This window comes from Ruditapes philippinarum, unplaced genomic scaffold (genome assembly GCF_026571515.1).
Source record: "Ruditapes philippinarum isolate M1 unplaced genomic scaffold, ASM2657151v2 ctg296_1_1_1_1, whole genome shotgun sequence".
Lineage (NCBI taxonomy): Eukaryota > Metazoa > Mollusca > Bivalvia > Venerida > Veneridae > Ruditapes > Ruditapes philippinarum.
Window position 1 is genome coordinate 18476 of NW_026853891.1, and position 72089 is coordinate 90564.

At 32.1% G+C, this 72089-nt stretch overlaps 2 protein-coding genes across 3 annotated transcripts; both read right to left on the bottom strand.

Annotated features, from left to right (window-relative positions):
* Positions 1–14659: 14659 nt before the first annotated feature.
* LOC132738261 (uncharacterized) lies at positions 14660–32995 on the bottom strand. Of its 2 annotated transcripts, none has more exons than XM_060725729.1 (12): positions 32938–32995; positions 22595–22750; positions 21507–21733; positions 21154–21320; positions 20159–20409; positions 19556–19695; positions 18852–19043; positions 18173–18256; positions 17476–17760; positions 16910–17098; positions 16157–16304; positions 14660–15747 (listed from the first exon to the last, which is right to left on the bottom strand). In XM_060725729.1, the coding sequence occupies exons 2-12, from the start codon at positions 22665–22667 to the stop codon at positions 15485–15487; spliced, it is 2019 nt and encodes a 672-aa protein (XP_060581712.1). In that variant the 5' UTR covers positions 22668–22750; positions 32938–32995; the 3' UTR covers positions 14660–15484. The 2 variants fall into 2 exon arrangements, with proteins under 2 accessions (XP_060581712.1, XP_060581711.1); XM_060725728.1 differs by lacking the exon at positions 32938–32995 and adding an exon at positions 26160–26344.
* Positions 32996–36794: 3799 nt separating this feature from the next.
* On the bottom strand, positions 36795–47478 carry LOC132738260 (uncharacterized). Its single transcript, XM_060725727.1, has 10 exons — positions 47258–47478; positions 46824–46990; positions 45854–46104; positions 42233–42372; positions 40894–41085; positions 40217–40300; positions 39546–39827; positions 38878–39066; positions 37809–37956; positions 36795–37372 (listed from the first exon to the last, which is right to left on the bottom strand). Exons 1-10 carry the CDS (start codon positions 47426–47428, stop codon positions 37092–37094), a joined length of 1905 nt encoding a protein of 634 aa, XP_060581710.1. The 5' UTR covers positions 47429–47478; the 3' UTR covers positions 36795–37091.
* Between the last annotated feature and the right edge of the window lie 24611 nt (positions 47479–72089).

Below are 72089 nucleotides of genomic sequence, written 5' to 3' on the forward strand. Positions count from 1 at the left end.
CACCAAATTCATTTTATTATAAGACACCAAAAAATTGATTTCATTTAAAGACTACAAAATATTTTTCTTTAATATTCATAGTTACTAATACTAAGTCTTATTTTATGTCATGTGTATAATGTGACTGACGGCGGATAAGATTCTGATAAAATTGAATTATTTATGTTGTTTAATATAAGTATTTGTAAACTAATGCATTAAATAAAGTAAAAAATAAGTTTATTTTAATGTATTGAAATATGTATTTTCCCTTAAGTTTAAAACACATTTATTTCCCGAATATATAAATATACAATACAAACCAAAAATCCTTTTTTTTTTCAAGAAAAGGATTAGAACGGCATACATGTACTAAGTGACATAAAAGTCTTCTCCCTTTAGGTGTATTTTTTAAATGTATGTGTTTTCCCTTTGCCATATTTAATATTGAAAATACATATATATATGAACAAATCGAAGGGTTGTTTTGTACTTCTAAATATGAAATGTGGGGATGAATTATAATTTTTTACACTCTTAGATTTTACGGTTGATTTGGGTTACACCTTTAACACCGTCGCTGCTTCACTTCAAATAAGGTGTGCGATTTCTGGTACTACTGTTCTACACCAACTCTTACACAGTTAGATGTATGTGGTTCTCTTCTAATAATTTGGATTTTTAGCTCACCTGAGCTTGCTCAGGGTGAGCTTTTAGGATCGATGAATGTCCGTCGTCCGTCGTCCGTCCGGCCGTCCACAATTGCTTGTGAACACTCTAGCGGTCGCATTTTGCCTCAATCATCATCAAACTTGGTCAGGATGCTTATCTAGTTGAAAGCTCGGATGAGTTCGAACATGGGTCATCTCAGATGAAAAACTAGGTCACAAGAGCTAAAAATAGAAAAACCATGTGAACACTCTAGAGGTCACATTTTTTACCCAATCTTCATCAAACTTGGTCAGGATGTTTGTCTAGGTGATAGCTCGGATGAGTTCGAACATGGGTCATCTTGGATGAAAAAGTAGGTCACAGGAGCTATAAATAGAAAAACCTTGTGAACACTCTAGTGGTCACATTTTTGAACCAATCATCATCAAACTTGGTCAGAATGCTTGTCTAGTCAATTGCTTGGATGAGTTCGAACATGGGTCATCTCTGATGAAAAACTAGGTCACAGGAGCTAAAAATAGAAAAACCTTGTGACCACTCTAGTGGTCACATTTTTGACCCAATCATCATCAAACTTTGTCAGGATGCTTGTTTAGATAATAGCTCGGATGAGTTTGAATATGGGTCATCTCGGATGAAAAACTAGGTCACCGGAGCTATAAATAGAAAAACCTTGTTAACACTCTAGCGGTCACATTTTTGCATCAATCATCATCAAACTTGGTCAGGATGCTTATCTAGTTGATAGCTTGGATGAGTTCGAACATGGGTCATCTCGGATGAAAAAGTAGGTCACCGGAGCTAAAAATAGAAAAACCTTGTTAACACTTTAGCGGTCACATTTTTGCATCAATCATCATCAAACTTGATCAAGATGCTTGTCTAGGTAATAACTCGGATGAGTTTGAACATGGGTCATCTCGGATGAAAAACTAGGTCACAGGAGCTAAAAATAGAAAAACCTTGTTAACACTCTAGTGGTCACAATTTTGACTCAATTGTCATCAAACTTGGTCAGGAAACTTGTCTAGGTCATTGCTGGGAATAAATCGAACATGGGACATCTCGGATGAAAAACTAGGTCACAGGAGCTAAAAATAGAAAAATCTTGTTAACACTCTAGTGGCTACTGTTGTGATCCAAATATTCTGTTAATTGGTCTGAAAGTTTGTTTTGATGATTTCTAAGTCAAGATCGAACATGGGTCATCTTGGATGAAAAACTAGGTCACACCGCCCAAATATGGAAAAACCTTGTTAACATTCTAGTGGTCACATTTTCGACTCCATTATCATCAAACTTGGTCAGAATGCTTGTCTAGGTAATTGCTTGGATGAGTTCGAAATCGTATGTGAAACTAGGTCACCGGAGCTAAAAATAGAAAAATCTTGTTAACACTCTAGTTGCTACTGTTTTGATCCAAGTATCCTGGAAATTGGTCTGAAAGTTTGTTTTGATGATTTCTAGGTCAAGTTTGAATATGTGTCACCTGGGTAAAAAACTAGGTCGCACTGCTCAAATATGGATAATCCTTGTTAACACTGTAGTGGTCACATTTTTGACTCACCTGTCATGAGACTTGGTCAGAATGCTTGTCTAGGTAATTGTTTGGATGAGTTTGATAATTCAGGTGAGCGATCTAGGGCCATCATGGCCCTCTTGTTTATTAAATGTATTAAAAACGAACACTGTAGTTCAACATTGTTACTTTTATAACGTGCGTATTAAGTTTTTTAACCTATTAGAATATATTTGAGAAATTCTACGACTCGTTTTGCTAAAAACAGTGTGCATCTTGATTAAAATGTCTCAAGGCTTAGAGCTTTGGTATATGATATCACCTATAACGATTGTTGTTCAAATTTTGCCTCTAGTTTCAAAATTTGCCCCGCCCGGGTGGGGAGCATAGGTTTTCCATAAATGTATATAGTAAAATCTTTAAAAATCTTCTTCTCTGAATTGACAAAGAGTAGAGGTTAGATATTTGGCATGAATCATTGTGTGGTGGACCTCTACCAAGATTATTCATATCAAAGCCCTTAGATCAAATCATACTTTGATTATTGTTGACTACCGCCAACTTTAAGAAAAGAGTGTCAAGGGGTTAATACTATTTATTTATCAGTGTTTATTTATTATAATTTCTGTCCAGTGCTGCTGATGTGCGCATGGTGCTACAGGATCATGGTGCTAAATGATTGCATCTTAATTCAATTACGTTAGTACGTTGCAATCCGTTTTGTCATCTATCAGCATAAAGCAGAGCATGTTTTAGAAATGTAATTGACAATAGATCGTCTTATATCATTTAACATAGTCTATCAAAAATGAAAAGTGCATACGATGCCGTCCGCAGAACACTCCTCCTTAACTTGCAAGACTTCAGCATAAACCTTCATAAACTTCTCTATGGTGACCCATCTCTTACATATCAGGACAACGTTATTATATTTACAAATGTACAAAATTATATAGAAAAAACGAAAAGATTAACTTAGATCCATTCTTATTGAGACTATAATCCTCTCTTACCCTCTTTCTTCTCTTTCCCACTATTTTGTTTTCTTCTTTTATATATATTCTTACATTTTAGACTTCTACTTGTAGTTAATCTATTCTATATAAGTTTATATATAAATATATATTTATATGTTTGTATATCTAAAACTTATTCCCTTGTCTAGTATATACTAACTATTAACTTATTTAAGACAAATCATATAGTTCGCCAAAGGAGAAGAATTCTATAAGACTTGTCTTTCATTCTCATCCTTTTCCATTGAGTAAAAATATTTTGTTTGTTAAGTATTTGCATGAACATTATATATACTTTCGGGAATAAATATGTTTAAACCAAAAATGAAAAGTCGAAATGTTTGGCAGTCCAATGAAACCTACTGGATACATGTCCATGATCACGGGTCGCTATGCCACCAACTTCACGCTGCTGGGACGCTAAGTCGCCACACTAGCTAAATGCATATACATGTACATTCAGGTATGAAAACGTTCGAATCTCTGAAAAATAACGGGAACTCGCGAATTATTCTGATTTCATATAAACGATTTATTTCCTTATATAAGTAGCGTCTAACATATTTTAGCGAAATCAAGTAGGAAAATACCTTCTAAAGTCATTCATTGAAATGCAACCACCAGACATACACCTGCAGCACTAAGCGCATACCCGCAGCACCACTCAATATATGTCCCTGTACTTCGTCTTTGTGGTAGTCATGACAAATCTAGTTTTATCAAACTTCATTTTCGACTTTAATATGTTTTGATGAAAAATGTGTGCAATGCTATACTCTGTTTTCAACCACAGAGGAATAGTTTTGCACTTTACTTTATCCAAGTACATTCTATCCAGATAAGAAAATAAACACACAAACTATAATAAAAGGCTGTACTACGGTTTTAATTTTGGAAAAAAACGTTTTACAGAAAAAAAATATAGAAATCACCATACATAATACCATCTGCTTTGATTTTTTCCAAGTTTGCGTGCACAATGGTAACACCGGAAATTGCACAACGGTTTTGAGCGACGCACCAATGTGTTAAAGGTGTGCGTTTATCAGGCGTTGGAAAACTACAAACCTGTTGACTCAATGGAACAACATCTTCTCATAGGTTTTATATAAACAATGTTTGTGGTAAATTTGTAGATTAATTTGTTAATCATACAACATGAGTCATGGAGAGGCTATCACTTTATTTGTAAACATTTAATTTAAATCAGAATAAACTCCGAAACAACAATATTACCATTGACCGGCTATAAATGGAGAAAAAAAACTGTATATGATTTTTTCCGCTTAAAATGTTTCTGTTATCATATTCTAAGTAACATGCCAAGTTCAAAGAAATTCTAGTTTAATTTTGCCTATATGTCTGTATGAAAACTCCCGAAAACGCCATTATGCCGTATTTTGACTCGTGGGGGTTATCGATCCGAGTTTACCAAAACAAATGTTTGACATTAATTTTTATTGTTGCTGACAACAGCTACAATTTTGAACTTATACCAAATTTGTCTGCGATAACACTATTTATAGAGAAACTTTCATCTAAATATATCATTTCATGAGAATTATATATAACTTGCAAACATGTTATATACATTTTGTTAACCTGTTTGCTAGAACCCTTACCACCAGTATGAGGCCAGACTAGCCAGCTTGTCTGTCCAGGTTCTTTACTGGTGGCTCACAAACTTAACATCTTCATCTTGACATCCCCGAAATTGATAATGGATAGTTCCAAAACAGGAATTCGGACAATTCCATTTAAGAAATTCAGCAAGGTATGGGATAAACACGCTAATATATCACATAAGTATTTTAAACAGTTTTATCAAAGTTTAGAGCTGTAAAACAGATTGTATAAATACGTGAAGAGAAAGGATGTATTCTGTTTTCTATAACGCCGTTATATGTTTAATTATTATTTTTATGTTATTTTTTGTAGATATAAAATATCCGCGAAGATAATAATATACAATTCTACAAACTTTCCTGAGGTAATTAACCTTAACTCATTAACCTTAGCAAAATTATAATGACGAAAATACCCCATACCATTTCAAACTTTCGTAAAAAATTGGCCGTTTAACAAAACACAGAACTTCACATATTTCTTTAAAACGCATGTCAAAACTACTTACGTATTTATCTTTAACAAATTTGATAATCTTACATTCTTGTATATTTATGTAATGCAACAATTGTAGAATGATAATTTCTCCATAAATATTCTTTGCAAACTTCTGTCAAGGAGATGTAAAGAGCGACTGAAATATTAATGATTAACTGTAGTATATTTTTTTGGAGTAACTGTTTATTTGAATGTTCGTGTACATTACTGTTCAAATCTAGAATAGCACATTGATGTTACGAAAGGGAGAATACTGCGGCATATAAACTAAGTGTGCGTTTATTCCCCTTGAAAATACTAACATTGGTATTTAAAAACAACATGCATACAGATTCATGCTAATTTTTATGAACATCTTTATAAGTGTTATATTGTGAAGTGAACCAAAAAAAAGTAATTACAAACTGCAAAATATTGTACGATGATTTATTTACAATCCGCGTAAATTGCCAAAAAGAGGTAAAAAATGCAACAATAATTTTAGAGCGTTAGTCACGCGGTAAAAATATAGTAATGAATACTGCCAAATCTGTCATTAATCGCATATGAAATGTAATTTCTTATTTGATTTTTAATCTTTTTACTTTTCTTTTAATTGTAATACATTTCCTAAGTTTGATTTTCTTGAAATATTTTGGCTCACAAAGAGGCATGTTTAAAGGCTCTATATTATTTTCTGAAATTTATTATAACATTTACTTAATGAAAACCATAAGAGGGAAATAAAAGTTGAGAAGTTTTGGGAAAATATCACAAGTTTTACAGTGTCAGTATTGTAAAAAAAGCTATTTATTTCTCGATCTTTTTCTTAAACCGGTTTTTATGCACAGAAACTACTAAACTATACATAAAGTTAGCATAGTGTTACATTCTCCTTGCTTTAACCTACCATGTATACAATACAATGTTCACTTGTGATAAATTATACATTTTTATGCATTTTGACACAACTGCACAAGGGGCACAATGTTATAAAGTACAACACTTTTAAATCGGAAGTATATCTTCTAAATATTGCAGAAGCTGCGCTTGAAAAAAAGTAAGCTCGTGAAAATTGTTACTTTGAAGATGTAATTATGGCAGGCACTTAAACATTTTTGTTGCGTAAGTAGTGTCTGTAATGTAAATATAACTTTACTTTTGTGAAAATATGGAAATTTAAACTACAAAAGCAACAGTAACAACAAACATTGTACATGTATTTGAAAGTTTGCGTTCTAATTTTTCTTAATGGCACCGGGCTATATTGCTGCGCGCGCGAATTTTGATTTAATACATGTAATAATAATGAAAAGAAAGAAATATTCCAGGTAATTCTGATTTTTAAATAAAGTTGAAAGATTGTATTATCAAAAAATAATACTTGAAGAAAGAATGTTTCCTTAGTAATTGAGATCACTATATAGCAATTTACAAATTTAAAAGGGACTCAAAATCTAGTCAAAATCAAAATTAAGTTCAAAAGCGATTTTCCTTGAAATATAAATGCCATATAGTAAGACGTCATATGTTATATGAATGGCAAAAAGTAACAGCTCTCAGAAATAAATGTCTAAAATAACCGAAGTAATTGATAAAAAATCACGAAAAAAGAACAACAAAAAAAAAAAAACAGCAACAACACAAAAAAGCATAACGTTATTATTTTTTTTATTATTATTATTATTATTATTATTATTATTATTATTATTATTATTATTATTATTATTATTATTATTATTATTATTATGGGGACGTCAGCAAGTAAACCTTGTAAATTTATAATGGTGGAATTTTATACATTTTGTATTTCATGACATTATGATTACTGTAGTCAGTCTACACATGTTTCTTTTAATTATTATTTATTTAATTTTTATTCTCATCTATAGATGTTTTCATGTACAACACAAAAATACAATCACGAATAACCTTTCTATAGACTGCTAATGGGGGACAACTCCACAGTCCATATAACAACAACTTCTGTGTATATGTACTGCAGATTTACCTCCCTTTTTGACAAGACGGGACTAGAAATAATGCAATCTTTTTCACTGGATAGTATCAATTTATTTCTGAGGATATTATTACTTTTTGCATATCATTATGTGCCTCAGCTGAATTATGTTACAAACTCATATTCTATGTTTTAGGGCTTTTTAAACATAAGTGGAGTTCCTTTGACATAAGTTAAAGCTGTTAAAATGTAAAAGTCAAACTTAAACTGTCACTATAAAGGGAATGAGAAAAAAATCACTAGTTCGTTATTAGTTCTTCTATTTAAAATTGGTTTCTATATTGATCATAATTAGGAATCATTTCACAAGAGTAATAACTTCGACATGGAATAAACTGAATTGAATTACCTATCTATGCACAGTTAGATTTCACATGCAGTGTTTTTGTCAATAATAAATGATGACTTTCCATTGTAAGTTTTTAATATGTCCTCAGGAACAGTTGTATGTCACTGTAAAAGACCCATAATTCTAACATGGTTTGACAGATTTGTACCTATTTGTATTCTTAGAAACATTGTTGGTTAAGATTTGTGTTCTATCTTCCTAATACCAGGAGGTATTTACTTATTAACATATTAACTTGTCTTTGAGGATTATATTTTAAAGTCAGTGACTAAGAAACAGAACTTTTTTATGTGAATCTTTTTATGAACTTTCCCGTTCGACACTCGATTTACTATCAGGCACTGACCTTCATGACACTGTATCAGTCTGAAAACGCGATTATTAATTTTGTAATTATGCGTTTCATGACTTTTTCCCGTATCTGAGCGTATTTTCCCCTGTTGACAATAAAATGTCAACTTTATTTTGCTTGTCCTGTTAATATATGTAAACATATAGTCTCAGATAATTCTTTTTAGAATGACCATATTGTAATTGTAATTTTATATGTCTTTTAAAATTGTTAAATATGGATGAGACTCAAATAAAATAAAATATACACCGGAAATAGCTCTCGATGAAAATAGTTCTCCGGAGAGCTTTAACGCTTACAGCTATAATGTTCTTTAAACATGTCTTAAAAGTAGCATCGATTAAAAAAGTGATGTCTCTCTTCTGCGAATTAAACTCCGCGTAATGAAAAAGTTAAATAAAACGTAGTCGTCATCATCATCATTATTATCATCATAGTCATCAGTATCATCACCAAAAACATCCAACGTCATCATTAAATCGATGTCACATCCATTATCATTACCACCATCAGCAATTTCATATTTATCATCACCTCCATAAAAAACATCATCCTTCAAATTATCATCACGCCAATCATTATTCAAATCGTAATATTAATCATAATTATTAAAATCTGATTATGATCATCATAATCATGGTTGTCTTCGTCGTCGTCATAATCATCATCATCAACATCATCAACAACAACATCCTTATCACCCATCAACATCATCAACAACAAAATCCTTAACACCAATCAACATCATCAACGACAAGATCCTCATCATCATCCTCATCACATCATCATCATCATCATCGTCGTCATCATCATGAAAAAATTATCTTCACCAGCATCACTGTTATCAAAATTACAATAATCATCACATGTTTTACTACCTGTATCATCATCATCACCACCACCACCACCACCACCATACACATCACAATCATCATTGTCGTCATTAAAAAAACATTATCAACTTCATCATCATAAAGATCACAAGTATCACCCCTTTATTTTATGCTTTTCGGTGGATTACTGATTTATCCGTGAAAATTATATTTGATAATTTCACAGTGAAAATTATCAAAATATGATTTCACACTTTTCAATGACGAAACAGTCGAAACTACTTTTTTAAGATTTTCCCCATGTGGTACCTCAATTTTATTTTTGCTGGCAATTCTGACAATGTCAGGCTGTTTAAAGAAAAGCAAAGCTGAAATTGATGAATAACTTAAATGTCAAAAGTACTAAAGAGAAGAAAACTTACTTAGACCTATTAATTCAAATTCCAATCACCAAATTTCGTCTCTAAATTTTTTTGTTTCATTTTTACAGTCTGAAAAATACATTCCTTCCACATGCAAAACTGCTCTTGATGACATTTGGGCATATTAAAGTGTCCTACGAGCAATAATTGCCGTATGATTTATGAAAACTTGAAAAGCAAAGACAGCCATCCCCGTAGAATAAGTAAACAATCCAGCGCTTGAAGTTTTCCATTTTACTTGCTGCTTTTTTGAATGATTTCACATCTGTCTGACAACACTTATTTAGGTGTATGACTTACAAATCCAAATGATATCCCTCTGAATCAAACACAATTATTTTCCTCCCGTGAAGTACACATCTTTAAAAAATGGCTGCCGCTTACATTTAACAAAGCCATGTCTAATATAAATTCGCAGTAAGTAACGGAAATATGGATGGATGGTTGGACTTTTTCTCCTACAAGAATTGTTTGTTTTTATTATTAAAACAAGCCACCATTCATATTTTTTTAATAAAATGAATAATATCACCGTCATTTAATGTTGATTGTCGAACTAATTTTCAGCTCAAGACTTTTTGTATTTAATTAGAAATTCCGACTAAATGGGGCTGTCAATGAGGAAAACAGATTTTGATATTAACGTTAATATTATGGAAATTTGAAAATAACTTGTTTTTAAGCATAAAAAAAAGAAAATTTGTTTGTTTGTTGTGTAAGATGTAATTCCCACTCGTGAGAATACTGTTTTTAAAGCCCACTCGATGAAATAAAATTTCATCTTACACACAAACAAACAAATATCATCAGCACTTCTATCATCGAAATTCACCATACCCATCATCTAAATCATCATGGTGATAAAAATTATATTAACTTTCAACTCTATCATCATCATCATAGTCATCGCTTTATTACAAAACATCCTATGTCTGTTACAGTGTTACAGAAATGCTTTTCATCATTTGGAATTGATGATGATAATGCACCGTGATGATGATGTATAGATGATAACGATGGTGGTGTACTAATGAATATAATTATAAGGGTTAAAGATAATAATGATGATCGTGGTGGTGATGATGATGATGATGTAATGATGATCAGTTTTTGAATGACTTAACCTGTGTGCTATGTATAAAACATAAACATGCAATAATATAAATTGAATGCTTTATCCGCAGAAATGTGGCACTTTGACGTATACAGCTCACTTTAGTTGGGAGCTTTATTCGTTGCAGTAGTAGTTATGTTTCGAACGGGGAGCTATATTCGTTCAAAACTATCTGGGGCGTAATAGTGCCCAGTCAAATCGGATTTTAAAAGACACATCCTCAGAAACGAATAAAGTTTTCATTCTTAAGAAAGGTCAAACGTAAATTTTTAACACAATGAGTTTTTCAGCATGTAAGTCGCTCCTTACCTGAAAAAGTGGCGCTGATTGTGGAAGGTTTTTGTGTGATTAAAGTAGCAAAATGTTAACAAAAATATATTAACTCGCCATAAGTGTAGTAATTACAAACAAAAGCACAATAAGCAAAATATAGTTTAGGTAATTGGTCGATGAGTCATGTGCTGGAAATTTAAAACTGTACACTAACAAAAATACTTTTGAGAAATAAATCTGTCCTGGTACATAATGGGCCTTTAACGATTACCCCGTTTTCTTTGCAGATCTGATAAATGTAGATGTAAGTGTAGTTATTGACAGGAAATTACAATAAAAATTACTGTTTTGTCAGATTGAAACAAAAATAGTAAATCTGTTCAGAAACGTTTCTTCAGGTGGTTTTTTTGCAGATTTTGTTTTCAATGAAACAATCATCAATCTTATCTCGTTAAAATAAAGACACGAACTATTTAGCTAAATAACCCTTTTTTTTATTTATTTCAGAGATGATGGCTGATTTGATACGAACGTCTATGTTCTGTGACGTCAATAACTTCATTATAGAGGGTGACCAACAGTATTCTGGTGATGACTTGTATGATACCTGTTCTGTCAATTTCATGGAATTCATGACAAGGACATCTGACAATTTTGATGATGTTTCTATGGATACAGACGTGTTCGTCGAGCAGGAACAACAACAATTATGCCAGCAGACGACACCTCAGAATGACGTCACAGACAATACGTGTAAAGTTTCGGTTGCTACGCCTGAGATTTGCCAGAACTTTCTGTCACGTATCGCCGAAGCGTCAAAAGTTGATTATAGCACGTTCAATAATGAAGCCCCGAGTGATGTATTTTGTAACAATTATTTGCTTCCTGTAGTAGCGCAGAAGCAGACGATACTTGAACAGATACCAACTTGTGAGTCTAAACCGGAAGCAAGCGCCAAATTCGCACGGCCTCCATATTCATACGCGGCATGTGCAGTTGCCGCCATGTACTTGATAGGAAATAGTTCCGCATGTGCTAATGATATCTTAGATAAAATTTGCTCAGTGTTTGATGATATGAAAGCTTGCAACAGACAACAATTCAGAAAACAACTTTGTAAAACCCTGAGAACTAACAAAATGTTTGAACAAGTCAAACAAGGCATTTTCCGTGTAGTGCCCGGGTGTGTTGACAAGAACGTGTTTCATCGACAACCATGTGTAGATTCGAAACGAAAAGATAAATACGCAGACACAATCCAAGAACACTTGAAAATCCCCTTCATGTTGGAACATTTTGGTATCGAACAAGTCCGAAAGGAGAAAGCGCCCCGTAAAAGGCGCAGGATTGTTGTTAGTGAATTATTGAAGTATCGTTCATCAAATGGAAAATCTCAGGTGCAATCAGTAAATATTGAAGATGAACTTACCAAAGACCTCAGAATGCCACATCGTCCGTGTTTCAATGACGACTCTGACAATGAAAATAATGAATTATTTACACCAGTGCCACGACATAACATTTCTCCAGTGTCAGAAGACTTTGTACACACAAGTGTTAATATCTGTAGTGACGATTCAAAATATAATTCTGAGCAGACGACGATGAACAATATACAAATGCCCCTATGTGCTTCTAACACTGCTGTACAGCAAACTCCGCCCGTCGTTGTTCCAGTTCCAAGATACGCTGTACCAAATCCCTCATCTTGTGTTCCGCTCCGCTGTCAAGAGTACCATGTGCCTTTCGTAGGTACATTTCATCTGGTTGACATGTACTATAACGGACAGATTATCCATCAATTGTACCCATAAATCATATAAAATGTGATAGTGAATACAAAATGATGCATTGAAATGACTGGATATTATATAGTAAGAGGGATACATTGTGTTGTATGTTTTGCTGGAAAAATTAGGTCTAGTGTGATATTTTCACTGATTTGCTCTACCCATTAAGAAAAAATATGTTTTTATAAGTGAGATTCTATATGTGTGACTCACTATTTTGTTGACTGTAAATGTTACGCTAGCATATAAACACAATGTAAGAGAAATAAAAAAGTATATTTTTCCACGAAAGCTAAAATATTCCATATTCACTCAAGGCAAATGAATAAACTGTACGGTTTACATTTTTCCATGTCATACCTTGACAAAAATATATCTATATGATGTTCTTTCAGTGTAAATTATTCGTTGTAATTTTAAACTTTTATAAAAAAATTCAGAAAACTCTTTTTCAAATTCAGATTATGTATTGTTGAGTGTTTTGTTATATCAAATACACGCACAAGTGTTTTGTTAAAAGAATATGCTATTTATATATCTTCAAGAAATGCATATACTTAGATCAAATGCAAAATTAATTTAGCAGATTTCATATTTAATGAAAAGTAATTGTTCCGGACAGGGCCTTAAGTTTCCGGGAAAACTACTGCATATTCAAAATTTATCAAAAGATAAATTGATATTTTAACACATTTCACATGTATAGTTTTGTATATACAAAGTAGTGACTGTGTTTTTGTTTGCGTAATTTGTATGCAAAATAAAGACAAATGTAATGTGTTAAGTTTGAGAGCCTTTGACTTAAACAGACTGATACAATTATAAAGTAGTTAATTGATATTTTAAATATTGTAGTTAAGTTTCATAGCTGATTAAAAATGGATTCAAAAACTTTATGTCGTGACCACTCATCATTTTTGATGTCTAAATATGATAACTACAGCACAATTTCATATACAATATTTTCTCAATTAAGTCAATGATAAAACAAATTTAAACCCATGGTTATTGATTTTATTTGATTTTGCAATCTAGCTATCTAATTTTTAAATCAAGAATGATTAGGAAACTATATGCTTGTACTATTATTTGTGCATAAATTTAAATTGAATTTAAATCAGTTATGCTATTTGCAGTTGTTGGTCAAATGTGCATTTTGAATTTACTGTTATCTTATGTATTAATTGATTGATGAAATGTGCACATCGATCTGAGATTTAAACCACATGACATTGAGTGTCAAAAATTTGTCAGTCAGATAGTTAGATTAAACCTGCTGTATGTATAGGTTAGAGTGCATATTGGGTGTTCTTCGTAAATAAGAAAGCTAAAAAGGAGCGGAGCTTGCGAAGCGACTGTAGCTTTCTTATTTACGAAGAACATCCAATATGCACTCTAACCGGCTCTAGTGCTTCGCCCACATGCGTTTTATTATAAAACGTCCAGTTTATATAAAATCTGTTCTATTAAGATTTGTAACCTGAACATTTGAAGAATCCTCGTCGGTGATTGGCTTAAAAAAATTGGCGAGCACTAATGTTGTATGTAAAACATTCCAAAAAATATTTGTTAATAAATTGTGCATATTAAATCGTTAAATTAAACTTGTTGTATTGTTGTATGTATCAAATGTGCTTATTACATTGCAATTAACCTGTTGTTCTCTTGTATGTAAAACATTCCATTATATATCTGTTAATCAAATGTGCATATTAAATCGTTGAATTAAACCTGTTGTGTTTTTGTATAATACTACATTTTAATAAATATCAAATGTATCATAATATTTCTTATTTCATTAAGAAATAATTAAATTTGTAGCACACGTTAAAGTTTGCTACGGATTCTTTTTCCAAGGCTGACATGTTATTACTGTTAATACGATACGAATGTCATCATAACAATTTGAGAAATTAACTTGTCTTATTATGATAGATAAACTCGATATTTTGATAAACGAGGGATTATACACACAAGTCATTATTTTCGAAACATCACTGACAATATTAATATAAAACATTATCGTTCACACTATTGGTAGACAAGTTACTGGTTTAAACCTACATCAAACGGAACATTAATCTTGAAATATTATTTCCAGTCTCGCCATGTCAAAAAACCTCAGTGGAGTCCCTTTAATATTAGATATCAATACGTACAGCATAAAATGTATAATTAAGACAGCAGGTAAAACAATGCGTATAATAAAACATCATCATTTTTATTACAGTGTAAATATATAAAAATGTTAAAATTTGGAACAATATTAATAGGTCAACAAATTATATAAAAGTAAGTATCTGTAACAAACTAAAAGAACACTACCATCAAAATAATTAAAAAGAAACAAGTGCAACAATGTTGCAAAACCTGATATGTTAAAATTAATATTTGAAACCACATCAAATATGCCACCATTTCAGTTTTTTTTCACTATTTCAGTTTTTTTTCACTATTTCTGTTTTTTTATTATTGTTGTTGACATTTCTCCTAAATTTGAAGCGTCCGGCAATGATAAAAACAACAACAACGACAGAAAATCGTAACACACACTGTCATTAACGCCTAATTCCATAAAAATTGTTGATCTGAGATTCATTATAACCCAAATCGAACAATTTCTGAGCATATTATACATGTATACTTGCGTCAAACTTATGGTGATGTGTGACACAACCTGCATGCAAACGTTTTTACCATAAAATCAGACATTCTTTACTGTGTTGATTCTTTAATGTTGTGATCTATCTCAATCTGAGGCAAAAATACTCGTTTTGACCAAACCTTTAACAGACCCACTGTCCCCAACCCTACTCTCGATATATCCTGGATATGCTATAGAAGATAGACGTTCAATCAACGTAATATAGAAATATTACCCGAACTTCAAAAAAATATAAAAAATGCACGTATATGTTTTCTTGAGTATTGATACAATTATGGTGAAAAAACATCGAAATAGTGTTGATTTTAGTAAATCGTACAAACTTGCGTATGTCGCCATGGTATTTTTCTCTGAATAAACACATCAGTACTTAGTTATTAGTATAAGAAAACTTGTAAAATCTTGACAACACTGACAGATAAAATAATCACAACCGAAAATGCCGGTGACATATAAGAAGACGCTGCGCTGACACAATACTTTTCCTCCTCCTCTACCTCGTATCCGCTCAATTTCCAATTTCCACATTTTGGGAAATTCTTTGGAACTTTAGGCATGTCGTTTGGATTTCCAACTTGTATGAGAAGACCCATTCCAATATTCATGTGAAATTCAATATGACAGTGGAAAAACCAGAATCCTAAAATAAATGGAGTTGAGAAGTTAGTAGTATATACACCAAATAAAACAATTTTTATAATCATTTTTCAGACTTAATATAAGATTGGCTATGCAATTAATCATATGTATGTAATTGTTGGTTCTAACGTCGACAAATATAATTAAAGAAGATGAAATGAATAATTTGTAGCATGTTAGCAGTTACCGCCGTCTGTTATTCTCACAACAATCAACTGATTTTGGTTACAAATCAATTTTAGAGACTTTCACTAAAATACTTTTTTTGACACCATTTAATTAAAAAAAAATAACGTTGAAATTTAAAATGAATCATTTCTGTTGAACGTTATCTGTTAAGGCTATATAAAAACAAACTTTTTTGACAATGAAAAACATATAACATATCGATTATTCACATATAAGTTTACCTGGATTGTCTGCATAAAAACGTAATATCACATATCCACCATCAGGCACAGTGACCGAATCTTTGCCCACGGGATCAACAAGATTTCTAGTAAGGTTTCCCTGCTCATCTAGGCGTTTAACTTCCTCTATTGAAGTAGATTGCCCAAGCTTAAAACATAAAACTAGCGATTAACGTCAATCTTTTGACTTTCGAGAACTCACGGTCTAAAGATAAACACATTGAAATAAACGTTTCATGGCCCGGATAAAATAGTAGAACATTTATACGTTTGTGATAATGTTTAAGTTCATAAAAAGTTTGCTTTATGTTATGTTTTTATGTTGCTAATTTTTGTCACATTTTGTGTCGTATAGCTTAAACTTTTCTTTTTTGAATTTTAAGTCACACCGACACAGTAATGGTAATATAGCGACGTTCCAGCTTAAATGTTAGAAGACTACCTCAAGTGCCTCTCCGTGCATAGTTTAAGGCACGATCTTGTACCTAATTAGAACCACCGGCACTCCTAAGTTAGCTGGATAGCTCCCCAGCAAGGGGAGGTTGGTGGAAGTTAACGATCTTGACCACTAATGTCCCAAATTTTGACTTTCACTTTGTTTATTGAAAAAAAGCCAACTTATGATAGTTACATTTGTTCTATTTTCTTTCAGTATTTGTAATTGAATAAAACATCAATCCCAATTCTAACATATTTATAATTCAGTTTACACATTTCACATTCTAGATTTCTTCCGATTTTATATTTACATACCCTGTCCATGCCAACGACGTAGAACTTGTGACCATGTAAATGCATTGGGTGGTTGGCATTAAATGTAACACCTTCGTCAATAACAATTATCTCAACCGTGTCATTTAACTGAACATGGAGACGGTGAACACACTCACAAAACTCTTCTGTACAATTCTTCCCGATGCTGTCACTGTCACAAAACTCATTCTGAGAGTAAATTAATAAATACAAAGTTTTTTTTTTACTTAAAACGTGTAAATTATTAGCAATTTTATAGCGACTATGATAAACTCAATTTACAAAGAGACTACACTGCAAAATCACTTGTTGTCAGCTTGGAAATCATTCAATAAACACACTTAAAATAAACAACCAAGTGGGGTTCCTGCTTTATCACATTTTAAAACAAATTAAAGCTAATTCATCACAAAAATCACATCATTTTAAGCATCATTGTCAAACTAAATGCATGTTGTTTATGCTGTCATTTTGGATGAAATCATGGAAATGTAGACAAAATGAAAACGGATCATACATGACAAATATTTTCTGCTACATGATTGTTAAGATTGCTGTTTGGTTACCTTGTCTATATCGGAATGTTGTGAGAGTGGAGGTGACGAGGGTACCCTCATGGACACGTGATTTATCTGAGGCATGTATAAATGTTGAGGTCTTTCTACAGCAGAGATAGGGTAGAATGACACATCATGGAAATGATAGTTATCTATCTTATTGAAGTCCATGCCAAGGTAAAATTTCTTGTCGGCTACGTCTTTTAACCCAGCGATATTTCCACTCAGGCGTGACTTTAAGTCACTGACTTGAATGTTTGTCTCGTCGCCTTTCTTGTTCCATGGATTTAATATCTATATATTTGTAGAATTAATCTTATATATATATGGTATAAATGTAAACTGTATAATAGGAATCTTATTCATATAATCTTGTGGTTCTATTTGTCGTGTTTTTTTTATTGAACTGGTAATATTTGTATGATTAAAAATGATCTTACATAATTAAAGTCACACAATTTTAACTTAAATGTACAGGGCAATTCAGAAACAAAATTTTATATCATCGCAAAGAAATATAACAAAGCTTACTTATCATAAAATTTTACAAACACAATACAAAAATATCTTTAAACAAGTGCATAGAAAACCGTATATTTTATTATATACGCTTAATAAATATTTTCGTTCGTTTGATTTAAAGAGAGTAAAGTAAACAGTAAGCGACTCTAGAATTAAATTAGTTCAATAATATACACTGTATTACCTTCCCAGTTCTATCGGCGTCTTCCCATGTAGTACTTCCGGCAGGGTCTTCATCCGGGGCACCATTGTATCTTAATATAGCAACCTGTATTTGGAAATATATATAATATCAATGTAAATCTTCTATGGCACATTCAGTATTCTAATTTGTACATATATAAACAGATAACTGTTATGTACAATTAATGAGGTATCTTAAAATTTCAGCAATCAGCCATAACCGCTCAGGATTCGAATCCCACCTTCTTTGATTTTTTTTTTGTTCGGACGAAAGACGATGACACTCACATTGGTCCATGAACAGACTTAAAATAATCCAAGTATGCCGCGCTTTCATTTTTGCTGTGTTGTGCCATTTTTTTCTACTTTTCTCTTTTTTACGTTAAATAGCTTTTATAAATTTTTATGCAACAGTGAATACTTTTGTATTTTTAATTTACATCAAACCTTTGATAAAGATGGGTACATCCGTCTTCTTAAAAATAAAACACTTCTATCGTGTTGACACGTGTCAGTTTTTATAATCGTATCATTCCAATCTGACTAATGTTCAGATCTACTAATTTCCTACATGATGCGTATCGTTATTTAGGAGACGATTTTAATCAGATTGCGTATCATTCATATATAGATTATAAAATATCATATCTCAAGGTATCTCCCCTAGCCAAGTCTCTAACCTGTTTAGCCTGTTTAACACCGCAATCAGCAAGACCCCGTACTCTGACCCAGTAATTTCCCACAGCCTGGGACGCATTCAGTACGAAATCAAACCTTTCTCCGGCGAAAATGTTGAAGGAATCCACATCTATTTTATCGAACGGATTCCCGTCTGTTGCTATCATGGTAAGTGTGTGTCCATCAATAGAAACCTGCACATAATATTTTATGTCATTTATCTTTGTAAAAATTGTATGCATAGAAATGAAAATTATTTAAATTTGGTATGTATTTTTCAATACTGTTGAAATATAAGATAATCATTGAATAGTTAAAAATAAAGACACCAAGTTAATCTTTTCAATGCTTATAGAATAAGGTTGCTCTGAAATAAATAACAAATATCTCAATGCTTTTCACAATTTTTCTTTCTTAACGGAACCAACAGCATTAAGCCTTTGCCACCAGTATAGAGCCAGGCCAGCCTGCACATCCGTGCAGTCTGACCAGGCTCTATACTGTTGGCTGTCAAACTTTAAATATTCAAATTGATATCCCTAAAATTGATAATGGACAGTCCCAAAAATGGAAGTGGGACAAGTCCATTTAAAATATTCAGCATGTTAAGGGTTAATCAATAAAAAACTATTTATACATTACAACATCAGTCAGCCAAATTACGCATTAATGATCGATGCTGGCTTAAGTTATTAGACGCCATTACCTGTATTGGACAGTTGAGAATTCCATTGCTGATAGTTCTAAATCTGTATCTCGTACCACGTGTCACGTGGAATATTTCAACTGGTGTATAACTAGTGCTGTTTGCAGTAGAATTGAAAAATTCTTGCAATACTCCTTTTCCTGCAATTTGAAAGTTGTAAAATATTTTTCTGAACATTAAAGGTGAATTGTTTGCCAGATTTACTAAGTATTTTCAATAGTCTTTTACTCTAATATATTGAATAAACCTCAGGCGCGGATCTATGATTTTTTTATCAGAGATGGTCGCAAAAAAATAGCAAGGTTTAAAGCATATTCCGAAGAGGGGTTAACAATTTACTAGTTTTCCGGAGGGGTCATGAGTTAAAATATTGCTGACAAAGTATGTGCGTGACTTTCGCTAAAAAAGTATACTGATTTCATATATTTATTTAAGCTCGATTGCAAAACAAATTCTTGCGACGTATATTCATCACTTTCAAGCCCGCTTCCTAGAACCAACCAGTACTGGTGTCATATGAAGAAACATGGTAGTGACTCGATCAGGGCTCGATCCCTGGGCTGAGAGGCAGAAACCTTTACCATTAGGCCACCACTTACTTACCGTTAATGAGCATTGATCTAGGTTTATTATCACCTCCAGCTTGATGATGATGAGCAAATCTATTCATACTCATTTCAACTAGCCAATCAGATACCTGCATAGTATGCTCAGGTAGGTCCTCTTCGTAAAGACCCAAATGAGACTCGAACTCGATTGCTTGGCGGACAACGAAAGCACCATGAATGCCATCTGACCGTTGTAGTCCGGAATGAGCATGCCAGAAATGTGTTCCAGGATTGTCGGCTTTGAACCTAATGTAATAATGTACTTCTTTGTACATACACAACGCAATAATAAACATTATAGCACAAACTCAATTTACTAAATTAACATCATGTATCTTGTATAAAGATAATTGCTTGTATATGTTTATCATTCCATTAGACCCTAGTGTATGTTTATCATTTCATTAAACCCTAGTGTCTATTTATCATTCCACTATGCCCTAGTATATGTTTACCATTTCATTAGGCTCTATTATATGTTTATCATTCAATTACACCCTAGTATGTGTTTATAATTCCATTAGGCCCTAGTATATGTTTACCACTTCATTATGCCCTAGTATATGTTTATCATTCCATCAGCCATAGTATTCTTTTATTCCATTAGGTCCTAGTACATGATTATCATTTCACTAGGCCCTATTATATGTTTATCATTTTATTAGACCCTAGTATATATTAATCATTCCATTAGGCCCTAGTTATGTTTATTGTTTCATTAGGCCATGCCGAATAATTACAGATAGGATAATATCTGCTGTTACATAGCTAATGAAGTTATCAGTACATACATCATACGTGTCAAAACTGTAAATACATATGTAATAAATTTTCAAAATACCGATAATTGGATAAGCTGATTTTTATAATGACATGTATTACATGTTTATATATAAGAATATATATTATATCTATTAATTACTATATTACTGTTTCAATATGTAAATATACACAAATATAGTAATGCGTCTCTCTAATCAAAGTACTTACTTGTACTGAAATGATGCTCCTTCCGGTATTGGACATTGTGTTACCATAGCAACACCATCCATATGCTGGGAACCATTCTGCAAAATACCATGCCAATGGATGCTGGTTTCCAGACCCCCAGCTAAGTGGTTTTTGACATTCACAATCACAGTATCTCCTTCACATACCTTGATGAAATAATTCACCCTGCTTTATCCAATGTTTAAAATATGTAGGTAAACGACTTTATGATAGTTTTGGAGAGTATAGATAAGGACAAAGTAAAGATTATCGTTGCGTTTAGAAATACTCTATCAAACTCGAAAAATATCAGTTAGGTAGATGTACAGTAATATACAATATGATGTTCTTACATGTATTGCGGGTCCCGGCATCATTCTATTTACAACATTGATACCACGTGGCACGCCATCAGCTGGGATACAGTGAGGCCGGGAACAATCTGCCCTATTATATGGGCAGTCGTAGCAAGCCTTTGAGAGGGTGAAGTACAACTCAAGCGTAAAATCGTACGTACACGTCATCGGCCGATTCACTTGACATGATCGTATACAAGGATGAGATGTGTATGCTTCTAAATCTGTAAACAATCCATAGCAAAGTCATCAGACAAGATGTTGTTTCAGTAAAGCAATAAATATCTACATCAATCTAATTAAAATCAGCATAAGCGTTAGGTTCAAGACAATAACTCTTTGACAGTAGCTCTGAACATACGTCAGCTTTATCTTCACAGACATCTTGTTGTTGAATTATACATCATTCTGCATACTTCCATATACTAGTATTTGTTTACTTCATATTTGTCATAGGAATACCTCCGTGGTCGAGGGGTTAGAGTCGATGACTTCTAATCCAGTTACCTCTCTGGCGTGGGTTCGATCCCCGGGAAATGCTTTGGTAGTTTAGCGCGGAGGAAGGTAGTCTAGTACTGGTGTAACTCTCCAGGAACGATGGTTAGGAAACTACCCGCCTATATGACTGAAATACTGTTGGGAAAAGGCGTAAAATGAAACAAACAAACAAACAAACAAAATCATAGGAATACTAGTTTGTATTATGTTATGATATTTTAGTATATACACTGTATTTTCTTCTGAATTTCACAAAACTGTTCATAGAATTGAGGATGTTCATGGTAAGACAATTGTTGCACATTTATTCTATAAAAGTAACAATTGTCAGCTGTTATGTTATAACGTTTTAGTTTGTATTCACTTCTGTATTTCACAAAACTGTTACCCCTGCGAGCATTGCTTTGATGATTAAAAAGAGATTTCTGTTTGCTACCACAATTGTTGCGCATTATTTACTAAAATAACAGGAATTGTGAGCAATATACGTGTTGTCTAATTTTTAGTTATTTCGTTGTTAAACAGTTTGGAAATATAAGTTTGGGCACATATTGTTTCTATGAAGTTCAAAGTTATTCAATTATTACCTCGTGTTTGTTGACTTGATACATATATGAAGCAGCAACTCAACACTAAAACCAACATGTCTAGATGGGTCATTTTATATCACCAGTCCTGTTAACCAATGCCTGCTTTCTAGTGGTTACCGTCGCCTTTTACAGTTCTTCAAGCATTCGATTTATCTGCAATATTGAAATATAACGGAAGAAATGTAACGACAAAATCAGCAAAAATTGGTTTGGACCCCACAGCTTTACGTTGCAAGCATACCCTTCAAAATAATACTTTCCAGCAATACTAATAACCATCGCCGTGTTCCAGCAATACTCATAACCATCGCCGTGTTCCAGCGATACTCATAACCATCGCCGTGTTCCAGCGATACTCATAACCATCGCCGTGTTCCAGCGATACTCATAACCATCGCCGTGTTCCAGCGATACTCATAACCATCGCCGTGTTCCAGCAATTCTCATAACCATCGCCGTGTTCCAGCGATACTCATAACCATCGCCGTGTTCCAGCAATACTCATAACCATCGCCGTGTTCCAGCGATACTCATAACCATCGCCGTGTTCCAGCAATACTCATAACCATCGCCGTGTTCCAGCAATACTCATAACCATCGCCGTGTTCCAGCAATACTCATAACCATCGCCGTGTTCCAGCGATACTCATAACCATCGCCGTGTTCCAGCGATACTCATAACCATCGCCGTGTTCCAGCGATACTCATAACCATCGCCGTGTTCCAGCGATACTCATAACCATCGCCGTGTTCCAGCGATACTCATAACCATCGCTGTGTTCCAGCGATACTCATAACCATCGCCGTGTTCCAGCGATACTCATAACCATGGCCGTGTTCCAGCAATACTCATAACCATCGCCGTGTTCCAGCAATACTCATAACCATGGCCGTGTTCCAGCGATACTCATAACCATCGCCGTGTTCCAGCGATACTCATAACCATCGCCGGGTTCCAGCGATACTCATAACCATCGCCGGGTTCCAGCGATACTCATAACCATGGCCGTGTTCCAGCGATACTCATAACCATCGCCGGGTTCCAGCGATACTCATAACCATCGCCGTGTTCCAGCAATATTCATAACCATCGCCGTGTTCCAGCGATACTCATAACCATCGCCGTGTTCCAGCAATACTCATAACCATCGCCGTGTTCCAGCGATACTCATAACCATCGCCGTGTTAATGCTTTCTTTCTTGTCATAACGAAAAGAGATCTTTAAAACAGTGCTTGATTTATAGTCATAAAGCAATATCAAATTTGTTATTATTTTTCTTCAAAAATGTACATTTGTATTATGGTTGCATACTTGTGTATCGCATTTTACATACATTTTGTCTTATGTTTTTTTTGTGATTGAATCGATAAACTGGTCAACAAACCATTATTTATTCGATTGATTAGGTAATAATCATTTCTTTCTTTTCAAAGATTGTTACAATGCTACAAAACATACACTTATAACGTTGTACTTTTTAACCTAAGAATAAATCCTATGATACATTAATTTGGTTTGAATGTTAAGGTAGTTTTCTGTTCTTCTTCTCTTGAGATATCAACAAAGACAAGATTCGGTCCCACGCAATATTCACCCACTCATAATTTTTGTATCAAATCTTGCAGCTCAAAATACTTTTCTTTAAACTACATACACTTTGCTTACCCATTCGTATTTTATTGCTTGACTGTACCAACAACATACAACTTCTGTCGCTTGTTAACTTAAACATTTTATTAAATTCAGATTGCTTAAAAGAAATATATATGTGCTCGTTTTTCATACAGATATTACTTGGTTTCTCATTTTATCTTAATTGATCTAAATTTCTTTTTTCACCATCAATTTCATACTTTAGTTGAATCACTTGAATAACTCTTTTTTTTATCTAATGATATAATCGAAAATGAATTTTATTCAAAACATTATTACTGGTATAATTATGAATTTAAGTTGAAGGATTTTGTAATCATACTTTAAATTAGTTTCAATATTGACTCGGTTGACTATTTACCTTTATTTAAGTATAAAATCAAACTTACATCGTGTCAATATTTGCTCTTATCATCCAAAAACACCATACTAATCATTGAAAGAAACAAAATGCAGGCACTAGATTATTTGTATTCTAAAACATTCAAAAGCAAATGAAATGCTCAAAATTAGACCTCTTTATGCAAACAATATGTAATTCACCATTGTCGTAAAATTGTGAAAGTTGAAAAATAAATTATGCATTAACATACACAGGTTATATATTATTTAAGATATGTTTTCTTTCTATAGTGTATATAGGCAGACGGAATAAATTTCCCTTTGAAGTAAACATACACATATAACATGCAGAATGTCCATTAGATACATGACTTTGATTTTATTATTTCCCACGTCCGACAATATGAGTTATTTCAATTCTTGTATTAATAAAAAGTAATAAAATCTCCCGTTCCACCCAATCTAATTTCAAATAATTTCAAAACAAAAATATTTAAAGAATACTTAACAGAGACAAGCGGTTTATAGTAATGTTACGTTGTTGTTAACAGAGCACATTTCGCCTATAGCTGTGCTCTGTCCTCTTGCTGAAAATTATTATCTCATTATCAAAATCAATGTACATGTATATGTGAAATTTCAACAGTATCTGACGCATTACAATGTGAATTCATGTTGAAAGATTTTATGAGATATGAACCTAGCTTGGGCATGTGAACTAAACATTATTTGTAATATCCGGATTTTAAAGCTTACAGACGCTGTTTTGGTTGTATAACAATAAGTCTACCCACTGTTCTTTTTTTGTTTCTTCTTCATGTATGGGCTAAGCAGAACTAGCAATTTTTCGATTACCGCTCAAAATAAAATCTAAAGTACTTATATCGCATTCTTATTCGTATATATGATCTAGTTTATTAAAATAAATGATGTATGCATTAGCATGTTTTTTAGTTCTTCTCTACATATAAAATGCAAATGCTTTTGATATGAAAAAGTTTAACAAAATAGATATCAACATGTATATATTCCTCCCTACCTGTCAACGTCTCCTGATTAGTTCATTAACCTTATTGTGAATGAAACAATTTTTCTACCAACAAAAATAATGTCTGTTAACATTTGTATTATTTCGTTTGAACTTATTTTTGAATAGTCTGAATTTGTTAATAACTTCTGAAATATGTGTATATAAATAGTAAACACAATAATTTCTTTATGTCAGCAATAATATTCTTCAATATATACTATGCTCAAATTTGATATTTGAAAATATTGAAAATTGCTACACTGTCTTATTGTAAATATAAAATCAACATGTTTCGACTTTACAAAAAGTAGCTATGTTATGTTTTAAACTTACACAAGATACAGGAGGTCACCAAATGGCAGGTTTTTTTTTAAAGAAAATACCAACTTTACTTTGACCTGTAATAGGGAATACAGCTTTTCATACGTTCCTCTTATTTACTTAGATTTCAATAAATATTTGCGATGAAATTATTGTACTTGAAGATGAGGTTAGTATGTCTTTAACTTAATGTAAATAAAGATAAAATACATACGTTTTCGTTGGCATCAAAATCCAAATTTTTTATTAAGAACGAATTGTTAATTATTTTTTCACTGAAAGGTACTTATTTTTAAAATAGATATTTGAATAGGACAAGAAGAGATTTTACGTTTAAAAAGTTAAACCGATAATAAAAATGTAGATCGTATGCTGTTTGAATGCCGACAATTCAATAGATGATCTTGCATAAAAATGATTATAAATACAACGTACGTGATCTTAAAGTCAATATTATACTCCAGCGACTTTTATAGGTGTCCAATGATGCGATGGAAAGAAAACTTTTACTTCAGAAACTTATTTTCTCCACCCTTTTGGATTTTTAGGTGTTTACATACTTTGTGTAGGTTTATGATTGACTATTGCATGAAATTTTATACGCGACAATATTTTTCTTTGCAATAGTTGTATTGTTTTGTGAGTCGATCTCCTAAACTGTTGTGACAATTTTTTGTTATACACCATTTGAAATACTATTTCGGCTCTGGGGCTTATTTAAATGTAATAAAGAAGTTATTAAATAAGTGACTAAAAATCGTTACAAAGGAATTTTCAACTACGTTGGGCAAAAACGGTTAACATATAAATATAAGTAATTTAAAGTAGAACAAATGTTTAAACAAATAGAATGATATACACTAAATAAAAATAACATTACTCCTTAAACGTTTGAGACGAATAAAATTCTGAAACGTTTTGGGTTAAGTAATTATACATTGTATGAGTATTAACATTATTATTTGTGTGTTTTGAGTAACATATTTACCATACTAAATCAGCGATGATTGTTCACGTGCTTTATTGGAGACAAAGGCGAAGTGTTTTTGGCATTACTTATGTTAAATATCAAAATTTATTTTAGAATAAATCTACTCAGCATTGTAATTGCAAACTAAGGAATTGTGAAATTTATGCCAGATCTCGGAACAATTTTCATATCATAACAATGTACCCACAAGAAATTCTTTGAATGATGCCTATACTTATACTACAGTAGATTTTAATATGACACAATGTTAACGTAATTCAGGCGACTAAATATCTCAACGTGTAGGTTAGTGTTTATTAGTAAGCGTTTACAAAATTATATTGGTCAAGAACGGCACCAATTTAGTATTGAAATTATGTTTTACATAGTCGATTTACTAGTCTGACTTTATAGCAAATGTTTTATGATTCATTTGTGCTATTGGACAACAAATGATTTCAAACACGAAATATGTTTGAAACACGAACACAGAACAGTATTAAGTAGAACTGTTAATTTTCCATAATGATCAAGATGTTATTCCTTTGTATATATTTGCTCGACACAATTAAAAGTTCCTATTACAGTTCGATTATAGGTAAGAATTGCAAACCAAGCAAATACACAAATCTTTCTTGACAATTAAAAATTAATGGATGTTCAAGAAAGTAATATTTATCTTCAAATATCTTAAACATGAAACATGTCATCTTATATGTAAATAAATAATGAAACAGTAGAACTTATATTTTCCCCGTTAATTTCCGGATTTCTTCATGTAAATTTAATTTACGTTCCTTTGAGTAAAATATTTTGTCATCAGGAAAACAATATTTTTGGTTTGAATAATTTGCATCTGATCTTATGTTTTTGTGGGTTAACTTAATAACTGCTTTGTTAATTTCAGCAATCGGGGCTTCCATTAGTGGAAGTTTGGCAATCATTTACTCCTTGACTTTGGCTTATGACTTCCAAAATTTAGTGCGTTTCTTTCTTTAATTATATAATGCGACTTCCAATATCAGACGATTTGCAGTCTCTGACTTCCAAATTTTGAAACCTAATGGAAGCCCTGCAAAAAAGTGCGATAATATTCTGAATATTAACAAGCGAACAAAAATACAATCACACGTTTCAGTTGGTAATGAAATAAAAATTCCAGATTGTGTTTATGATAGAATTGAAAGTGTAAACAGAGGTTAAGCTTTACAAACCATGAAAGAGGTAGGTAGTTATATAGGTGCGATATCCCATAAATGTTAGAACATAAAGAAGCTTCACCGGTGGTAAAAAGGAAAACATTTCGTTCAGATACCGGAAAGTCAATGGAGATGATAATAAATTAATACAACATAAGTCATATAAAGGTCAATATTATCCACCAACGACTTTAATTGCTTGAATATAGAATATACAGTTGTCCACCGATGCGATTGAAGAAAATAACTTACGTGTTGATTTTCTACATTATTATGTTAAAGCGATACGGTATGTTTGATTATTTTGTAAAATAGTTTTATGTACATCTTTTCCACAATTCTATTCTATTTTGTAACAAGTATTATATTGTTATGGTTATTAAGCCCGGTATTTGTACATTATTGTTGTAATGGTCAATGCCATTATTTCACACACACACACACACACACACACACACACACACACGCACACACGCGCACGCACGCACGCACGCACGCGCCCGAGCACGTGCACGCACGCACACACATACATACACGCACGCATCACATTGCACACATACATAACTGCGCCTGCTGGAATTTGAAAACCAATATAGCGTACGCAGGAATCATATTATACCTTTAAATGGTATGTGTTAATTGCTTTGAAATAAAGTGTATACATTGTAAATTATTTCCATAAACAAAAACTTCAGTTGAAATAACCCTTTACAGTAACGATTGTTTGAAATCTATGTGCCATGTTAATAACAATAATCTAAAAAAAAAAATTTATTGAAAATTAAGAATGTCTAAAATTGATCATAAATAAATTCTTTTCTTCACTAACAAATGCTATTTATTTTACAAAATGAAATATAGTATTCTTATACTATGAATGATATAAAATGAGAGATATTTATAATGTCAAACTAATAAAAATCGACTCTTTCTTTCATGTTCAATAACAATCTCTGTATAATTCCACTTTGAAAATGATACGTCCGCTATTATCAGCAAAAAGGTAGAAGTAAAACATGAAACAAAAACAAAACAAACAAAAAATTTGAAAAGCAAAATTACAAACACGTTAAATTCAACGTTTTTACTATAATGATAACAAAGGTGTAACAAAACTATTGCCTTATTGAATTTTAAGATGATAATAAAGTCTTAAAGTAAAATTAAGGAATGTTTACATACGCTTTGTCAGCTTCAATTCAATGGAACAAATTTTCAATTCACCTTTAAGGTTGAGATCTTAAACTTGTTTTGGGACAACGTCTCTTTTTGACTTACTTTTTCATAAAACAAATCTGTGATCCGTGTCAATGTACTCGTTTAATTTTTTTTATTTCATTTTTTCCCATATCAAGGTTTATTTCTTACATTTCAAGTCGCAGGCTAATAAATTGACATTATTAAACAGATAGATATGGTGACTGATTTGTGCCATTGATGTTTTCGCCCCTGCCATGCGAAAAGTTGAGATATTAACTACTTAAAAGGCGGGGGCACGGAGCAAAAACACGATAATAAGCGGGGACGCGGGACAAAGTGTCGAGCTTTATTAGAATTATTTGATAGTTCTGTTTTAAGAATTATTTACATATATATTACAAATATATTTACAAACAGCCGTTTATATAGGGCCATATAACCTGTCAACGATCTTTATAAGTAATATTATAATACTGCACGTTTGTAACGTCATTTTTCATTGGATAATCGTAACGTTTATATCGTCCATATAAACGGCTGTTTGTAAATATAACCCGAGCCGCTAGGCGAGGGTTATATTGCAAACAGCCGTTTATATACGGCCATATAACATGTCAACAATCTTTATAACGAATTTATACTAGAGCAAACATCATTTTTTTTAGAGAAAAAAGTAAGATTTCTTCATGAATCGACAACAGCCATGTATATAAAACTATATAAACGTCACGATTGTCCAATGAAAAGCGACGTTACAAACGTGCAGTATTATAAAAAGTCTAATGCAGGTTTTGCAGCTGTGTGCGAGTCCAAAAGAATCAGTATTTTACCTAACCATGTATAATGACCCATTTTTTTTCTATTTTGAAAAAAAATTATTAAAATGAGTACAAAGTTATTGTATGGATATTTTGATATGAAAAAAGGTTTTTGGACTATGGAAATAAAAACCGAGGCAAAATGTAGTACAGAAATGATTTTTTTTTTGGAAATCACTGGAAGTTAATTGATTTTATTATAGAACCTTTCAATTTAATCAAGTTCAAGTTCAAATTTTATTTGCATTGCGGCAAATCCTTGCCTTTGGCAATACATACAAAACATATACATACATAGATCTTGAAATATAGCACACATAACTACAAGATACATATATAAACATTTCAAATATCAGTATTCGTTTTTAAATTAACAAATAACAAAGTAGTGTTAATAATATATCATTAATTTCGTCTATTTATCATTTGTTCCATGGTATTAGATCGTAAATCAAAAGCTTTGTCCAAGTACTTACTTATCAGTAATAATCTATGTTTATTATTAGATGACATGATATAATAAAACTTATTCAGTGTGGGAAAAGATGCATTACGAATAAAAAGTTTTCTTAATTCTGAATAAAATGGACAACAAAGCAGGAAGTGATATTCTGATTCTATCATGTTTTGACTACAAAGTTTACATATTCTCTCATTTCTGTTTAAACCTATATATCTGCCAGTTTCAATTTCTAGAGAATGGGAACCAAGTCTGAAACATGTCAAACGTTTTCTTAACTTGTCATTTTGTATTACATTTAGATATTCCTCAAAACAAAAATTTGATTTGAAATTCCTAAAATAAAAGAGTTTTGGCATGTTATTTATTTGCTCATGCCAATTTTGTATAAATTGATCTCTAAGGCGTTGTTTAAAAATTAAGCTAAAATCAGAAATAATATTATAGTTATCTAACAAATATGAAAATCCTAACTCATTAATAATAGTATGAGCTTGCCTAGCCCAGCATTTATTATTTCCATTAACACATTGATCTAAATACATGCTATATATAGGTGAATGCTGATTATTAACAATTTTATTCCAAAACTTTAATGATCTTTCTTTACATAAAATTGACAAAGGAAATTTACCAAGTTCTCCATAGACAGCACAATTAGTCACTTTTTAACACCAAGTACATATTTATAAAATTTTATTTGCAGTTTATCAATATCTTTATATTTGTAAATTCCCCATACATCTGAACCATATAACAGAATTGGAGTTATCAGACTATCAAAAAGGTGCAGTTTAGTTTTAACATCTAGCTTTATCCTGTCAAAAATACCCAATAGACTGTTATATGCTCTAAGGCCTTGCTCTGCAAGAGTCTTATAGTTTCTTCAGAAAAGCTACCCGTATAAGAAAATTTTACACCTAAATATGAAGAATTATCAACAATATCTACAAACTGACCGTCAATGTTTATACTAAAATTATGTACAGATTTTCTTCTTTCAAAAACACAAACTTTAGTTTTATTAACATTAATTTTAAGCCCCCATTTTGACGAATAACTATATACATTATCAATTTGAGCTTGCAAGCTCTCTGGACTTGTAGTGAAAAGCACGATATCGTCTGCAAAAAGTAGCAAATATTTAGACAAGAGTTCAAGGTCGCTATTCGACATTTTGTTAAGATCTATACATTTTTCAATATCATTTAAAAAAAGAATAAATAGCAGGGGAGATAATGGCTCTCCTTGCTTTAATCCAAGAGTTACGTCGAAAAATTCTGACATATTCATAAAAGCATTAATTTTTACACATGACACTACAGACGAATAAATTGCCTTTAACATATTTATCATTTTACAACTAATACCAGTATCTAACAGCTTAATCCATAACGCATCTCTTATAACTGTGTCAAAAGCCTTTTCATAATCAATGAAAATACAATAGAGTTTAGAATTTTTTGCTAAAACTTTCTGAATTATGGAATGAAGAATAAAAATAGCATCAGAGGTTGATCTCGAATCTCTAAAACCAAACTGAATATCGCTGAAAATTCTTTCTGACTCACACCATTTATTAATTCTATTGCGCAATATTAACGAAAAAATTTTTGCCATACAATTTACCAAAGTGATGCCCCTGTAGTTCGAGGGATTATCATGATCACCTTTCTTATGTATTGGGACAATTATCCGTACTATAAAGAAAATGTCATAAAAACGCACCTCTTTATCCGAGTTTAAAGTAATCATTTAAATATTTATATTGTCATTAAAATAAAAATCTCATAAAAAATAAATAACAAAGCTCATATTTAGGTATAATTTTATGTTAAAGTGACTTCTCCCTAAGCTCAAGTTAGGAAAAGTGCGCCTTATTTTCTTACTGATAAATAGATACACATACACACTTGATTAGAAGACATATAGATTGCCTTTTACATAAATAATTCAGAAAATAATTCGTTCAGAAAAATCTATAGGAAACTTTTCGCATGGGTTACTTTCCCAAAATCACGTGACGAAGCCGGTGCAATAAGTTGTATATCGCTTACGATTATCTTTCTCGATGATACTCGATAAAAATGAACACATTTAAAATTAGCAATAACTAGATGGAGAAAAGATTCACATGTGTATCATTTGAATTAACGAATACAACCCTTATTTCATAAAATGTAGACTTTTATATTTGCTTTGGTGAGAATGTATATATATATTTGGAAACTCTGTTTTGTAAAACGTCTTTCATTAGAGCGCATTGTTTATTACTGTACAAAAATATATCATATTTGGAAAAAGTCATTTAAATAATAAAGTAATTGCATTTATACAACATTTACCTTTCGTTTGGTATAAAAGTCCCTTCTTTTGCCTTACATAGATCTTTAACATTACATAGAGCGAAGCGAAACATTATTATGTCAAATGATGCAGTATACGGGTATTATGTAAAGGTAGATGCCCCTAGTGAGTAAACTTGCAGTTGCAAAAATACACCCGTTAAAAAAAGAAAAGTGTAGTTTTATTTTCGTATGTCAACACATTCATTGATATTGTTTTATAAAATACGTCATGAAAAAATAACAAAATAAAATTAAAGGTCTATATAACTCTCCTTCGAAAAAAAACAACAACAACAAAACATTTCCTTTTCTGCATCATCTTTCGAACGAATCCCAGGCGCAAACGATCGTGTTCAATGTACCATTATTGTATATATATATATATATAGAAACATTACTATAAAACAGATATGATAATGTTTGTTTTGAAGCATCAGATATCACATTGTTTGAGGTGGAAAGAAATCACCATGATAACAAGCTGTATGTTGGAAATCCGGCATATATTTGTTGGAATTCCTCTGTATGTGACTTTTTGTATGTGACTGATTTGCATATTTCATTATCCCTCACTCAATCCAAGTCTGCAATTTTCATGTTATTTTGTTGTGATAAGTGTGGATAGAAATACATTATCAGGTGAATGCACATGAGCAGCTTAAAATTTATAATAAACATAAAAACATTCAGTAATTCACCTTTAAGTTTTATAGGATCTTTTTATCATAATTTCTTCTTTCAAATTTGCCGGTGTATTTCATTCTGCATTTTTTAAAAAAAGTTTACAATATACTCGTATAAATTAAGCCAGGTTTATGAATGTACGTCTACTTAAATTTCATTTACTGCGTTTGTTTAACAGTGTTAGACGCATTCTATGTAATCTTATTTTTAATACCCTACTTTTGTTTTTTCTGTTAATAAAGGACAAGTGCACCAGCGAGATTGGTTTGAACATATTTATTTAAACTCGACAGCGAAACAAGTTATTGCATCTTATATCAATCGCTTTCGAAACCAACCAGTACTGGTGTCATATAAAGAAACATTGCCGTGACCCGATTTTGGCTCGAATGATCCCTGGGTCGAGAAGCAGACATCTTATCCACTCCCCCTTCAAAAATCTTCATTAAGCATGTACGCATGTTGTTTCTACACAAAAAGGTCAATATGCATTTTAAACACACTTGTAAAATTAAAAGAAAGTACAAAATAATGCTGAAGATAGAGATATGAAAAATTAAGTTTTTAGCTCACCAAAACACACACAGGTTTCAGAGGTCATCTTTTGTGATGACATTATGTCTCTTGTGAATCATGCTTCATCTGTCGTTACCAACAGTTTCTCTTAAACCTCTTGGTAAATTTTTACCAAACTATACAGAAATGATTTTTCGGTTAAGTTTCAAGTGTGCTGCCCTAGTAGAGTGTCACACACTTCCGGTTTCAAGTTTTTTTTACCTCGCAAGAACGCCTGTTGCTATCATTGCCCTAGTGCTTAAAAAGTCATGTTTTAATGTTATTTTCGCTAAAGGGTTTTAATTATTGCTTAAGTTATGACTTTTAAACTATTTAATTATCTTATTATCGTTATACACTTACACTACATATAAATGAAAACCGTTGTGACTTTTGTGATCAAATGGTATCAATCTTATGATCGACATAAGTCAAAATGTTTTTACATGTCGATTGCAGGCAAGATATACAAACCAAACTGTATAAATTAATTGAGAAGACGTTAATCAGAATTTTAGTTATATTTATATTGCATCTACAATGTTAAAATGTTACTTTAGATATTATATTTTATTGAGAACGTAAGGCAGCTTCTCTAATGAGACATACAGGATATAAATACCCTATATGTTTATTGAGAAGTTATAATTTTGTCTTTCTTAGAAGGTTATTTAAAACATGTCTGTTGTCACTCCATAAGGTTTAATGTGCATTATCTTTTGACAATTTACATAAAATAGGTGGTAACTTGATCTACATAAAGTAACGTGTATTATAATATAAAATTTTAATATAGACGGTGTCCGGAACCGGGTTACATATGTAAGGTAAAGAAAATGTAGTATATCACGGCATGTAATTTGACTCTTGTTTACCAAGTACGTTTAGGTTACTTAAACGTCGGCATGTAATTTGACACTCTTGTTTAATATGCACTTGAACTATGTACATGGAATTGGTCTACAATGAGTGTATTTTCCAAAAGTGTATCAAACGTTGATAAAAAACAATAGAAATGTGCATCATTTGTACTAAAGCACGAAAGACCGGTGGTGACTTTGAATTTTTTCCACGAGCCTACATTGATAAGATGGGTTCTGATAATAATTTTATTTCGGAGATCGCACGGTACAAACGCTAGAAGGTCATTGATTATATTATATTACAACAAACTGTACAAAAAAACTGCATCAAGTCACATAATTAGAACCTCCAGTTTCACTCACTTAGCCCTTGTCTCGGCATTACTGCACTGGTTTCTCTAGGAAAAGAAAATAGGACGCAACAAAAATATTATCTCATGAATACATTTGTCAATTTCGTGCCTGACATGCATCTTGATAATATATGCCGGATAATGTGGGTCAGACATCGGCTTTGATATCGCGTGAAAAGCATGACAAAAATGCTAATCTTTTTGGGATTAACTTACAGTAAAACCTGCATTTAGCAAACGGGCTTTTAAAGCCTGGTTGTTATACATTTCGCTATATTTAAAGAAATACATCTATGTTAAGTACAGTAAATTATTTGATTACGAATTTCAATAATTTTAGACATTTATGGTATATGTGTATATTGGGTATGACTGAATATTCTGACCATTGTCATTTAAAGGTGTCACTGTATTTAATGATGTACAGAATCAAGATTAGATGGATATATTGAATTCTTTAGAAAAAGAGAACTTTTTAAACATTATTACAAGCCATAAGAGTTTTCGGAAAACATTTTTAGGCAACTATTAGAAAAGAAGAAAAAATCGCCATGGTTTCATGAAAAGTATCGCGAAGCTATAGAAAACATTTTTAATTCTAAACGTGCTGACAATTATTCAGAAGAAAAAAGAATAGCCTTTTAAACAATAGAAAATTGTATGCAAATTCGTCAGGCTAAATTAAAGATTATATTATCAAGAGAAAACAAGACTGCCCTGTCCTGTTTTTATTTGGGGTCCAGCTGGGCTCCTTGCCGGTGATCCTGTGTTACTGGGACGTGTGGGGGTTGCGTTTATTGAACGCCAACTTTCCATGTTGATATTGTTTTTCATATTTCATATGTTAGTAAACAGTCCTCACGAAATATTTTGATTCATATTACGAAATATTAAGGGAAAAGTAAAAATGAAATTGTTCTTACTTTAAGGAGTATTTTTCAAAGCTAAATAACTGTTCAAGCGAGGATGTAAAATTTGAGCAACCTAAACGTGAGGTCCCTATTAGAACGGAAGCTTTAGATTCACTAATTACAGTCAATGAAATCATAAGAACTATCTCTTCATTGAGCTGGCATAAGAGCTGTGACCAAGAGCATATTTTTTGCAGACTTTTTCGTTGACGCAAAATCTTTATAACCAATCACGTAAGCCTACAAACTCAGTTTAACTAAATTCAGTATTGCTTATTCCCCTTTGTATATAAATACTTGTATCCAACTCAATTAGGCGACCTGAATCCACCTCTTTACAATTCTAAACCTCACCTTTTTATTAATAGGTTTAAAGTTTCATTTTTTTTTCACATTCAAGAATATTGGTTTCAATGCTATGCAAGTAAACAATGTTTCAATTTTATATAAATGCAATCACCAGTGTGAGATGTTAATTATCAAGGAAAGTGTTTAAAAAGTTTACAACCTTTCTTTTGATTGATTCAACTGCATATTTCTGTATGTATGATAGAAAGAACCTATTTTTAAGAAAAACGATTTGAAAGAATCGATATGAAGTGCGTCATATTAACGTTTGAAACGAAACCAATAAAAACGATTGTAAATAAAGCAATGCCACTATATTAAACTTTCATATGGAGCTAAACATGGAATACATTCAATACATGTTAAGCAATAGTACCAGTAGAATGTTATATCCATACAGAAAACAATTCAAAATTTTACAACTACCGCTACTCTTTTCATTCAAATAACTCGAGGTCAAAATCCAATTGGAAAAGGAACTTGACAACATAGGCAGTCATGAAAATCAGGACAGAATATATTGATGAAAAATAACAAGACGATGAGCTGACGCAATCCCTTTCTTCCTTTTCCTCTTCAGGGCCGCTATATTTCCAATTCCCACATTTCTGAAAGTTTTTGGGAATCTTTGGCATATCGTTTGGATTCCCAACTTGAATGAGAAGACCCATTCCAGTATTCAAATGAAACTGGATATGACAGTGGAAAAACCAGAATCCTGAAATATATGAGTGGTGTTAAAAATAAAACTGATTTGTATATTTCTTGGTCATATATTTAATTTTTCAACCAAGCATATTACACCAAAATCTTTAAATGTTGAATTCTGGTTATACCGGTTCTAGGGTGCGTGTATGGTAACTTGCACTTTTCAGTTCCGTCCAAACAGAGCCTGCAACATTTTTCAATTTCGTTGATTTTTGACGTTCTTAAGGAATTCTGTTTTCCCTATTGTATAGTGTCGTTAATAAATCTTGTTTTTTGTTAGATTGACAGTAGCGATGTTGTTCTTTTTTAGATTATCAGTAACGAAAAACATAAAAGGTTTAGAGTATGTGTACGTATTATTCTCATAAACGTATAGATGTCATTCGGAAAAACGGATATCTTTGACACAAAATCATGATAATAAATTATAATTGAAAAACCTTTACCTGGGTTATCTGCATGGAAACGTAAAATTACATAACCACCGTCAGGGACAGTGACCGAATCTTTGGCAAGGGGATCAACAAGATTACGAGTAAGGTTTCCATTCTCATCTAGGCGTTTAACTTCCTCAATTGAAGTAGACTGTCCAAGCTTGAGATAAGGTTAAAAAAACGGTTCGTTTGTATTTTTATATTGTCAATCAAAACATAATTGCATAAAATAGATCACTTAAAAGAAATCGTGTTTACTCTAGAATGTGTCTAAAATATTTATTTATTTAATAAATACATGTATTAGATAAATCAAACGATTAAAACAACTTAACATTATAATAAAACGAAAGCACTTATATAAAAAAAGTATTTTATATCATAAAGGTAATGACATTTTCTGGAGTTTTCACTTCTTTAAACTTTGCATGCTGTTGGTAAAAATGAGTGTCACCAACTTCACTCTTGAGTTATCAGCCATAGAATCTGGATAATCGTTTTGTTTGACCTCAATGCCAGGGCTGATAACTTATACAGTCTACCAAATTTTGTTTTATACACTGGATTATGTTTTTCTTTTTATGCTTGATCACAATACAAAATAACACGTAATTACATTAATTATTTCTGGTATATCTTTTCATGTTGACTAAAAGGACTTAAATTCTTTAAGTCACCTTTTAAGAAAAAAAGGCAGATGTTTAGGAAAAAAAAAGTATTGTTTACCATCAATGTAAATTATGCAGAAAAGCCCAATCCAGGGACAGAGTACTCAAAACGAGAACGATGACCCCTATTATTTTCGCTTAAAATGTTTCTGTTATATTCTAACATCATTCCAAGTTAAAACAAATTCTATTTAACAATTTTATCATTGCCGAAAACTCAAGAAAACGTTTTTAAAAACTACATGTTCACCCTGTATGCAGACCAATACAACACACAATGAAATCATAGATGTTAATAAAAAGTTTTATTGTTAGACGCAAAGTATAGTGTATTTATATTTAAGAATTTTAGCATGCATATAATGCATATTTTTTGTTTCACATGCAAGGTATCATTGCAGACATGTACATACCTTGTCCATGCCAACGACGTAGAACTTGTGACCATGTAGATGCATTGGGTGGTTGGCATTAAATGTGACACCTTCATCAATAACAATTATCTCAACCGTGTCATATAATTGTACATGTAGACGGTAGACACACTCACAAAACTCCTCTGTGCAATTTTTTCCCGTGCTCTCGCTGTCACAAAACTCACTCTGTGTGTAATGATTTATTGCGTTGATTTTACAACATTTCACTTTCTGATATATAACTACATCTGATACAACTACATTGTTGCAACCTATCAAATATTATTTAAAGCATAGTACAAATAAAAATTAGTTACTTAATTCATTTGAATAAAACTTAAGGTAACTTATTGTTTATTGATAGAAGAGAAATCACACACAATAAAATGAGATTGATTGATGTAAATATTCCAAAACACGATGCTGAAAACTTATTACTAAATAAAGCTGTTAGCTATGATTTCACAGTAAATGACATATGTGCCAGAGTTCATGGCTTTAATGAAATCCCCAGATTTATACCAATACATCATATAAGTATACAATATTTCAAAAATTATTGTGTTTATAATATTATCATTTTAATTCTTTTTAGAATTTAGAATATTTCATTGAAGTGTAATCGGGAAATAAAACAAAATGAATACATATTTCTGCAAAATTACCTGGTTTATGTCGGAATATTGTGAGAGTTGTGGCGACGATGGTAGTCGTAATGATATGTGGTTAATCTGAGTCATGTACAATTGTTTAGATCTTTGTAAAGCTAAGATAGGATATAACGAGGCATCATGAAAATGATAGTTGTCAATCTTGTTGAAATCCATAGCAAGGTAAAATTTCTTGTCAGGGATCTCTTTCAACCCAGCTTTTCCACTCTGGCGCGACTTCAACTCACTAACTTGAATATTTGATTCATCACCTTTCATGTTCCAAGGATTTAATTTCTATCAAATATAACATAACTCGTAATCTGTATCAGCAAAATCTGCGAGAACGCTGTTAAATTGAACATGAGAGCTTGAGATTGCGCGTACATAATTTATGTGTTGAATTGTTGATAAAACTGTTCTTTTTTCAATTATGAAAATACTATATTTGTGAAAGTATAAGACTTCTAAAAATGTATGCATAACTACTTTTAAAGAACAACGTAAGTAATACAAGTACTACAACTGACAGGGAAACTGAATTAGATGTAAATGCTATTAAATATTGTTTCAAAAAAAGTACCACGAAGTTTATTTTATTCAAAATCATTGCAGAATATAATAACATATACATGTATTAAACTTTTATTTGATTGACAGTAAGCACGAGATCAATGTATTTTTACCAATCCAGGTCTGTCTGCGTCCTCCCATGTAGTACTTCCGGTAGGTTCTTCATCAGGGGCACCAGCATATCGCAATATAGCAACCTGTATTTCAATTGTGACTGTGTATCAACGTTATGATTACAAAGTAAGAAATAACTTAAAGGTTTTGTGTAACCGACAGAGAACAAAAAAAGACTCGTAACAATTACGTGGTACCATTATACTGTAATTTCTTATAGATAAAGTAGCATGGTGTCAAATAATTGATTTGATATTGACGTAGTTTTTTGATCTCCTGTATTTTTCCTTCCAGTATAAAGTTAGAGCGGATTGTTTTTAAAGCTTACCACTGATACTAAAACATTTGATTGAACGAAGGATTGGCTATTTTTTAAATTGTAAACAATTCTTTTTTATGAATCCATAACTGTATATAAGCTGCGTCACGACAAAACCAACACAATTGGTTTGCGACCAGCATGGATCCATACCAGCCTTCGCATCCGCGCAATCTGATCAGGATCCATGCTGTTCGCTATCAATTTCTCTACTTGTAATAGAGTTGGTAAGCGAACAGCATGGATCGCGGATGTGCAGGCTGGTCTGGATCTATGCTGGTCGCAAACACATAATGTTGGTTTTGTCGTGACACGGCTCATATATCTTAATTTCAAACATCTTGAAGTCCAACTTACCTGTTTGACCTTTGAGAAACCACAGACACCAAGACCTCTGACCCTGATCCAGTAATTCCCTACAGGCTGCGACGCATTCAGTACAAAGTCAAACCTCTCTCCAGCAAAAATGATAAACGAATTGACCTCAATCTTCTCAAATGGACTGCCATCAGATGCTATCATTGTGAGCGTATGTCCATCAATGGAAATCTGTTTAGCAAAAATGACTTATTATGGTTTGATTTTTTTTTCAAATGTCATTTATTCAGTTGAAATCTTGAAATATATTTATAAAAAAGATGATAATTTTTATAAAATCACTGTCAAATATGGATTATTTTTTATTTTTGTACAAGGACAAACAAAAAAAAAATGAATATATAACAAAATTTTCATTCGTCATTCCCAAAAAAAAAAAGTTTCCCGTAAACCAGCTTAACATGAATTCATTTCAAAGGTTTCGATAACAATAAATGTGCAATGAAACCGGCAATACCAATGCTTATCATTTAAACCTCCTGTCTCCAAAAGAATTAAAAGAAAACTAAAGAAGTTCTTAACATCCTGTATATCCAGTAACGCAGGAATGTGAAAATAATGCAAAATTTGCGCAAAAATAACGCCGAATTATTGAACAGCTATGATCGTAACGTTAACCACGGTAAGATGAATAAGCGCATACGGCTGTAATGACAATATACTTTAACCAGCGTTACAAATATTTTCAGCTATAATTATGTTTACTTTTAAACACCATTCGTGAGAGGATGACGACCTGATAACGCTTTCCTTTTTTGTCAATATTAAAGTACAAAAATCCTTTTAAAACTTTATTGCCATGATATCCGGTATATCTTAACTACAAGAGTCATATTGTACTTCAAGGAAGCATTCAGGTAACCAGCATTTCTTCTGTCACAGTGGATCATCCGCGTAATTGGCTTTACCTCATAAAATAGTCTCGATCACATTTTTTATCTGCTAATTCCAGTAATATGGCACGAGAAGTGTGGAAAAATGTCTGAGGAATAACGAATTTATAAAACAATAATGTAATGTATACGTTATTGTTTTAATACAATAATATCGACGAAATGCAAAAGCCGCTTTCAAAACAATAACCAGGTCGTCTGTCTTACGAATGATCTTGAATAGCACACACTTAATAAGGTTTAAAATATAACGTCTCCTCAACCGTATGCGAATTTTTTTTCAGTATGATTTACAATAAAGTCGCTCTCTTCGGTCATAGAATTGCACAATTATGCGTTACTATTACACAAATCGTGCATGATTTTCACATTCTGGTGTTACCATGAATATACATGATGTACAATTACTTCATTTGTTGACTTACTTGTAAAGGGCAGTTAAGGATCCCATTACTTATTGTTCTAAACCTGTATCTCTTGCCTTGTGTCACGTGAAATATTTCGACAGGTGTATAACTAGTGGTATTTGAAGTGGAATCGAAAAATTCATGAAATACTCCTTTTCCTGTAAAAAAAAACAAGCAAACTCCAATGTGCTTCCCTTTATGCAGTAAATAAGAATTGAAGCAGGTCATATTTAATATTTTGATTTTTTATCCTTATCCACTCTTGTATAGTAACAAATTTGATAGATGAAGTTACATTCTCTTTTATACCTTAATACTTTTTGGTTTATCAAGATTATTGGTTAGAAACAGCGCACTGGCATTAGCTACATTTTGACATTGATTCATGTTCATCGAAAATCTGTTGTACAGCATCGGCGTGTGATGGCGGCCACAATCACAATATAAGGTTTCGTGAAAAAAGTTCTTTTGCAGTCTCAAATGTCAAAGGTTTTGGTTCAAAATACTTTGCCTACGTGGGTTGTAAACTATGCAATGGGTTATCATCTTCAATAGCCTGTCCCATATTGTTAAGATTGGTGTCAAAAGCCAAGTTTTATAATTTTTGTAATTAGGTATGTGGTATTATGTGTATAACTAACTAACTAACTAACTGACTGACTGACTGACTGACTGACTGTCTCACTGACTGACTGACTGACTAACTAGCCAATGCATTTCACTTATCTTAACCAGTCTTAATCCTACAACGCTAGTCAGAAATGGTGCTTTTTTATTTATTCTTTTATTTTAAATATGTGATGCATTTTACTTCTCATGTCATTCATTATAAATACATGTACATGTCATGTACAAAAAAAAACACAATGGAATTTCTATTTTTTGTCTTATCCTCCTAACTTAGTACTTGGTTAATACTTACGCCTGTATTTTATATAATCATTTTACATTTTATGATAACAACATGTTTGTTACCCTTGTATGCATTGTGATACCGAAATAAGGCGGTGGGCTGCTAGAGTCATGTGATACCGAAGTAAGGCGGTGAGCTGCTAGAGTCCTGTGATACCGAAATAAGGCGGTGAGCTGCTAGAGTCCTGTGATACCGAAATAAAGCGGTGAGCTGCTAGAGTCCTGTGATACCGAAATAAAGCGGTGAGCTGCTAGAGTCCTGTGATACCGAAATAAAGCGGTGGGCTGCTAGAGTCATGTGATACCGAAGTAAGGCGGTGAGCTGCTAGAGTCCTGTGATACCGAAATAAGGCGGTGAGCTGCTAGTGTCCTGTGATACCGAAATAAAGCGGTGAGCTGCTAGAGTCCTGTGATACCGAAATAAAGCGGTGAGCTGCTAGAGTCCTGTGATAACCGAAATAAAGCGGTGAGCTGCTAGAGTCCTGTGATACCGAAATAAGGCGGTGAGCTGCTAGAGTCCTGTGATACCCGAAATAAAGCGGTGAGCTGCTAGAGTCCTGTGATACCGAAATAAAGCGGTGAGCTGCTAGAGTCCTGTGAGTACCGAAAATAAAGCGGTGAGCTGCTAGAGTCCTTTGATACCGAAATAAAGCGGTGAGCTGCTAGAGTCCTGTGATACCGAAATAAGGCGGTGAGCTGCTAGAGTCCTGTGATAACCGAAATAAGGCGGTGAGCTGCTAGAGTCCTGTGATACCGAAATAAGGCGGTGAGCTGCTAGAGTCCTGTGATACCGAAATAAGGCGGGTGAGCTGCTAGAGTTCTGTGATACCGAATAAAGTGCGGTGAGCTGCTAGAGTCCGTGATACCGAAATAAGGCGGTGAGCTGCTAGAGTCCCGTGATACCGAAATAAGGCGGTGAGCTGCTAGAGTCCTGTGATACCGAATAAGGCGGTGAGCTGCTAGAGTCCTGTGATACCGAAATAAGGCGGTGAGCTGCTAGAGTCCTTGATACCGAAATAAGCGGTGAGCTGCTAGAGTCCTGTGATACCGAAATAAAGCGATGAGCTGCTAGAGTCCTGTGATACCGAAATAAGGCGGTTGAGCTGCTAGAGTCCTGTGATACCGAAGTAAGGCGGTGAGCTGCTAGAGTCCTGTGATACCGAAGTAAGGGCGGTGAGCTGCTAGAGTCCTGTGATACCGAAATAAAGCGGTGAGCTGCTAGAGTCCTGTGATACCGAAATAAAGCGGTGAGCTGCTAGAGTCCTGTGATACCGAAATAAGGCGGTGAGCTGCTAGAGTCCTGTGATACCGAAATAAAAGCGGTGAGCTGCTAGAGTCCTGTGATACCGAAATAAAGCGGTGAGCTGCTAGAGTCCTGTGATACCGAATAATAAGCGGTGAGCTGCTAGAGTCCTTTGATACCGAAATAAAGCGGTGAGCTGCTAGAGTTCCTGTGATACCGAAATAAGGCGGTGAGCTGCTAGAGTCCTGTGATACCGAAATAAGGCGGTGAGCTGCTGAAGAGTCCTGTGATACCGAAATAAGGCGGTGAGCTGCTAGAGTCCTGTGATACCGAAATAAGGCGGTGAGCTGCTAGAGTTCTGTGATACCGAAATAAGGCGGTGAGCTGCTAGAGTCCCGTGATACCGAAATAAGGCGGTGAGCTGCTAGAGTCCCAGTGATACCGAAATAAGGCGGTGAGCTGCTAGAGTCCTGTGATACCGAAATAAGGCGGTGAGCTGCTAGAGTCCTGTGATACCGAAATAAGGCGGTGAGCTGCTAGAGTCCTGTGATACCGAAATTAAAGCGGTGAGCTGCTAGAGTCCTGTGATACCGAAATAAAGCGATGAGCTGCTTAGAGTCCTGTGATACCGAAATAAGGCGGTTGAGCTGCTAGAGTCCTGTGATACCGAAGTAAGGCGGTGAGCTGCTAGAGTCCTGTGATACCGAAGTAAGGCGGTGAGCTGCTAGAGTCCTGTGATACCGAAATAAAGCGGTGAGCTGCTAGAGTCCTGTGATACCGAAATTAAAGCGGTGAGCTGCTAGAGTCCTGTGATACCGAAATAAAGCGGCGAGCTGCTAGAGTCCTGTGATACCGAAATAAAGCGGCGAGCTGCTAGAGTCATGTGATACCCGAAATAAAGCGGTGAGCTGCTAGAGTCCTGTGATACCGAAATAAAAGCGGTGAGCTGCTAGAGTCCTGTGATAACCGAAATAAAGCGGCGAGCTGCTAGAGTCATGTGATACCGAAATAAAGCGGCGAGCTGCTAGAGTCCTGTTGATACGGAAATAAAGCGGTGAGCTACTAGAGTCGTGTGCGAAAATTAAGCATCTGGACGACGTAAACAAATATTGCTATAGTACAAAATACTGATAAGATGACTGCGATTACTATGGAATGCGCTGAACAATGTTTAACTTTTGCATTCAAATTTCCCTTTTATGTTTGACGGAATTTGCAAAGAAGTAAAACGTTATACTGGCTGACAGGGCTGATAAAATACAGTAAAAGAGTTGTAAGCTTAGTGTATAATTTTTATTTGAAACTTTATTTGCATAAAATTCTCGGGGCTAGCCGCTATGTGCTTTGCTTTGCATACACTTTCGATAGTTAAGAACAATTTGCATACATTTAATGGCAATAAAACTTGTAAACTGCCCAACTTTCGAAAAGTTTATATCATATGCGAAAATTAACTTATTTCACAGACTGTTGACACAACTTACCATTAATGAGCATGGACCTTGGGTTGCTATCTCTCCCTGCATGATGAAGATGAGCAAATGTATTAATACTCAATTCCACTAACCAATCAGTTACAAGCATGGTATGCTCAGGTAAGTCCTCGTCGTACAGACCTAGATGAGACTCAAACTCGATTGCTTGGCGAACAACAAATACACCATAAACGCCATCTGACCTCTGAAGACCGGAATGAGCATGCCAGTAATGTGTTCCTGCGTTTTCAGCTTTGAATCTGACAACATATAGTAAATCTTGAAAAAATCACTCGTTTTAGAAAGTTATTGAACACAGAAAGCTGTCAAAGATATTGTAAGAATAATTAAAACTGTATATAATACATATTCGTGCATAACAAAGCAGGTGTACGACATGCATTAACGGACATAATCGTGCGCGCTCTTGCTGCACCGTTTTAAATGTTATGTTTTTTACTCTGGGTGACATGACTGCAATGACAACCACATTCATTTCATTTTCAAAACAAAACTGTCAAATGACATCGCACTCGCACATAAAAAGCATGACGAAACTTGTTTATACGAAAACAAATACCGAACCTAAAAATTACGAAATACTTTTATGCAAGTATATACTTTTATGCAAGAATAGATCTAGTTCCCTGGGATTTTACTAAACCCATCATGCTATGGGTTCAGTAATATAATGCGTCCCCGTGCTACGAAAAAAGTTGAATTAGCCTAAAATATAGAATAATTGTCATGGTAAATTGAAACCTTAAATGTCGCCCAGTTTCCAAATACCCCTTACTTATATATGTGTCGATTACTTTTATTTAAAATCTAACACGTTAACACTTTAAGATAATTTAAAATTAAAAAAAAAGTGATATTTCTGTGAATCTATTCTTTTCACAATATTGTATGCTACTCTTCATCATTTCAGGGTTGAGCTGCAGGCATAAAGTAACCTTGTCTCATTTATTTTATATACCTATACTGAAATGTTGCTCCTTCCGGGATTGGACATTGTGTCACCATAGCAACACCGTCCATATGCTGGGAACCATTCTGCAAAATACCATGCCAGTGGATGCTGGTTCCCACACCCCCTGCTAAGTGGTTCTTGACATTCACAATCACAGTGTCTCCTTCACATACCTGGATAAAATAATTCACCATGTATTGTTATATCATGTTACAATTTATACATGTGTAGTATTGGTTTCTAATATCTTACTGTTTTTGTTGTAGACCATCACATCACTAAATATAAAATAGAAATTGTTGAATAAACACGGTAGTTTCTGGGTTACAATTTTAAAGAACATTCTGATATAGGTCTTAATTTACATAAATTATAGCACAATTCCTGTTGAGATTACCTAAATGTTATTTACTTCAACAAGAAACAAAACAAGGTCTTACATGTATTCCGGGTCCTGGTAGCATTCTGTTAACGACATTGATACCACGTGACACGCCATCAGCTGGGATACAGTGAGGCCGGGAACAATCCGTCTTATTATACGGACAATCATAGCAAGCCTTTGAAAGAGTAAAGTACAACTCCACCGTAAAATCGTACGAACACATCATCGGGCGATTTACTTGACATGCTCGTAAACAAGGATGTGTTCTGTATGATTCTAGATCTGTTCAAATATAAACGAATTCTTTAAACCTTCTATAATTTGACGTTTGGTTTAGAATCATGCAGTTTGCTACAGAATAATATACAGCTTTATACTTTTTACATAGATAGCATACTGTTCAAGGGAAGTAACTACTATATGTAGTTAATGCTGCGCCGAGGCATTAATAATCAATTATTCAAAAGTTATTTATATAATGATATTTAAAACAAAATTTGTTTTGTGATTATAGTTTCAGTATTCTGTTGAATGCAATTGTATTAACATCAGGGGTTTTACTATAGAAACGGATAACACACCTATGGTTATGTTTATATGAAAATGAAGATCTATGTCAAGGAAACATTTATCTATTTTACAGTATGTTTTACCTTGTGATAGTTGACTTGATACACACAGGAAAAGGTAGCTCAATGCAAGAAATACTTTATCCAAACGTGCCATTCTTTATCACTTCTGCAGGCTTTGGGCTTGTAAATTATCTGAATATTATTCTACCTGTCCTGAATTATATGATATATACAATTTATTTATTACAAGTGTTGTATCCGTGAGATTTTTTTATCAGTGCAACTTTTAAAGGAAGTAAAGAAATACATTTTTACAAAAGAATAATCAAGAAAGACAAGACAATAATTAAAATATCAAAAATATATTTTAACATAATTTGAAATACTTCTTAACAAACTCTTTGACCATAAATGCTAAAAACAATAAATTAAAAAGAATAATGAAAAACACACAAAAATGATGATACATATTATGTATTCTATAAAGTAAACGTTATAGATACATTTTGAAGAACGTTTATAGTTTTTTTTTAATGAGTAGCGTGGGTTATCGATCATTTTTTGCGAAGTAGATTACAGAATAAAAAAAATCAAAGATGGTAAATTGTAATGTTTCTTATTTTAACTGTGTACTAAGATGAGCATATTGTCAATCTAATATATGTTTGCGTAATAGGAGAAAATAGCATTTATTGCTTCCTATTATACAGCAAAGCATAAGCACTGATGTTTTTGTTGTTACTTTTTTGTCGTTAGCGCATTTCGAACCTGATCAACATTTCAAAACGAGTCAATTTTGCTTTTGTTTTCGACGAACATACTTACCGTTTTTATCAAACTAATAACACGCGTTTAAATATTGAAATATATCCGACATAACAGTACACTTTTATTGATCAATTGTCAATCTAATAAATATTACTTGACAAGCAATCATTTTAACAGTTTAAGAAAATTTCAAATCGAAGCTTTTTTTTCAAATTAATTTCTAGTGATAGATACATGTACCACAAAAAATATGCGATTAAGTTTGTGCTTTCGTGGGGCAAATGCCTGGTATAAATATACTCTTTTTGCATGCAAGAATAATGCAAAGTTAATTATTCAGTACAATTAGTTAATTATTCATTACAATTATCATGTAACTGTCAGAACATGTATTTTATAAAACACATAAACATCATATATGATTTGAATGATTTTAGCAACTGTTGTAATCAGAGTTACTCAATAAAACATGTATATTAGTAACTTTGTCATTTATAATAACAGTGTTTAGCTCTTTGACATTAGATTGCGGTATTTCGGCGTGCGGGCTGATGAAGGGGTGGGCTTGAATAATATATTCTGTGCACAACCCCTCCTACGTTTCTCAAAGGATTAAAACTAAACTTTCACAGAAACATTTTTATCAAGTGCCCTGGCGCATATTGTCGGTGTTTTGCAATGGTGTAGTAATAACCCCTTGTTAAGAAATTCTGTTAGAGAAATACACTACTACTTCGTTTCTTAAGGGATTGTAACAAGTTTTTCACAGAAGCTTTGCAATCGAGTGCTTTTGTGCACATTGTCTGTGTTTTTCGATTCAAACATTTTTAGCGGAATAATGACCCTTTGTTTAAAAAGAACTAGTAAAACAAACAGAGAAATACACCTCTGTTCTCAACTGCTACTGTATTTCTTAAACAATTTTGACTTAACTTTTACAGAAACTCTTTTCATCAAGAATAAGTGCCCTTGCGCTTAGTGTTGGTGTTTTGCGTATCAAACATTTAGGCCAGAAATATGGCTCTTTGTTAAAAAAAAAAGAAAGAAAAAAAAAAGAAAGAAAAAAAACACAACAGAGAAATATTATTCTATTCTAAAATCCTACATTTCTCAAGCAATTTTGATTAAACTTTCAAGGAAGCTTGGTCATTATGTGTCCTGGCGCATATTGCCGGGGTTTTATTATTCAACTTTTGGCGGATTGTTGCCTTTTTTATTTATTTTGTTGTGTTTTTTTTCAACCCCTAGAAATACACTTCTGTGCGTAACTTTTTTTTAAGAAACCATTCAAACTTAAATATAAGAATAAGATTTTATATATATATCTATGCTGCTTTACATCATATAATATCACTGTACAAATTCCATAACAAATTCCAAGTTTCTTACTGTTGGAATAATATGCACCTAATAAGATACAATTAGCATTTCAAACATAAAGAAACATAGGGAAACATAAAGGATACAAATTAATATTCATCTATGCATTATATATGTAAAAAATAAAAAAGACGCCCAAAAATGTTTAAATTGCAAAATGCTAACAATATAGACCACGTTATTTGATGACAAATGTTCTGTGAAACATGATTTAATTTATTATTTTTTATCAAAGAAGACTAATTTCAGTAATCTGTTTAATCGCACATAAGAAAGGTCTTTTTAATTTGCATTGTTACTCTCATATGTTTTGTATAGATATTTGCATCACGCATCGACATGTTGATGTTGTTTTTCTTAAATTTTAATTTCAATATCATAAAAAAGATTGCTTTGAATGAATGTTAGATTGTGTCCCTTGTTGTGTATTTCCTCCCTGTTCAGTTTTAAAGTCATCAACACCGTGCAACAATGCCGTTTTTCTTCTCGTAAAGTATAAAAACATGTGTACAACTGTTTATCCCTGCATCAGCATGTGTTTGGATGGACTTATATGCAAACAATAATTACAATAAAAAATTAATAAACACTCAGTTTGACTTTCGCCTCTCTTAGCCAGTTCATTTGTATACGTGCATTAATTATATTTCATTGCTTCTTTAAAATATTATGTAACGCTTGCACGTCTTAAATTGAATTTGTAATTTTATTGTTGAATATTGATTAACGCTTCTTTTTTTATTTCTCAATATCCCGAATTTGCGATTTTCATTCTTTTCATTGTTGCAGAGGCAAAATTTCTAAAAAATTTCCCATTTTGAAAAAAAAATTCATTCTCCTTTCAAAATCACAACATGCAGATATTAGAATCTTTCATTCTTTCCTCCAATGACACACGGACCAATGTGGATAATAAGCTATGTTTCTCTCAAAATAATAATTAATTTTCTAGAAGGAAATAAAGAAAAAACTATACTTTATAAAAGCAGATTTACGAGTATATCAATTTGCATAGACGTGAAAATAAAATGCAATTGACTGCATTTAAATAGAACTGTATATCTTTTTAAAATGTCTTTGATTAAAGTACATATTAAAGTTTTACCATAAAATTGATATTAAGATAAAAATACACAGTATTTACCCTTCGGTTTGTATCAAAGTCCAATTTATGTTTTAGATAGAAATGAACTTTGACATTAATAACACAGGAGGACACAGGGTAGTTTTGCAAATCATGCGGGTATCGAGGTCAATGACCCATATAAGTAAAAAGTACATCGGTAATATAAACAAGTAGATCGGAATATCTAATGTCAAAAAGTCAATGGACATTATCTAAGATAAAAAATTAATATGAAGCAGATGTAAGTAATTATTATAAAAAAACAGGCTACAATGGCAATACTGCATTTGGGCCGCGTCACGACAAAACCAACATAGCGCGTTTGCGACCAGCATGGATCCAGACCAGCTTCGCGATCAGGATCCATGCTGTTCGCTATCAGTTTCTCTACTTGTTATAGGGTTTGTAAGCGAACAGCTTGGATCCTGATCAGGCTGTGCGGATGCACAGGCTGGTCTGGATCCATGCTGGTCGCAAACGCACTATGTTGGTTTTGTCATGGCGCGGCTCAATTAATCTAAATCAGTCAGCATAAGTTCTGATCAGTATTGCAGTTAAATAAAGCTATCATAACTCGACAATCATGTTGAACTGCTGGCGCCTGATATTTTACTTTAAGATATACCATTGTCGCAGATATATTGAAAAAAATATATCGTTACAGTTCTAAAGGAACTGCCTGGCGTAAAATACATTTTAGTGTATGTTTAAGACTATTTGATGAATCTGTTTTAGAAGTACTCTCCGTTATATCAATTTCGACAAACGAGTTACAAAATGAATTTATATTACATTTTCAATATACATTTTTTGTCTTGTTATATAACAATATGTTTCTACCAAATTCAGTTTATAAATAATGCGCGATGATAAGTATTTAAACTTTTAACAATCACTTTTGAAGTTTTTGATGATATAATAATCTTTTTTCAGATATTTCTTTTTTAATTGACTTCATTCTTTCAAATTTGCCGATGCGTGTTATTTTACAATTGAAAGTAAATAATGTAAACATATTTTTTGTAAGTACACCATTTAACCTTGATTGATTTATTTCATTTATTGTGTTTTACAGCGTGACACTCACCCTACATTATTTGACATTAGTCTAATGGTCTAAATATTCAAATTTTATCAACATTTACAATAGGGTATTAATAAGGGTGGATCAAGAAGAACCACTGTCTACCGGATTAGGACATACACATGATACAAATCCTAAGGGCACGCGAACGTAAATTCTTAAGAATAAAGAAAATCAAAAAGCTGCAAACAATTTGGTATTTTCTTTTCTTTGCAATCTAAATCGTCCTGTATATCTGTACGTATTTCCATGTATATATATATATATATATATATATTTTTATGTACTATAATTCATCTTTCAGTGCACCACAGTTTGATACATGCAGGATTTTGCATGACTAGAGTTGAAACAAAAATTCATTTATGTTCATTTTTTTATGACAGCCACACTGTATCTGTATAACATGGCTACTTCCTTAACAAAGACACTTTAAAATAATAAAAAAAAAAACAAAACAATAGTTGCCTCGACTGGGATTTGAATCCCAGACCTTTCACACACTAAACGAGCGCGTTACCCCTGTATCACGGAGAAGTCATACGAAGAAAGTCTGAATAAATTCAAGTAATTCTGAATTTAGAATTTCCATTGCATTTCGGGTTTGTAATCCTTATTAATTTCGAGGTATTTTGTTCACGATAAAACTGTTGTTGTGAGGAATATCTAATTTAGGTGTCTATGACCGTTCAGTTTTGGTGGTATGTTACCGGTTATCCGTCCGGTACCCAATCGCAACTACTCGGCCCTTTCCGTCAGTCTTCGGATAAGGACCTCGAACACAATAGTATGAATACACAGAACGGATGCGGTATTCCGGTCTAACCTACGCTAAGAAACTAAACATGTAAACAAATAGTAATTTAATGCTGGGAGTTGTTGACAAGTTTATTTCCAATATATGTAGTTAAAGTCCACCTAAAATAAGTGAATTCATAGGTACAAAAGCAAACAAAACATTATTTCTATATTTACTAGTATGGCTGTAGAAACCGAAAGTACAAAAAAACCAACCTTTTGACATTTAGTCGGATTTGTTCAAAATTGAACATCAGTGGGCATATTTAATTTACAAATTGTTGTCAGACATATTTTCAAGCATAGGAGTACCGGAACAGACATTAGATGTCAAATATTTACATTCGTTTTACATTATATCTGTTTCTGTTTACATTTGTAAACCACGTGGTAGAACTATTCTCGATCCGTATCATTGTGTACACCGGTCTTACTGACGGTCGATAATTGAGACCGGTGTGTATACAATGCAATCCGTATTGTTTCCGAGGTTAATATTATAGATAATAGCCGAGGCAGTTCCGAATGTCCGGTACCCTGTCATTCGGAACTGCCTCGGCTATTATCTATAATATCCTTATCCGAAGACTGACGGAAAGGGCCGAGTAGTTGCGATTGGTACCCTGTGTCTATTCGTTAGAGTTTTATACGATACAACGTGTTCTTAGGTAGCACTCCACAGTTAATTTCAAGTTCCTGCCGTCAATGTCCTACAAGCAATACTTTTAATAATTCTGATACCAAACCTGGAAAAAGAAAACACATTTTGTTGAGAACATATATGACATAAGATTGCAAATCTACAAAGGAATTATCCCATCTGCAATAGGCAGGCAGTCAAAAAAGTTGCAATTCATTCAATTGAAGCCCAAAATCTACAGTGGCCCGAGACCCAAAACAACACATTTTCGGCCCTCTGGCAAAAAATATCTGCAAATATACAGGCTAAAGGAACACCGTCTCTGCTTTAACAACTCCCTATTCATGCAAAATATCACAAAGAAACAAGTCCTCAACCTTGTCGATTTTTTGCTACTGCTTAAAGTTTGTACCCCCCTGTAAAATGACTTCTTTTTACCGTGCATGCTGTTTTTAAAAAGCAATGTTTACAAAAAATGGCGGCCTTGACATATATAATCAACAGCATGTGATTTCTGGCCATGTTTTCGAATTTGCCAGTGATCATATTAGATGTCACAAAAACAAATTTCATGCTGAAAATGCATTTTAAAGACAACCAGTCATTTGACAACCAGTCATTTAAATCCAGAATATTCACTATATCCAGGGAAATGAAAAATCTGACAATGAACACTTATTATCGTTTGATCCGAATGGATCGCAACATGTGAAACTGGATTAACGCCACAATTTCTTATACCAAATCTATGTTTATTCATTCTGCATGATACATTTTGATAAGTCTGACCTACGTATTGCTTTTTACAGCCTTTAATGTAATGAGGTAAATTACATTACGCGTAGTACAGTTAACATCATTGTGTAAATCAAAAGAACGACCTGTTATGCTGCTATTAAATTGTGAACCAACAATTATATTGTTACAATGTGAACATCTACGCTAGATAAAAATGTGCGATCAAGTAAAGCCTTCTCATAAGATAATCTCGAATGTTTTAAGGACGTCTATATGCTAAAATAGGTTTGAACTTAGTATGTATATTTTTAACGCTTTCTTATCAGACAAAAGTAATAGATCCAACTATTTATTTAAGATTTCACCAATATTAGGCAGAGATGTATTAAAACATACAGTTAAAGGTATTATTGAACTAGTACTTTTAACGACAGGACTAAGAGCATCATTTTGGGACATGCCTTCAATTTTAGACAACGCTTTCTCAATAAAAGATTTAGGATAATTTCTATCAGAAAATATCTATTCAACGTATCTAAAGACTGCTTAAAAGTACCGTCATCGGAAATGACACGTCTATAACGTTTAGCTTGACTATTCATTTCTTAAAAAAAAGGATTGAATTTTAAATAAATGTTTAAAAAGATGAAAACTTACCCTGCGATTGACATCTTTTATAGTCACATCTGGTGTTATGCTTCACATCTGATGCAGCGGAAATTCACATATAATTTTTACCGATGCTCATTTTTGAGATACATATGGGGTTCAACCCCGTATCTTTTGTCAAATTTGTATTTTTTATAAATATTCCAAGCTAATTTCAAGCTGTTTTAACCAAAATTTTTAGTTATATATTTTTTGCGCTAACTGTGATACAAGGTTACTTTGAACATTATATTTTATTGAGAAAGTAAAGTAATGTCTCTGCAGAAACAGAGAGGATTTATTTCATGCTTTCCAGTGTTTTATTGTAATATATCAGATGATTATAATTATTCTGATAAACCACTAGTGAAATTTATGAAATATAATTTTCACTGTAGCCGGACTATATCTGAATGCGGATGAAAAGAAAATCATAACTAAATGGAATAACAGGCAGAAATAAATGCCGTCATACGTAAATTTTGCTTCTTTAGGAAAAGAAAGTCGATGTTACCATACATCATGTTTAAAATGTAACAAAATTAGAGAAATCTAACAGAACTATATTTCAAAAATAATGATGTGACGTCATGATGTGATGACGTCACAAAGGAGAATGCGCGACGTTACGCGGCAAAATCAGTAAAAAATACTTAAAATCACTTAAAAAGCATGAAATAAAAAGAAAATTTATTTGTTTTACATATAAGATTGAAATATATTTCATTCGTGAACACCAGCTATTATATTTTCACTCGTGGCTACGCCACTCGTGAAAATATTGCATCTGGTATTCACTCAGTGAAATTATATTTCAATCTTACATGCAAAACAAACAAATATCCTCTATATATTTAATTGAGAAGGTATGATTGCGTCTTTTCCATAAGTATACTTAAGACATGACCTTTGGTCTTTACCTATCGTCACGCAATAAGGTTTTAGGCAAAAATCAATCTCATTTGCCAACGAAGTTTCTTTACAACTTGAACACGATGTTAATTATATGTTAATACAAATTTACATTTATGTTATCTTTTGACATGTTAGGTAGCAAGATCTACATAAAGTAATGGGTATTATTATATCAATTTTTATATAGATAGTGACAGGAACCGGGTTAAAGATGTAAGGTAAAGAAAATGTAGGATAGCTAACTGCAGGTTTTGGTTACTTAAACGCCGTCAAATTTAACTTCATCTTTTCCAACCAAGATCGTATTTCATGACATAAAAAATCTTTAAGTTCAAAACGTTTGGTTTTGTGTTTGTGTTTTTTCCTTAAAATTTCATGTTTTAGTTTTCCCCAATCATTTAAAGCAAGTTTTATACTATGCTTTTATTAACAACTTTTTCAGAGTTGCTTTTAGTTTTCAAGCCATCAGCATTTGACATTTTGCTGTTTTGGATGTTTCAAGTGATTCCTTGCCCTCTGTTTTCTTACAGTAAACATAAGTAGGTTTAAAAAACAGACTTTTTTAATTTTCATTTATTGATATATTTCATATTTGGAAATATTTTGTGCTGTTATATTTTGAACTTTTATATCATTTGAAAAAAAAACTATTACATTAAAGTAAATTTGTCAACAATAGGCGCATTTTTCATAAGTGTTTCAAATACTAATAAAACAATATAAAAGACATGTGTATCTTTTGAATATTCTTATAGAATACTTCTTGATGTTAAATGTTGAGTTCTAAAAGTCATTTTCTTTGTTGAAGTTGTCCGGGTCGTTTTCGCACTTGTAATGAAATTCATAGAAATGGTCGTTGTCATCAGCGGCTCGCGTAGACATTCTTGTCGTCGTAGAAGTTGTAGTAGTATATCTGTACTTGTAGTAATTAAAGTGATACAACTCGTAATTTTGGTCGCAGTTGGCGTGTTCGACGTTGAATTAGTAATCATAAGAGCCTTGTCGTGGTCATTTAGTCGTTGTCATAATCTTGGTCGTAGACGTCGGTATGTTCTTAGTCTGGATGAAAACGTGAGGACGATCACCAATTTGGTAATATTATGAAAATAAGCTTTATACGGTGATTCGCATATATTGACGTGTACAGCTCACAGTAAGCTTTATTCGGTGTATGCTGTATACGGTGTTACAGTGAACGTATACAGCTCACGCGTAGGTCATATACCAGTATAACGTAAGTTGTAATACGGTACACAATGCATCAATCTGATACCATGTTTGTTCTTAAAGCTGTTGGCGCAGAAGTCCGTGAATCAGATAGGTATGAAGTTGTGTATTCTATAATAGCATTTTGCTTATATAATAGCATTTTGCTTAATAAAGTCAATTGTCACTCAAGTCAATTTAATATTAAGTTTACAAATGAATTTTTAATAAATAAATAATTATCTTCAAAGTGATATCAATCAAGCATGATTTATGGAATTTCATGGAATGCCATTAACGTGTTTTATTGAAGGTTCCCTTATGATCGCCGTATGAACACATTTGCGGCTGTTCTAAACGCTCTAAATTCAAAATTGCACTATTGTCATGTTTAAATGTTGAATTCTACTAGAGGGCATGGACGGTAATTTATACTTTCCTGTTCCGTCCATGAACTGGCTCGATCAGCAACATCAACATATCAATATATCATAGTTAACATGTTTTTCCGTAGAATAATTGTATCTGATAATTTCTATGAGCCATAAGAATCTGAATAGAGGCAGTTAATGTATTACTAATAACTGGCTCTTTTAGCCTCCTTCTTAGGGCAATACATTTATGAATTCATAAACGTATCATTTAAAAAGATTTGGCAAAAATGCAAAACAATTAATGACATAAGTAAAGAAATAAGTTATTTACGAGTAAGCGTCAATTAATCAATTTTGCCATTGCATATATATAACAAATCTTTATAAATTCCATACAATAATTATGTTTTGATATTGCCAGAAATAAACAAATATTGACCAATTGGAAAGAGTCAGACTGTTTGCAGTGTGCTCCTTTTTCAATTATCTGTTTCATGTTTCAATTAATATGCAAATCTGTGAACACATAACACCAAGGTCGTTTAGGGTTATTCTTAATATCTTTACAAATAAACAGACAACGACATTTTTTTATTAAAGGAAACGTTTGTGAAACTGTTCTTAATTAAACTTGGACACAACTACATAACACAGTAATTAATTTGATTTATTTGGAGTAACATTCATTGTTTAATTCTTTTTTACTTTTTTTACCTTATGTTTTAGGTTTTAATCTTGTCTATGTACCTTTATGTTACCATTATTAAAATCATCAAATCAAGAAAACCCACGTTTTTTCATAAAATAAGCACAAAACCAAATATTTCATTTATTTTATTAGGTTATAATTTCCAACACCAAATTATTATAAAGCAAATAAGTCGTTAACACAATTCATACAGTCAGTGTGTGCAAGTAAGAAGAAAATCATCAGAAAGGACAAACGATGGTAAATTTTCATTCAATTGTCAATCAAAATCTTAACTATACAACACCTTCACTGCAGTGATAGACAGAGCTGGGGTATTCAAATTTTGTTGTTTTAGTAAAATTAATGAAATCAGTTATGGATGATTTTGGAAGATAGAAAGAAAGATGAGCAAACTTTTTCATTTTAACATTATTTGCTGGGAAATAAATCTCCTAAAACTGTGTTTATATTAACCCTTTCGCTGCCAGAGGGTTATTGTTTTATTGATCACCTATTTGCCAGAGGGTTTTCTAAGAAATTACTATATTATCAATTAATATAATTATTATTATTTGTTATTAGTATTATAATAATTATATATGTTTCCAAATCTGTTAGTATAATAATAATTATTGTCGATGGTATAATTTTCTTTATATTTATTATTATTTTTATTATTATTATTATTATTAATTTATTATAATTACTATTATTATTATAGAAACGGCTAAAGCCGTCCATATGGCAAATACGCCGAAAATAACAGAGACGGCAGTGAAAGGGTTAAGATTACAAACAGATTACATCCAGGCAAACATCAGTTTATATAAACTTAAATTGATTTAATTTTTAGTGGGTACTGTAGTGGATTTGCTCTATAATCTGAAATGTGCCCATTTTATTAATAAAAATAAGTTTCTCATCTAATCACGTGACGACGTTTATTTTGAATGTAAAAATTATAACAACCACGTATTATTCATATAAAACATGTAGAATTATTATATCGTAGGGTGATCAACCCGACGCCATTTTTAAAAAAAGAAACGACAGCCGTTGATTATGACAATTTTTTTCATTTATATTATAAAAATAAAAAAAAAAACACCCGTTGTCATTTAATCTTAAGCTGTATTAAACCCCTTCCTCTGAAATATCATAAAGCACGTCTTTTAAGAAACAGTCATTATAGTCTACAAGAAATTGCTTTCTCTATTACTGAATAAATGCTCGTGTAATTGTCGTGATAGTGTTTTATAAATATTACAAATATGTCTTAAAAATTGAATTCATACAATGTTTTATTTGACCCCAGGTCTGTTTCACTACAGATCCGGTTTCAAAATCCTTTTCCACTGCTGTATAGGTGCCTAATTTCTTAAACAAAGCATCATGATAAAGCCACTTGGCTGATATGACTTTACAAATATATGTTAGTGCTTGAACTTTAGTAGTTCCTTGGCAAAACGATAATCATAATATATAAGTTCACACCATTTTCTTGATATCAATTTCCTAATGTTATAATGTAAATTATACAAGCAATTTCGTTTAGTTGATATCACCCGCCGTATGATACAAATTTATTTATTAAAATTTACTCAGAAAATCAGTGAAAAAAATAACATTTGATATACATCTAACGCAGCAGGTCAATATTTGTCTTTTATTCTTGAAAAATGAAACTATTTTTTTTAATCAATAAATTCCATAATCTAACAAGACACAAATGAGCCGCGCCATGACAAAACCAACATAATGGTTTTGCGACCAGCATGGATCCAGACCAACCTGCGCATCCGCACAGTCTGATAAGGATCCATGCTGTTCGCTATCAGTTTCTCTATTTGTAACAGGATTTGTAAGCGAACAGCATGGATCCTGATCAGACTTGGCGGATTTGACTTTGATCATATTGAAGCGAATCACTTCCTTAATAAAATACACATTCATACATTCATATATTAAAGTCTAGCACATCAGTATAATTGATTTCTGTTTAACAAAGGTCTAAATAAAACATGCTACATCTGATTTTGAAAGCGATCGAAAGCAATTGAAAGCATCATTCACTTACTATTATATACATTCATGCTTATTTTTAATTATAATGTTACTTATCATTTGTAAAATGTGGCTAAAATCGTAATTTTTCTTTAAAAACATTAAATGTATCAAAGAGACATGTCTAAAATATCCTGAGGCAAATTTTTATTATACTAGCGATCCTTATTTTCATATTTATACAAGATTAATAAAAAAGGTGGCTGACCGATTCTAAGATATTGATCCTGAAGGAAGGACGAACATTGCCATTTCAATATTCCGTATCCTATCTCATCGACGGAGGTAAATTAACATAACATAACATAACTTTTATTCGACAACAAAATTATAGTCGATTTACATCAAATAGTGCAAAAGTGCAAAAAAAAGACGCGTGATTTCCTAACCTAGAAATAAATATATGTCAACAGAGAAGTTCATTACATGACGAATGTCAATCATATTAGAATAAAATTATATGTCGATAACATAATCATTGTGCACAATTATCAGAAATGCATTGTCGGGGCGAGAACTCTGCAAGTGTGAATATGTTATTTTTGTGCGAGTTGTTTCCCTTCTCTTGCAAAAATTCTTATCCCGCTTACATAGTCAAAACATGTGCCAAACTAGTACCGCAAAATATTGTGATTTGCAGCCAACATTAACATTACTTTATTTATAACTTTATTTACCTTAAGCCATACAGATCTTATTGATACAATTCATATGATTCATTCTGGAGCATATTACCTTGACTAAAGCAGTTCGAAAGTCAAGGTATTCTAAAATACAAAACGTTGATACTATATCTCGAGATAATCGACCAATTTATGTCAGCCTTTCGAAGATTTCAAAACTAAAGACTGACCATGTTACTATATGTTATCTGCTTCTTGCTAATATTACGACTAGCTTGACACATGTTTCACTAAGATTAAATCACATACAAAAACAATGTGCATGTTTAAATAGTACAAATTGTTATAAGGCATGTAACATACATTTACAATGTACAACATAATACTAATTATACAAAGCATGTTAGTTTGATATAAAAGTTTAAATAATACATTAAATGTTCTAAAGACGGTCTTTAAATGCACAGAATAAAAAGCGTGCTATACTGTTGAGTGTTTACGTGTTTTTACTTAACAGAAGATGTTCGAATTTTTGAAGTGTTGGCCACCTGCAGCAATATGATTTTAATATGTTTTTTACGTTGATCATAGAATTTCGGACAAACTAAAATGACATGGTATTCATCTTCGATTTAATTAATGGAACAATTTTGACATTTTCTATCTTCCCCAGGAGTATTATTATGCCTTCCATCACTAAATTAATTAAGATACATGTTTTTGCAGTACGCAAGTCAAGTGGGGAAAATTGCTCAAATGATGTACATCCAAATGAAATACACATGTCACATTCATTAAAAAACAACATTTACCATTTAACATGTTTAGTTGAAGACTGAATAAAATAAAGTATTTTCCTCTTCGCAACTTCCCTACTTGATATGCATCGTTTGTCATATATAATAATTAAGAGCCTTTTAGAAAGCAAGGATAGCATTCCCGACCGTTTAGAATATAAAAAGAAATATTTTAAGACAATAGGAATTTTATAAGGAATTTCTACCCTTAAATCCTAAATTCGTAGATTACATTTACAAAGAAAATAAAAAAACACTGAACGAAATATAATAAACAATACAGTATTATGAATAAAATCAAAACAATAATGATTATAAATCAAAACAAATTGAAAGTATTTGACAATTTCTCTTGACTTAAATAACCATTGAAAATACAATAGAATTACAATAATCAGGAGGAGAGTAAATGTGGTTCTATAGTAAATGTTGTTCTATGGTCAAAATTACCTTTAATAAAGAAATAAACAAATAGTATTAATTTTCCCGTTTTCAATTATGACCTTCTCTCCTCCTAGAGTTTGTTGAGTCAAATATATATTAGAATAGTATCAAAAGCAATTAAGGCAAAAATGATGTAGTTATACACAAATGTTCACGTATCAAATACACGACTAAGTGAATGTTACAGCGTTTCTGGAATTAGCAAGAAGTCCTCAAAACAATCGATCTGTTTTAAATTTAATGTATACACGTATATATTGCTCTAGAACTAAATTTCATGAATATCATATACTTACGTATATCACATTAAAAAATGAATTTGCCTTGCTTGTACAAATACAAAAGAAATAAAGATTTTATTCCAAAAAAAAAAAACATCAAAAATACCCGTGATTTAATGATGTACAAATAATTCATTTAAAATTGAAATTTTCGAAAAGGATACGTTTCATTTCGTTTTTCTAGTTATTGTTTAGGTTGCATGATTAAAATCATCAATTACTTGAACCAAATAAAAGAATAACATTCATATGCAATAAAATACTAACATTGTAACAAATATAGAAATAAAAGCAAAGCTAATGTCTATGTAAGAAAAAATTTACTTGTTCTATATACAATAATATAAATTGTGGTATGACAACACCCCTTCAGTTATCATTACAAAACATAACAGAACATATACTATAAAAATAACACATGTCTCTCAGGGTTAATAGTGCATTAGTACAATACTTGTAGTCCGCCTAAGTGTTTTTTCTTCAGTTCCTGGGTTACCAATATGCACTATTACGCTGAGAGTCATTTTATACTGATTTAACATTTTGAAACAGTAAAACAGTTTAATACAGTAAAACGTTTAAGTGAGCAACTCGGCCAAAGAACAATACGTTTTCTTAAATCTCCCTTGGGAATATTGCAAAAAATATTGACCGGTTGATATTCATTTCCCGGATAATAGTTCGAAATAACATCAGGTGATGTCACATTAGGCTATTACATGAGGTTTAATAAACTATCATAACATATGTAAACATGCAACATAATTCAATATTCGATGCCCACTTTCTTGTCATGTCTATAACATATGATTAAATAAATTCAACTACATGTATATTGCTTGATTTTATAGAACAGAGCAGATATTACAATATTAGATAGGAATATTCTACCACATCTATACATGTAATATAATTGAACAAAATCATATATGTTTTAATTTTTACATTCATGATTGTCATTATATTTATATGTAATAATATATACAAATAAACAATAAGCAAACATTTATTACAAGTAAAAGATCAAAGTTGTCAATGCAATGTTTTAATACACGAAATAAGATCGTAGTAATTTTTCTCATACATATATGTGCGACTTTGAACCTTATTGATATTTCCAGTAATAATATTGTCACTTCTATAAACACAAGAAACGTCATAACAATTTTGCTGTCTTAATAATCATAACTAGTGACATTTCATTTTTTTGCGTTCCACATTGTATTCTTCTCTAAGTGGAACACTTTACCAGATACGACTTAACAACAACAACTTTTCTTATAGAAAAAATATCAGAAAAAAAGATCAAATAATGAACTTAATGATTACAATATACACATTTATTGTTAGTAACCAACGAGTAACCTATAATGCTTAAGGTAAGACACCCCTAATGGGTACTAAACAGACAACACAAGAGAGTTATATGTATTAAAGAACACCTGTATGCAAACTTTAAACCAAGTTTCCGTTATGGACATTTTTCTGTACTATAATGTTGGTATCAGAAGTGCTTTTTTCAGAAATGAGGAAGCTCTAAATGATCTATAATTAAATCATTATGCAAAATACTTTCCTTTAAACAAAAACAGGCATTCATGTAACAAATCACACGAGCAAAATTATTGTTTCTACACAAAATGTTTGGAAAATACATAAGAATGTTAACCAACCCCACCCACTTAAAACACTTATTTGACCATATCCCTATTTAGAATGCCTTATTAAAATTATCCCTTGAATTTATCACAATAAGGGGCTATTGTCAATTTTTGCCTAAAATGTCTTAAAAGAATATTAGTTTATCTTGCAAAATATAAAATAATTTTACCATGTATTTTTTACTTTATTAGACTTTGAAAATACCAGGAACCATATTTGCTATTAAATTTGGCATTATAAAGCCAATAAATACCTACAATAATTATGTAATTAAAATAAAACACTTTTTCTTTCCAAAAGAGATCGAAAAGATACATACATAATGTTAAAAGGAAAAAAAAAATTGCCCCTTCTTTGGTTTGAATCCACGGCCCTCAGTGTTAATACAGTTGACAGTAATTCTAGCCTGTTTAAATACTCTTCATAGCGGAGGGTCTTACATCAACGCAATTCAACCAAACATCCAATAAATTACATATATATAATGTATAATTATTTTTTTTATAGTTTCAATGGAATGGTTTTAAGAGCAGATATTTTACATTAATAGATCAAACAAAACAATACAGGCATAAATAAAAAACACTACTGCTGCATTCAGGTGAAAAAGATTTCTTATACATTTCATAACTGTTTCAAAGTATCATGAAACACACTTCCGTGTTAATCAAAGTCTACAAATAGGTATGATATGATGAAGATAAAACCTTTTTTCAATGTTTCAAAAAGTATCCAAACAAAATTCGTACTTATAAAAGACACCCTGAATAATATTTAAGACATACATTTTAAAGGGACTCCACTGAGGTTTTTTGACATGACGGGACTGGAAATATTTTTTTGAGAATATTACTCCATTTGATGTAGATCTATACTAATAACTGATGTGCAAAATTTCAGATCATTAGATCGCTTCGTTTTTCCAGAATAATTATTATAATAGTGAAAAATGACCCAAAATTGAAAAGCGTTTAAACGCTTTTCACTCAAATTGGACTGAGAATAGTACAAACATATGATTTTCAATGTATTTCTTGTGTATTTCCTAGTTATATCTTAATTATATTTCTGTTTAAAGTGCTCATGTTTATCTATGTGAAAATTAAAATGTTATGTTTTAGGCTTATAAACCTCAGTGGAGTTCCTTTAAACAACGTTTGCGCACATGGAAGCAATCAACAATTTTTCACAAAATAAGACAAAAAACTTTAACATAAAAGAATAAATTTGGTATTTACAAATTTTACTAACCATCGTTTGAAATTTAAAACATGATCGTCCATCATTTTACAAGTGCTTGTTTAATCTCTGAATATGATTTTTTTGTTGGCACAATCCTATAATATGTCGGTTTCATTATTCGTAGTTTTATGAAAAGGAAATTATCTATGTAATTTATAAAGAAAATTAATAAATCAAATCAATGCCGACCTCTAATTATGGAAATGAGCCATAAATAAGTTTTCTCTAAGGCGGACTATCACAAGTGCTCACAAAAAATTCGAATTTCAATTTAAAAAAAACAACAAACATTTATGGATGTTTTTAAGTTACGGTGCCCCCTTTACCCCTGAGGGCCCAAAAAGTAATTAACCAGCCGGGGTTTTTCAAAATAAAAATTTCCCATTTCAACAAACCCTTTGGTTTTCCCCAAAATTTTCCCCTTTTGAGCTCAAAATTAATCATTTTTTTTATTTTCCAAAATTTAACGGACTTTTGGGCCAAAGGGGCCAAATGCGAAAACTAATCGGGGTCTTTTTTTAAAGCTTTCTTAATCAAGTTTTTATAAAAAAATAAATTTATTCTTATCTCTTTTTTCCCCGGGAAAAATTATTCTAATTTTTGTAACGGTGACCTTTTACCTTTACCCATGGGGGGAATTTAAATGCCCAAAACCAACCGGGGTTTTTTATATTTTGCTTTTTTTACCCCCCAAATTTGATTTTCCCAAAAATTTATTCCCAAATTTAGTTATTGCCGGGGTACCCTTTTTCCCAATTTTTAAATAACGGTGACTTTTGAGCATCGACTTTCAGGGGGGGTTAAAAATCAATACAGCGGGACTTCATAATAAACGCTTATCTATAACAAAGTTTGATTACAATTCTTAACTTTAGTTATTGTCCAGAAACCATTTTTTCTATTTTAAGTAACGATAACCTTGACCCCACGGGGTCTAAATGCAATAGCAACCAGTATTTTATACATAAGAATACTATATACAAGGTTTGATTATAATATCTCATTCCAAACTCTAGTTATCGTCCGGAAACCATGATGTGGACCGACTGACCGACTGAAAAACTGACTCCTATATACCCCCCTAAACTTCGTCTGTGGGGTTTTAACAACAACAACAACAACAAAAATATAAAAAATAAAACCAAAATATATATACAGTGTTTTATCACATAATGTCTAATGATTCTATGTTATTTACATATTTCTCGAAATTGTATAAAAAATCATGCTTCAAAACATTCAAGAACAGGCTTATGTTTTCGCAATTGAGAAAGATGATTTATAACAAAATGATGATGGCAATACACATATCAGTTAAAGATATACTTAAGATATGAAAATTAAAATAAAATATGTACAAACGAAAACAAATTGGCGTATTATTGCAGATGTTTTACATTCAAATTAATGAAATACATATAATCTTCTGCTACAGTTTGATAAAACATTTTGAATTAAAAAAATACTTTTATATGGTACACAAAGAGCTCGATTCACAACTTTTACTTTGTCGCGTACATCTTCTTTTTTATTAACCGTGTAATTGTTAAATAAACTAATAAAATATATATTCATTTTATTAGTTTATCTAAGTCTCATCCATTACATTTACATGAATTATAATACAAATATACATTCAATAAAACTTAAAATACATGTAAATGGTCATTCTTATAAAGAATTATAAGAGACTATAATTATAAATGTTGTTACAAGAATCCACATTTAAAAGGTTAGATCGGATTAAACCTAACACAGAAAGGTATTTCACATAGTCATATATGAGCAATCTAGTAAGATCAAATAAATACACATCTGAATAGTTGTTTGATTGATACTATTACTTAACTATTAGCTAAGAACTTTAATTTGTTACAATACTTTAAAACAGCTAAGATGTTTATTTCTTTACAGTTTAAAATATTTAAAAAAACAGCTAAAAAGTGATATCACTAAAAGGCCACTTTTTTTAGAAACAATTTTCGTTGATAATAAAGTGTTAAAACCATATAAAACTATATATAAAAAAGTGCTTACAATATATAAAACTATATATATATATAAAGATCTAATTATAATACAATCATTTTGCACGTTTTTCTAAAATAAGGTAGCAGGATTTTGCAACTTCTCTAACAGTGCTACCATTGGAAAGTAAAAAATTAAGCTTGCTAACATCATTTACATAAGAAACCCATTAATAATATACATTGCTTTGTCGAACAAATTTCGTCTGATATCTACATATTGCGGATATTTTAAACGGACACGAATTGCATTTTCTACTTCTGTATTACACAATGGACATATTCTATCATTGACTGCTAGTCTTTCATAGCGACCAGTTTTTAGTCTAATTGGAGCGACTCCACACCGAAATTTTGCAAGCGCGGATGGAAGCTTATATGGTAGCAGTACTTTGATAAAGTTCTCAGTTTCAAAATCAAATTTACATACATATATACATTTTATATGTATTTCCACGTGTATATCATTATGTATAACTATAATACTTTTTATAAACTAATCCCTTTCTAGAAACAACATGACCTAGAGAACAAAGTCAAAAGAAATATCAATAAAATCATAAAACAAGTGTTGTTAAAAACATTAACACAAATATAAACAACAATCAAGCAAAATCCTACTCGCATCATTTGTACAAACTGCTATTTTTCAACTGATCTGTTATTGAAAAGATTAAAAGATATTTTATGTCCTTTTTTTGTTCATTTAAATTTACCCACTGTCTTTTGGTAAATGTCCATATAACACACGACAAACAGCTTTTCATTAATCGAACAGACTGTCATTAAAGCAAATTAGAAAACAACTTATAACCAATATTAATATCATATTTTTCCGACTCAGAATTCAGATTCATTCGAAACTCAAGCCTAGTCAAAGCACTGTATATAATATCTAATATATAGTTTTACGTCAATACAACATCGGATAAGAGGTTCTTTGCCATAAAACCATTGTGTTTTTATTATTGCATTTAACTGAGCTAGGCAATTCCATTTACTCCAAAAACGATATTCCACTTTTCGTCCTTACTTTTATTTTGTAGATGCTAGTTTTCTTGTTGAAATGTGTTTTTAAAATCTATCACAATCATGCGGAAAGTTATATATTTTATAATTATTTTAGACCAATATTACGTGTGGAAATACATAAATACGTCCGATCTCAATATACATTGATTGCGGAAACAGTACCGAAGACACCAACTTGCACTTTGCTAATTGTTTAACAATGTTAGGTAGAGGTTCATTGCGATGATGTTTCCTTCTCCCTCGTTAAATATCAAACTTTCCCTTGCATTTTGGGCCCAAAAGGCTGTTAAAAATTGTTTTTCCCTTAAACTCACTGAAACTTTTATGTTAAATTTTTCTAACCGGGCATGAGTAAATACCATACTTTATTCCTTCTTTGAAATTTTTGAAAGAATTTCCCCGCAATATCTAAAACCATTTTTACGAATTTTTGCTGCTTTTCCTTTTTCCCATTTAAAACGGTTTTTTGTCCCGTAAACACAATAAGTCTGACCAAGAAAATCGGGAAATTTTTAATTCTAAAAAAACCCCCCGTCCCCCCCAAACTTCTTTCCTTTGAATTTATGAGAATAAGCTATCGCTATTGTAACTAGTCAACACAACCGCGTGACCTGTTTTGTTAGCGGACGACGATCTTTCAATGTTTATATCTTTCTGTGACAAAATTTTCTTTGGTTCATGAATGAAAATTTCATTGAATTTACTCAACCCACCATCTGTGAGTTCAAATCGTGCTATAACTGGACGTCTTTCAGATACTGCCTTCAATGCTTCTTTTCTGTTAATCGCTTTACAGTGAAGTCGATATTTTCGGACAAAATGTTTCCGAGAACGTCCATTGTATCAGCTCCTTGTTCGCCAAATTTATCAATTATTTCCCTTTTAAGGCGTTTCGAATGTTGGATATCCGTCCTCTCTCTTATGTATCCTTACCAAAGCAAGATGCATAACAGTTGCTGCAGCATTCGCATAGCAAAGTCTTTCCTTCTTGTTCAGGTGGTTTAAATTTGTCATTCTCCACTTTTTGATATACCTTTCAATCCGAGACAAATGTGTTATCAAATCAAGCAAGACTGTTCTTGTGAAACTCATGGGGCCCTTTTTCACAACTTCAACTGCACTCCGCATATTTTCTGGATTATTGATATGCAAAAATAGCTTTGTTTCTTTTTTGATGCACAATTCTACCATCCCAGCCGTTGTTTATGAAGATTGCCCGAGGAACTTGTCAGTAGGTACCATCGAACTTAAATCAAAGAGTAAAATGAGCACCCTTCTTCCCAAGTCGGCAAACCTGGCAGCTGCCATAAAAGCTGTTTTGGTTTTGATTTGAACATTCCTGTGGGTTGATGTAGACATGTAACAACCCAATTCACAGAGAGATACTTTTTTTTTCAAATTTTTGATTTCAACTTATAAATATTCTCCCATAATCCTAGGCGCTCCATTCTGAAAAAACGAAAAACGTATTTGTATTTTGATCAACCTCTTCAGAGTCTGGAAATAAAATCAAAAATTAAATCAAAACCGCATTTGTATGTAAAGCCAGAATACATAATGGTGTGCTGCCGTTATATATTGGCTTCATTTTTTTGCTTGTAATTTCTCTGCTCCTTTCAGGGGAGAGTCTTTTCTTCCTCCGTCAGTCCCACTTAAGTTATTCTGCCAGCTCGTGAGCAGGATAGGCGGAATCATTTCTCACACGAAAGCAGGTAACTCCATTGCTTTTTTAACTACATCCACTTATGTCGTCCTTGGTAGCTATGTCGAAATGAGCTAACTACTGACGAGTTGGTACTCTTTTTGAAAAATTGGTATCCAAAGCAATCCCATCAATGATGTATCATTTTCATCAACCCCAGCGGTCACGACAAGACTTGGAAAGCTACTCAAAAACAAATTTTCTTGTAAAATCTCTGTCTTCCCTTCAACTTTCTGAGAAACTAATTTTAGCTTCATCCTACCTGTGACGACACTACGTCTACATTTCATTTCGGCCCCCTTTTTCGAATGTGTTTAGCGCCATATGTCTTTCTAGAAAATTAAATATAGCTGTGATAGTTCCCAATAACTTGCTCTTGCCAGTTAGAATCACACCAATCGTACCGTTCTGAAGCAGAGCAATGGTTTTAATCACGTCAAAAAGGCCCTCATTTTCCATTCGCCTTGCCCCAGCTCCGATAGCAAGCACTCCTTAATTGCGTTGTTGGAAAAACATCATGCTTACAAGGTCGTTCTATTGCATCAAGTAATGCCACGAACCATTTTTCGCCTTCGTATTCAGAAAAAGTACCGGTTACCGGTATTGCATTAAGAACCCGATACATCCAAGGACTAGCCCCCGGAATAATACCGGTAAGTTTTTTAAATTATTTCTGAAATGCGAAAAGTTAGACTTTCTAACAAAGTATTACAAAAAAAAATTAAATTTGTTTATCCATTTGATCATTTTTTAATTTCATTTTTAAAGAACTTTAAAATGTGATAATTACATAAAAGTTTTTAAAAAAATTCATTGACCATATATTATGAAAACTTTTTGCCTTTTGATCTAGAGTTTTGAATTGAAAGTCAAAATACTTTAATTTTGCTTAACTTTAAAACATAATTATTGGCACGTTTAGCAAAACATTCTGTAGATGCTTTAACATTATTAAAAACCAGTTATCTGAACAGAGGGTTTTTCCCCTTTAAAAAATGGTTTTTTTAAAGATTCCGATAAAAAAAAACCCATTTTAAAGCATTTTAAAAAGCTTATTTTGTTAAAGATATTAAATCATTTTGATTTTTAAGAACGCAAAAGACGGCACGATTGGCTTATTGAAAGTTCTTTTTATTAAAAGTTTCCCTGTAGATTCTTGAGAAGTAGAGGATTTAAGAGGCTGATTTTATTTCAGTTTAAGAAAAAACAAAAATAGAATGAAATTTTCTTAATCATTTCAATGATAAAATCTCTTAAAAAAAAAATTTGATAATTGAAATTCAAATTTGGTTTTTAAAAAACGTTTAATTTAAAAAAAAAAAACTTTCATATTCATTTTTTAAAAAATGCCGAGACTTTAAACTAAAAATTGTCAGGATCAATTGAATACAAAATTTAAATTTATGCCATTTAAAATGTAAAGGTTTTTAAAAGATTATATTGGATAAGTTCAAAATTTAAGAAAATCGAGGAACATTACACAAAACAAATATACGAAGTCCGGGCAATGCAATATTACTAGTCAGTCGTACATTGCCTTTTCCACAAGAAATTTAAGGTTTTTCGAAGTTTAATATTTAATGGGCCAATCTATAAAAATGTTTAAGAACCAGAAAAAATCAAAAAGAACAAAGTTAAAGAAACTGTTATAAATAAATTTTAAAACCAGGAAAATTGCCTTCAAAATTTAATTTTTTTTATACTTAGAATTTAAAAAAAATCTAAATTTTTTTATCCCTTTTTTGCTGTAATTTTACATAAAATTTACTTTCAAATGAATAAAATTTTATTTTGTTTAGTATGTCCTGAAATATTTCAAATCCTAGTCGGTTTTTATTATTTTCAAGCATCTGTCTCCGAATATTCCATTTTGACAGTTTGACAATATTGTCCTGTTTATGTTGTAGTGAAAGTCGAAGTTTATGATTAGTTCTGTATAAGAATTATGAATTGGGTAGGCCCGGTCTGTATGCACGATGTTAATTTTACTGGATTGACACATTCAATTAAATACAAAAGGGCGTATGCAAAAATTAGGTAAATATTTATATTTTTTTAACTTATTAATTGTCC

Bases quoted from the DNA above. Each gene is read 5' to 3' on its own strand.
- LOC132738261 (XM_060725729.1), bottom strand. From the start codon at position 22,667: ATGACCCATCTAGACATGTTGGTTTTAGTGTTGAGTTGCTGCTTCATA. The intron at 17,761-18,172 runs GTAATACAGTGT...ACAAATATATAG, and splicing joins ACGCCGATAGAACTGGGAAG to ATATTAAATCCATGGAACAA. The intron at 15,748-16,156 runs GTAAACTTATAT...CATTTATTTTAG, and splicing joins TTTTTATGCAGACAATCCAG to GATTCTGGTTTTTCCACTGT.
- LOC132738260 (XM_060725727.1), bottom strand. From the start codon at position 47,428: ATGATGTGTTCGTACGATTTTACGGTGGAGTTGTACTTTACTCTTTCA. The intron at 39,828-40,216 runs GTAAAAATACAT...TATATTTGATAG, and splicing joins ACGCAGACAGACCTGGATTG to AAATTAAATCCTTGGAACAT. The intron at 37,957-38,877 runs GTATGTACATGT...CCTTATCTCAAG, and splicing joins ACGTCGTTGGCATGGACAAG to CTTGGACAGTCTACTTCAAT.